General features: G+C 37.4%; 1 protein-coding gene across 2 annotated transcripts; it reads left to right on the top strand.

Moving 5' to 3' along the window:
- The first annotated feature begins 27624 nt into the window (after positions 1 to 27624).
- On the top strand, positions 27625 to 62366 carry LOC139126890 (arylsulfatase B-like). 2 transcript variants are annotated; one of them, XM_070692817.1, is made up of 8 exons: positions 27625 to 28090; positions 29627 to 29739; positions 30184 to 30294; positions 31804 to 31929; positions 32394 to 32520; positions 33995 to 34352; positions 35575 to 35726; positions 62290 to 62366. In XM_070692817.1, exons 1-8 carry the CDS (start codon positions 28063 to 28065, stop codon positions 62349 to 62351), a joined length of 1077 nt encoding a protein of 358 aa, XP_070548918.1. In that variant the 5' UTR covers positions 27625 to 28062; the 3' UTR covers positions 62352 to 62366. The 2 variants fall into 2 exon arrangements, with proteins under 2 accessions (XP_070548918.1, XP_070548917.1); XM_070692816.1 differs by lacking the exon at positions 27625 to 28090 and adding an exon at positions 28188 to 28300.
- The last annotated feature ends 9723 nt before the right edge of the window (positions 62367 to 72089 follow it).

Here is a 72089-nt window from a genome sequence, read left to right as displayed (position 1 = left end):
AGTCTACCTGCAGTCTTCTTGACATTTGAAGAAAATGTGACCACATGGTGTATATTTTCTAAATTTCCGAGTCTTGGATAGTATTTATCATGATGTAGAAGCCAGTTGATTGCTGGTGGATCTTCAACAGGATCAGACCCTTTTGGTCTTGTAGCTGGAATCAAAGTTACACTATATCTTGCTGCATCTTCTTTTTCTTCCTCACTCACACCAACATCAAGGACAGTGCAGTGAACTTTAGAAGATTCAACAGGCTTCTTCTTCAGTGTATTTTCACAGAAATCTAAGATCAGTTTCCAGTTGGCTGGGCCATATGAATTGTTCTTCCATGATGTTACAAACAGTGCTGCAGATCCTTCCATTTTGCTTCTTGGTAATTTCCAGACTGTATTGTGAGCTTATATTATCCTGAAAATAAAACAGTATTGAGTACCGGTATCTCAATCAATCTAACTGGTTCTCTATTACAGTAACAGTTGGCCAATAAGCTCCAAAATTCAAGGAAAAACAATCTTTAGAAAATATGTTGGCATCATTTTTTGTAGAGTTTTGACAGTCAAGGAACAATTCAATTGTTGTCCTGACCTCAACTTAAAGTAAACAAGTGTAAAACAGTTCACATTTTAGTATTAATACAGTTAATCTATTAGTATATGTACACATTACTTACAGCCTGTAGTTACAGGACATGTCTTACAGTTATTGCATACCAGCTAGTTGCTTGGTCGTGGAGGTATTTTTGCACACCTAACTAAAATTGCTAGCCATTATACACATAACAGAAAAGGCCTGATCACTTTGCAAAACAATATATAAAACTTGTCAACACTCTGGACTTCAGTAAGTGAGAGTACAGTAGATAAAGTAAAATACCTGACTTCTAAACGTTATCAGTAATAAGACCTATGCAAACCTTCTTTGATCTCCATACAGTCCTTATTTCTAGCATTTGTTGTGGAATTATCTCATCCACTATGGTCAACACCTTTTGTCAGAAACCACTTGTCTGATGGGCTTAGTATTAATTCTTTTTTTTCAAAATAATTTCTTCTCAAAAAGTGCTCATCTGATAAAACAAAACAGTTCCTATTCATTAAAATGTCAGGTAGATGCTTTCTATCAAATAAGTGCATATGATGATCAAATATGCATTTCTAGACAAGAAACATTCATTTTTAGAGTTAATATTTGGTGATTATTTTAATTAATAATTAAAATGACTAAAACTACTGATACATTCTAATAATGTTCTGTAAATTATTGAAAGCCAGATAACTTCTATTAATTTTCATTGTTGTTTTTCCACAAACATTTCTCACAATGTATTGGTTGTCAATTGTTATGTGTTCTCATGTCAACAGTTAGTGACAGCCAGTGAACAGATCATAAATCATGGCATGGCTGAATCCTGCACTTAGGACTTTGTGCTCACTTCAAGTGGTCAGCAATCAACCTGTAAATCTGACATGATTATGTGAATACAAACTGCATAGTAGCAATGAATATATGGCATGTGTGGTATAGAAATTCAGAAATTTTTCAATATAGAAACTGTGCCTTTTGAGTGCTGAGTTCACATGTTGTTTAAGGAATGTGTAGAGTCACAATTTGAAAGAGAAATTACAGCTAGCTTGTAGCCTCTGTACCGGTTCCTTTGCCAAAAAAATTCTATGAATACCCATGTTTTATTTCTTCACAGGCCTATGGGCCAAAACTGGAATGCCTTCATTGCCATCGATTTAGCCTCATCTGAATTTTCACCCACGTTTATCTTGTTTAGATATTTTTATCAGTCAAGGAGGACTTGTTGCAGCTTGTATCAAATATGCATCACACAATCCCACATATATTTTGTAAATAACTTAAACTATATACAGTAAGGATGTTTTCTTCATAATAAGTTCAAGAAATTTATGCTCAGCTTACAACTCTGACTGTGTTGCGAGTGAGAGAAGTTGTTTCTGAGTAATGTGTTGTTGCAAAGAAACAACAAACCTATCCATGCAATGCTTGTTTTGTTATGTTCATATTGGTACACTACTCCTCAGTACTTCTGGTACGTGTATCTACTAATTTATACATGGTGAAGAGCAGAAATGATCATGTATAAAAAGTAATCAAAATCAACCAGTTATACTGCTCCACTGGTACTTTTTATAACTTATACCTGCATGCAGGACAGGTAATCCTTCTTTGAAAATCAAAGAATTAGAATCAAAACTCAAGAATGATGTAAATATAAGCTGTATATCTGAGATTATACCAAATTTTTGCATTCTTTAACTCCACGACAAACTGCAGAAAGAATTGATTGTACAATACTGTGGGCCTGCATTGACATTTAGTATTCTTCATTCTCAACAATGTTACTCCTTAAAACCAAATAAAGAAGATGCAAAACTGATCCACTGCTTTGAAATATTTTTGAAATTATGCATGGCAGATACTTACACCCGTGGCCACTTTAGTGTTGATCAACCCTGTCTGGTACAAGTAAAAATTCTGTCTGCAGAAGGGTGATAAAACGGTTTCTCTACCCTGTATCAGTGGTGATAATGATCCTACTATCGGTACCCGTGGACACGCCGATTAGCCTGAAATTAGGGAGTGATTATAAAATACACTGTATACAAATGATGTTGACCACAGCATTTGCCCTATCAGTACTCAGTATCTGCTAAGATTCATGTTTTTCAAATGTAGTCAGTGTTAGAGAACATCGCACATTTTGTGCCGGTTTCTATATTGCAGTGAATGAATACCAACGATACTATAGCGCGTAACGCAAGTGTCGTGTTCAGACTTTGTTCAGACATTGGAATTGAGAAAATGCCACTTTGAAAATGTTAGCGATTAAATTACCGACATCGCCCGTCTTGACTGCAAAACTTTCGAAATAAACATTCACTTGCACTAAGCCATGTTTCTTTCCTACAAACCGTGAATAAACTTACTCCAATTTCACTTGGTACGAGAGAAAAGGTAAGAGTAAAGTACAGTCGAGGTAGCATTTTACATGTACATGTATTCACATGTGTATAACCATATGAACAACACTTTTCTCATCCCGGTTGAAGGGAACCTGCCGTGATACATGTAAATCTCTTCCAAACTTTTCAGGCCCCTCCACGCTTATCTTAAAACGCTTGCTTGTTTCTTTGTAAGCTCCTCATGGTACCTCGCTAGGTGCCGGATTGCCACCACTTATATTTTGAACAATCAAGCTTGCTACGTCCTCACTTAAGGATTTTCCCGTATGATATTCGCGACCGTTGTTATTGATGTTCATTGTCGGAGTGCAGATTTACAGCGTGTCTACAGTGCAGTGTTGTGATCGATTTGAATTGGGCAGGCGAGACATTTTAGTAGAACGTTGTCTCAATCCTAACAGTGGGGTGCCGTTAGTGAACCTTACATTTATTACACCTATCAACACGTTGTATTGTTTATACAAACATAATTTCTGCTTGCACCAGACATGCTTAATCAACACTAAAGTGGCCACGGGTGTACAATAGGCTTATAGGAAACATTCTTAAATAGAAGTAGAGAAATTTGAGAAAGGACTCCTAGTGACTTAACAGAATGTTCCTTCATTATGCAGCAAGTCATGACAAGTTAGCATGAAAACCTATACCTAGATGGGTAAATTTGACAATTATTTGTAAAAAGTTGGCTATCTTTCACATGATTCTACACATTTTGCAAAAGTTTTAGGCCAGGATAACAATATGTCTTTATCATCTAAACATGAAGTGGTCAAAATGTATTTTGCTTTCTTTACAGCACGTACAATTCATAAACATTATTTGTGCATACAGTAGTTATTGTGCTTCCATACACACCAGAAATGTATTATTCAAAGCCTAGCAACATAATTTTTGTTGAGTAAGAGGAAGCAACTTCTGAATTTTGAAGAAAATGAAGGAAATAAAATTTGCATTTGGCTGTTTTTTATTTAAATGTTTGACTTAGTTTCTGCTTCTCTGTAAGCTATGTTAACTAAAAAATTTTAAAGTTAGTATTTTAGTTAGTATTTTGGTTTGAAACGGATGACCCTAGCGATATTTCACTTGCAATCAAAATGAATTGAACCATTTATCAATATCTTTGGAATTTAGAAGTAGATTCCTTGGAATGACATCATCCAGATTTCTTAAAAGGATGATGAAAATTGGATATTTTGATATTCAAATTTTTAAGGCCTGTTCACTTCTTCCTTATTGTAAAATTAAGAAATCTCCAAGGACATTCAATATACATTTGCCAAAATAACTCATGAATATGGTGTATTCTGTTCAAGTAGGAATGTCATTGACACTATTTTTGCAAGTTTTGTTTTACAAAGTAAGATTAACAAAGTTTGTGACTAAGTGCAATTGATTTCTAATCATAGATTTCTTTCATATTGACCCCTCCAGAAAGTTTTGCAAATTATATCTACCAGAGTGCAAAAGACAAGTAATTGACAATGACACAGTCCCCACTTGTACTTTAATTACAAGTCCTTTGAGAGGAAAAGTCTTCTTCATTAATAAGGTCTGTGATGAAAAATACTGCGATACAGATGGGGCCCATGGTCAAAAATGAGTTCCATGGTGGTGAAACCATGAAACCAATGTAAGCCGCCATACTATTTACAAAAAGTCATTTAAATGAATCAATTAGTACTTAATCAACAGGATGCTGCCAAACATTTTGCATCCTATCCTAACACTGACAGATTATCACCGGTAAAGTTTGATGCAGTACACTTTGTTTAGACCTGCCTGAGTTATGGCTAAGGACATGAAAAAATTGTAACAAAATGGCCGCCATGAGGCCATATTGGATCATATCGTGAAACAAATTGACATGCATATATGCATGACATAGGTCAATGTCCTTGTACCAACTTTGAATAAAATCGGTTGAGACATGCCTGAGTTATGGCTCTGTACATGAAAAATTGTAACAAAATGGCCGCCATGCGGCCATATTGGATCATATCACAAAACAAATCAATGTTGATATGCATGACATAGGTCAATGTCCTTGTACAAACTTTTAATAAAATCAGTTGAGATGTGCCTGAGTTATGGCTCTGTACATGAAAAAATTGTAACAAAATGGCCGCCATGCGGCCATATTGGATCATATCACAAAACAAATCAATGTGGATATGCATGACATAGGTCAATGTCCTTGTACCAACTTTGAATAAAATTGGTTAAGACGTGCCTGATTTATGGCTCCATACATGAAAAAATCGAAACAAAATGACCGCACGGCGGCCATATTGGATTGTATCACAAAACGAATTGAGGTGCATATGTATTACATATGAAGTAATCCTTGTACCAAGTTTGAAAGAAATCACTCCAGGCATCTCTGAGATATCTGCGTGAACGGACGGATGCACGCACGGACGGACGGACATGACCAAACCTATAAGTCCCCCTGGACGGTGTCCGTGGGGAGTAAAAAATCATATTTTTTATGAAATCAGCTGTGATATGGATACAACCATCAGAGGAAAACGATCAACACTATTTTGTTTATCACATTACATACTAAGTACCAATTTCCACTTCCATTTCCCCTTCTGTTCTTGTTTCAGAAAGGTCATTTGAGGTCACACAATCTTACTGGCCTATGTACTGAAGCTTGGTCATTACTGTCAGAGAAAATTGCTGAAATGTCGTCAAGGCATCATTTACTTTCATATTTTAAAGTTCTTGATCCTATTCTTTGACAGAGTACCATCAAAATCATAATTTTTAATAACATCCATGTTCTACTAAAGTCAGAATATGTTTGCCCTTCAATGTTTGACTGGCCTGTTGGAATTGAGCCAGAACTCATCACAGCACAAACTTGGAAAGAACAAGAAACAAGTATAACATACCTAAGTCTCTGGATAATTATATGTACTTTCACCACCGGATCCTCAAATTCACACCTGAAAATTTGATCTGAAATTTGTAAAAAGCCACAACAAAGTCAGCTGGTACTGCTGGATTGTTGTACATGTATCAACACAACACCCTACATCACGTGATTAGGAATCAGATTAGGAATTTATTACCTAGCAGCTTGCTGACATGGTGAGAACAAAGTTCAGTTTTCATGGGTTATTGTTTAAACATAGCTCAATCAAGTCAATGGCATAAACGTTCTTGTAGGCGTTGTCCAGTATCAAGTTTGTTTGCTAGTGTACAACTTTGTTTTAATTTTTGAAGTCGTCACCAAGTTTATTCTGATACTTTATGTCAATGTGATATGTGAATACATCTGTTATTCTCAGCATTTTTACATGGCTGAAGGGTTTTTTGTATTTTTCTATTTTCATACAGACCTTCCCACTTGCCATTACATGCATTATAATAACTAACAGTCTGCAAGCATGGTCATTCTTTACAGAATTTGTCCACATAGTTAAACCGGAGAATTACAATTTCACTTCATTGTTTTTCAATGACAAATTCATTCCATAGTTTTTCTGTCAGAAATATGGCACATGCCATTTTTCAGTTTGTTTCTGGTGTTCAAACACACAGAACAATGATAAACAATAAAATGGAGAGCTGATATTGTCTAAAATTGTAATCCTCTTGTCACCGGTTTGTTCAACTTTACTTTACATTTATAAAAAGGACCCAATGTGACATGTAGTTTAACGCCATCTGTGTCATCACCAAAGTACCAGTATTCGATATATGCCAAATTATAATAATTGCAATCTCCAATCTCACTAAATATTTTGTAAGTCATACCCTCTTGGCTTCCAGGACTATTTGTGTCACCTCTATATTGTTAGAAAAAAGCTCGACGTATAGGATAAAGCCCGAGTACGAGGGTTCTTCTGGTATATAAAGTCCAACCCAACGATAAAATGTCGAGGCCGCAGGCCGAGACATTTTATCGTAGGGTTGGACTTTATATACCAGAAGAGCCCGAGTACGAGGGTTTTATCCGACTTAAAAACTATCGCCCGTAACTGATGTATTGTCGTTTCCAATGTGTTTACGTCAACCGTCCCCTTTGTCAATGTAACATGTTTAGGATATGAATTAAAACTTTTATTTGTGAAATAGCCTTCCAATGTAATGGAACATCCTATAAATGCCCATGGGCACATTATATAAATGCCCTTGGGCACAGCAGATTTTGTGTTGCAGCTGGTTTCCGCTGTGTTACCAAATTTGAATATTAAAACGTACCAGATGTCTACAGAATATGACATGTTCACTTTTGATTTGGACAGTACTCTACTACGGCGCTGTCATTCGTTTCTGGAATTTGGTGACCAAGGCTTTATGAGTAAATAAAACACCCTGAATTGAGCACTCTGATTGGTCAATCAACAGTAGATAGTTTTTAAAGAGCGGATCAACCATAGCAAACTGGTTTCATGTTGTGGACTAGTAGCCAGGTTTTGATTGACATAATCCTGTGAGCTTCTCCAGCATTGAGTTGCTAAAATGTACTTCTTCAAAAATACTGTACTTGAATATCATCAGATTTGACAAAAACATTAACCGGTGTTCAAATGCAAGAAATAATTAAATGGTCCTTCAAGATCAAATGAACACAAATCAATAGCCCTGATTGATTTTAAGTTTACATATTTAATTAAAAATATGAAAACCATTAGTTCTGTGAAAAAATTGATTTTCATAATGTTGTAAGCTTAGAATTTTTTGCAAATGGGACAAGGAACACTTGCAATAAGACAAAGTTACTTGTTTCATGTATGGTAGTAATTGTTTATTTTCAATTATTCATTGTAAATATTCTTTCAAATCATAACAACTTCTCAGTAACAAAGTACTCTTTCAAACAAACTTTCAAATCTAAATCCATTACAATTTTAGTCATTTCTTTGAATAAACATACGAATTGAATAAGTTAGAATTTTGAAAGTAACCAGTCTTTACTAAAACGATGAACATACTTTGATATAGCAAACTAATCAGAATCACATACTTTTAATCTTTGTACACAATTATATGTACATTGAATGTGAAAAAAAACCAAAAATTACGGATGTAAAAAATTACACTTATATAGCTGATGACATCTGAGTCTCTAAAAGACATACTATCACTATGACTACTAAAAACTGGAACCCATCAATGTCTAGAAATGAATGTTGATAACATTAAGTCACAACCAACTACGAGTAGACAAACAGTTACATATCAGGGGACAATTCATCCAGACTGAATACCTATTATTCAGATACCGGTAGACTGAGCCATATAACAATTTTATCTGACATCTTAGTAATAACATCTGGTATCATGAAAATTAAATTCACTATAGAGTAATTCTCTGAATGCACTGATTACACTGTATCACTGTCTGTTTGATTAATCCATGGAACCCAGGCAGCAATGAACACAACTCAACAGCTGTACCAGTAGAACCTCAACTACTACCGGAAGATCCAAAATCTGATCCTTAATATCATAAAGAAGATTTCGCTTATCAGTCAATCAATCAGTCAATTAGCAAAGTTTATGTAGCACCAAAATAAAAAAAAACTGTGGTTTGCTCTGTGACACTGTATGCTCTGGAGAACATGTGCATTTTCAGTTTTCTTTTGAAAGTTTCAAAGTTTGGGGATTATCTGTTGAGTTATGCTTAATTTCCATATTCTAGGTACAGCAGTGAAAATGAATAGCCACCATAGGTCATGGTTTTGTTGGTCGAGATGTTAAAAGTTTCTTGGTGGAAGAACGGGATGTACGAGTTTGAATAGGAAGGTAGTAGATAAAAGATGTATGTAGGAGTCTAGTTGTGAATATTTAAACCTTGAGAGTTAACAGCAAAATGTTAAAGTCTATCCTGAGCTGACCTGGTGACCGATGGAGATGAGTGAGAACTTGGATGATTGGAGTAAATTTTCTGGTGTGTGTAATCATTCTCACTGCAGCATTTTGAGCTTGTTGTAACTGGCCTATTTTGTTATAATTTACAACATCTGAAGTGAAAAATAAGGAAATTTCTTTGAGCGATTGAGTTGCACATTAAAAGAATGATAAGTATTCATCATTGCCAAAGGCAGTTTACTAGCTAGCATAGATACACAGGTTGAAATTCATTGGACAATAATTGTTAATACTCAGTTGACTCTGGCTACTCAACCTTGATCCTCCCTAAAAGTCTTACATCAGAATTGTTTAGTGTGAATTAAGGTGTCTCATAGAAGGCATTAAAGGCAGGATGCAAATCATACAGTAACAGCAATCTACAGGCATTACCAGTGTGACTACACTGTTTATATTTTAAATGGCATGCACTTTTACAAATATCCATCTCAACTGCAAAAGTGCAGAGATGTGCTTGTCACTTGAGTAAAATTGGCAAAGCAGAGAAACCCAATTTAAATGCAACTGCAGTCACCAGGCTGGATAGTATGTACTGCCTGCAGGCAGAGTGATTCTGTAGACCATACTACATATCAAGATATAAAACATTATATCTTCTATGTATGCATACTGGTACACTTAATTAAACTACATAAAGTGTAAGTTTTGAAGAACTGCAAGTAAAAACTGGATTAAAGTCCATGGCAGGACCCCAGTTTTAGGATTGAAGTATCTATTATACACTGCCAAATCAAATACAGAGATTCAGTGAACATTACATGTGCTATTGAAAATAGCGCTGTCCACACAAATTTATTCCAACTGTTTAGCACCTTTGGTGTACCAAATAGGGGACAGTGTACCCGGGGTATGTCTTCCTAAGGAATTGGGATGTCTTTTCTTGGCACAAGTTTCTTAATGCCTTATTTTATTTAAATAAATTTTGGCTATAATTTTCCCAATAAAGATTCACACTACCATTGTTGGGTATGTGTCTTTGTCTTAGCACATGGTTTTGCAAATATTCTTTCTGTACCTCCTTTATTGTGTAATGTATTTTCCTGTGATATTATCACTATGCTGCTTCTATTATCTGATGCAATTGATTGCCTAAAAATGGGAAAGAAACAACGGATACATCTGAGCAAAGATGTAGCAAGTTTCATCTAACCTGTAACTCTAACCCTAACCTGATTCAAATCAACAACAAGAAATGAAAGTTCTAATTTTCATATCATACCATGTGTTGAGATTGAAGCTTCTGGGCTGGATTTATGTACTGTAGATAACGAGATGGTGTAACACCTAGTTTATTATTTTTCAATGTCTTCAAACAGATACCAGTATGTCAACTGACTTCATAAAATGTTATTTTGTTTAGTACTTCTTTAAAGCCCCGTAATGCTGACTTTTGACGATAATTTCACCATTTTTATTTTGAATGTGAACCATAATTCCTTGTTCTTCTCCCCAAAGAATGTTGATATACACAGTATCCAGCTTGTCAACTCAGCCCCTCTGGTTGTAAACTGCATTGTTATTGTTGAAAACTGACTTCTGGTCCGGACTAGAATTCAAATGTAAACAATAACCATGCATTTTACACATATAGACGCTAAGTTGACAAGCTAAATAGTGGGTGTTTCAACATTCTTTGGGGAGCAGAATAAGAAGTTGAAATTGATTTATAAAAACAGGTCCACAATTACCATTGATAACATGGGTTTGGGCCAAACCATTGTAGTGAATGGGTTACAATGGGTTATATTATCTGCAAATGTTCTTCTCTTTGCATCATGTATGTATGTATGGAAACCTACCGGTAGAAGTGATTCTAATCTTCCAAGTTACTGTACTTGAACATTGTTTAGGCCAAACAATTTTTTTGCTGTTCCAATAACATGGTTTTCAAAAATAGGGTAGTTAGGTCGGCAGGAATTTTTTTCTCAAAATATTTTTATTTTTAAATATGCATTTTTCAGGGGTTCAGAGCGGTCAAACACTGGCCAAAACATTTCAAGAAAAATGTATCATACATATAAAAGGAAAAAAACATAAAAGACATCCTCATTCAAGCAAAAATCAAATACCAAGTAATGAACGCATGATTTTATACGTTTTTTGTCTTTCTTTTTTTACTTACCTGTTTATGTAGCTCTAAAAAGTTTATGGTCGGCAGGTAAAAAATAGGGTAGGTCAGGTTATCAGAACAGCACAATTTTTTTTGTTCGGCCTTAGTAGCAACAGTTCCAGTACATACCAGTACAGGTACCAATTACATACCTTGTGAGGATAATGACTCTCCAGAATCTTTTCAACCTCTGTAGTGAACAGTTTAGTACTATTCATCAAAACGTCAGTTGATCAATCTACAGTACTCCCAATTCCTTATCATTGCTCCAGTACGGTACAGTACTCTACACAGAAATCAAAGAACACAAATAAATGAAATCTGGTCCATGGTATCTATGACATACCGGTGTACGCAGTCATTCACGAAATACAAAGAACCATACCAGAGTACATTTTAAAACGTAGGTATGGTTGATTTCACGGCTGCCAGTTAATTTGGGTCAAATCAGCCGGGTGCCAGATATTTTTGGTAGAACCTTAATTGAGTTGGTTGGAGTGGAGTCAGTTTTGGGTTAAACAAGATTCAGACCTGGATATCTTAAAACACTGAAATTCACAAACAATGACAAACTTCATACTGGTAGACTACTTCACAACAATAAATTTACAACAATTTCTGAACAATGTTGAGCTTTTAATGGCAGAATGCAATTTTGGTGACAGATTTTCTTCTAAAAAATCTCAAAAATCTTTCTTGACCTGCTATTTTGTAGGCTTGCTATTTTAAAAAGTGTTAATATCGTGAATAGACAATTGTCACCATCTTGTTTGCTTAAAACTCAAATAGTATGGCAACCATTATTTGATATTTGGTCATCTTAGGGTCATGTCATACCATAGTTTCCATGGTTGATATAACCCTAAGATAACCCCCGCTCACCTCTGATAGCCACCTGTCAATTACTTTGTACTCACAGCTAGTGTTGACTGTAAATGTTGGCGACTGTTGTGATTGGCTAAGAATCTACAAATATGGCAGCTGGTTGATTTGTAGTGAAAGGGTAGACCAATACGCCAGTTTCAGTTCTAAAGAAGTATTGGATAAACCAATAACAGTCAACGTTTCTGAAGGAATTACCCAAAAACAATTACCAGTAAGCTACTGGTACAAGCAGATTGTATTTTCAACTTATTTTTCAGTTTTTGTATGAATGGGTTTTTTTCAGATAGGGACATTATCATTTTTAACAGAATGATTATGTCAACATTTGAGGAATATTCCCTCCACAGCAATCCCATTTTCAACATTCTTCCACCATTATGAAACTCCCCACAAGACTACACCTTGGTGGTCACTTTTTTGGGCTTCTGGTGACAACTAGACCAGATGTGATTTTATGCATTGTACATTTGTGACAATCTATAATTCATCAAAGTCAGACTGACCTTGCCAATCATATGTGTAGCATATCCAAGAGGTTTAAGGTATTCTGCCATCGTTGTTTCATTGGGTCGTAATCTGTAAGGCTGTGGTGCCATTACTGTAGAGTAACAGTGATATATGTACGGTACATTAAAAAGATGTGTCATTAATCACTGCCAGCTGTAGTATTACAAAAAAGACTAAAATTGACAAATTAGATGATCTTAATTACCGTATATATCATTATTTTCACTAATGAAAGCAAATGAAGATATAAAATTTCCAAACAGACAAAGAAAAATTTTTTGTTTCTTTCCAATGCCATCATGAATGAAGGTTCCAAGACAAGAAATTGACCTTTTTATTAAAGCTAACAATTCTCTGGTGGTAAAGAAGCTCAGAACGCTGTAAATTATATATTTTCAAAAAGCCTATATATATTTTGGTTACCAAAGTGTGACCATTGTTTACATAACTATCACGTGACAGATAATTTGCATAACCTAAAAGAATTACCAAAAAAATATAAATATTTGGGGATTTCCCAACTCTTTGAGCAGAAAATTTATCTAATAACATCCCTTGGGACTTTTGTACTAAATTACAAAGCTATCAGACAAGTAATTTTGAGAACAAGTTATCATGACCAAAATGACAAAATTGTCTTAAAACTACAAATTTGTATATTTCAGGACAATTTCTACATATCTAACTATTGTCATCCCTGGACATCTGTACACCAAATATAAAAGCTGTCTGTCCAGGGGCTTTAAAAAGAATATATTTTTTAAGAATTTTGACCAAAAATGACAAAAATTGCCCCAAAACAGTAATTTTTCCAATTTTGTCGTAATTTCAACAAATTAGAAGGGTAAAACCCTTGCAAACATCCAACCCAAATTTGAGAGACTGGGCTGGCGGTTTCAGAATAATAATTTTTAATACTTAAAATGAGAAAAATAACCAAAAAATTCAGTAAAAATACAAAATTCACGATACCTTCACAATGTTCACAAAACTGTATAAGGTTCACCTAAGGTACTTGCGCACAAATTTTCAAAGCAATCAAAGCAGCAGTTCTTGAGTTATTAATTCTTGACCATTTTCACATTTTCATTCGCATAATTTTGGCAATGCAAACTTCATTTGAACAAAATCCCATCTATAGTCCAGGATGCATCAACACACCAAATACCAAGCTGACCAGACATGAACTGAAAATGCTCACGTGTTTCATTATATACCGGGTATGTGTAAATTTGAACCTTTGCCTCATGTTTGCAACTTCATTGAAAGTATTACGATCAACATAATGAACAATAATCACCGTCGATTAATTCTAAAAGGTCATGAAGTATACAAATATGTAGTAAGCTGAAATAAAAATATTAAAGTTCTTTGACTGCTGTCATTGTATCACCACTTTATATAGCAAGTGTAATTACCGTTGCCTTAAAGCCAAGCCATATATGCCAAGCTGTGAAAGCTCATTAGATATGCAAATTATAAATTAGCTGACATGAAAATGTGAAATGACTTTTGATATTGTTTTAACCTGGTATAATCATCAATGTACGGTACATAGCATGTTTTGCCAACTTTGATCAAGTAAATCTCAGTGTATATCCCTTATAAGCAAAGTTCATTATATATATAAATTAGGAATTGACAATAAGTAAAAATGCTTAATGATTGTCAATACTGTTGTATTATGGTATCTGCAATATATGTAGCAAGTTTTGTCAACTTTGGTCAAGTCAATTCAGATATATATCTCTAATTAGGAAAATTTATTAAATATGCAAATTAGGAATTGGCTGAAGAGTAAATGCTTAATGACTTTCAATAATATTGTATTATAGTGTCTTTAATGTACATAGCAAGTTTCATCAATGTTGATCAAGTCAATTCAGATAAATATCCCTAATTATGAAAATTCTTTTAATATAATATGCAAATTAGGAATTGGTTGAATTAAAAATGTCTTTTGACTTTCAATAATGTTATATCACAGTATCTTTGATGTATATAGCAAGTTTCAACAACTACAATCAAGTTAATTCAGATATACCAGTATATCCCTAAATGGGAAAGATCATTAAATATGCAAATTTGGAATTAGCTGAAGTAAAAATGCTTAAAGACTTTCAAAAATGTTGTATCATAGTAGCTCCAAATACATGTAGCAAGTTTCATCAACATCGGTCAAGTCAATTCAAATATATGTCCCTAATTAGCAAAGTTCATTAAATATGCAAATTAGGAATTGGGTAAAGTTAAAACGCTTAATGACTTACAATAATGTTAAATCATAGTATCTTTAATATACATACCAAGTTTGGTCAAGTTTGATCAAGTCAAATCAGACATATATCCCTAATTAGGAAAGTTCATTGAATATGCAAATTAGCAACTATCTTTCATGTCACCCCTTAATGCTTCCCACTGCTGATATATCTTGGTGTGATCAACATTTGTAAGCAAATCTCATCAAATTGTGTGTAGTCATTTTTAATGTATATCCGTTTTTTTCTAAAACCATTTATTATGCAAATGAGCAAAAAGTATGCAAGCCAGACCCACCAAAAACTAATCAGTTCTTGCCATTTGCTAACTGAATATATGTACCGGATTTGATTCTGATCTTATGAGCCGTGTTTGAGATATAGGACCAACAGACAGACAGACAGACAGACAGACAGACAGACACAGAGACAGACAGACAGACAGACACACAGACAGACATGGCTGCAACATATGCTCACGTGTGTAAACACGTGAGCAAAAAAGGGCAGCGGTTCGCCAGTTTTTGATGTTGACTGACACACTATACATACATACATATACACATACATACCGTACAGACGCCACCAACTTATACAATAACCTCACATTCAAACAAAACACTGACACAGTATAACTGTTATCACAGTGGATGTGGGAAAAATAGAATTATCAAAACTAATTAAAAGAAGAGAAGATCCCATCACTTGTTTCAGTCCTTTTTCAAGGACCAGGAAAAAATCTCTTTTTTTTCTTTGCAGAAATGTTATTCTTTTGTTTGCATCACCTTGTTGAAAGCATTTCACATTCATGATAACATTTTATTGTGTTTATTTGATATGCAATGTAGTCTACTCTTCCAAGGAAACAGTGTACAATTCCTAAGGTCTGAAGGTTGTGCTCTGCCAATAATGTATGTATCATGGCAACAGTTTTGAGTTGCCACTCTTTACTTGATGTTATATTTGTTGAAGTCAATGAACAGTGTTGAAGTAATATTCTTGAAATATCATACTAACCTGTATGGATTTGGTGTCTGTTCATCATAAGGGTATTGGTGCACATGTGCAGATTAGCTGTACATGGTATTGATTGTGTAATATGACTCCATTGTACGCCAAGTCATCAATGTTTGGAGTGGGAATCTTATCAGATCTATGGAAACTCACATTATGTACTTTTCTTACAACTGATATCTGCAACAAGATCAAGTTTGAGATCAGTGTTTGGGTGTAACAGTTTTCAGCATTTGTGTTATTTAGATTCCAATCTGTTTGACAGGTTTGAATGTGTTATAAATTGTAATGCCAAACAGTACTAGCAAAACTTACTTGAAACTGTGTTGAAGGTGAATGGCCTTACTGGTAACACACATTCAAACCTTGAAGAAAATTCTGTTTCAGTCACAAACTCTATATAAATCATAAAGTTGCTCAGAGCCTAAATAATTTCTTTGCATAAGAAAATAATTGTTTATGAACTTGCCGAACTCTGTTGTTTTCCTATTTTCATGGACATCAAAGAAATTACGCATTTTCCTTGGGTCAGGTCAGAGAAAACAAGCTTTATTTTGGTTTCATTTAGCATGTCGATGGAATAAAGTGATCAAGGTGTCTTTCCTACAGTGGGTGCATTACAATTCTGTGCTTTCACATAATAGCTTGATCAACAGTCATTTGACATGTCAAGTGCAGGAACCTTACGTGTACCGGTACTTGCCGAGTCAGTCCTCTGCTAAAATCAAGATGATATGTTGTTGGCTTGATGAGTGATTCCCAGAATGCACTGTACAATAACAAAGATGTGGTGAACCATTTTGTTGTCTCTTCTTATCTCCATACTGTCTCTGTTTTGTTCTGCAATTGTCAAAACATGTGAAAAATCTAAGTACTCAATTATTTACTCTGTGCAAAACTTGGAAGGAATAATTCTGTTATGTGTTGAAAATATGGCATGTAAACATAACTAGATGTCAAAGATACATTGGATTAATTTTATTATTGATGGGATAAAAACTTAGCTTCTCAGATGATGTCTGCTGTGAAATCTTGGTATTTGTAGCAATGACATTATACACATATTGACTGGCCATGAGGGCAACAGCATATGTCTGTACTCCGAGGGACTGTGAGTCACCCCCAAAAACAGACTGTTTCCCGAGGCCGTAGGCCGAGGGAAACAGTCTGTTTTTGGGGGTGATTCACAGGCCCAAGGGGTTAAAGACATATGCTGTTGCCCTCATGGCCAGTCAATATGTGTTTTGTAACACATCTCATCCATACGGTAGCCATGCATAAGAACGTACTATACACAAAACTAGTCTCATGTAGGCCTATGATGTAATATGTTTGAGTGGTTCAGTAAGAAAACGTTTTTCCTAACAGGATCGCAATACTTCTGCAAAACGTTCAATGCACCTTTGATTATAGTTTTCGTCCCTTTCGAGTCCTTGTTGGAAACCAAAGCATCCAATTCTTCTTCAGAAAGTAGGATAAACCAAAAAAATTCTCAACTATCGTTTCGATCGGCCGCAGACGACATCTTTGTTTACATTCTGGTCTGCGCACGCGTCAATGTCGTTTTTGACGTCAGCGGGCATCATTTTTCGGAACTGTTGGATTATTTTTAAGCCGACGTCAAAAAGTGGCTGACACCACCCCCCCTTCCAACTTTCGAAAACAGGCTGAACCCCCCTATTCCAGCTTTCGCAAAAAGGGTGAAACCCCCCCCCCCCCCCGCGACAAAGGTAAAACAAAAGGTGGAATATAAATTGAATAATTCAGTATATATATATATATATATATATATATATATATATATATATATATATATATAATTTAAACATTCAGTCATACTGTGTTTTAATGAAATTGTTGTCATGTCAGTTGTAAGATAGGAACTTAAAAATGTCAATTCTAATGTTTGAATACAGTATTTTGAATGAGCTGTGAATGTACTCCACTCTTTTTATGCATAACCAGATGTCCAGAACTGTTGTAAGAAAAATGTGATTGTGAAATATTAGAGCATGTTGCTTTCTAACACTGAATTCTCACAGAGGAAACAGAAAAATATCAGGAACTTGTCATGCTTTTCATATGAACTGCAGATTTCATAATGATCAATACACTTTGCAAAACAGACTTTCAATTTACAGACATCAAGATATACGGTATCTGACATAATATCTCTGATACACTACATATTTGGATTGTACGATGTAACATTATTTTAATGAAAACAGTTTAACGAACAACTTGAACAGTGTTGAAACGTAACAGCGCAGGGTATACCGGTACATGCGACCGTCAAAACATATCGGGCAACCCAAAAGTTAGAGTTATGGCAGCTTTAATCCAGACACTTCTGCAGTGTTCAAAATTTATTGGGATTCCGACGAGCTCTACCGATGAATCTTTTTTTTTCACGGACTCGTAGCTAGAGCAAAGTTGAAAGAAAACAGATTTGTCTGCTTCGACGCCATGCTGCATGTGTGCTTGATCAAAATTTGGAAACAGCGAGACGTGATGATCGTGCACGGTTGGCATTTATAAAATTTGGCGCAACATTTCTGTCAATCACTCACTTTGTGTCATAAGTTTCAGAAACTATCGCTCGCCTGAAAATTAGCAACGTAATTCATAGGCACAGCTGACATGATAACGTGCCTAACGTGATAACGTGTGAACTACGATGCCGATTTTTCAGACAACGCCCAGAGAATCCGAAACTTTCCACACAAAATGAGTGATTGACAGAAATGTGTTGCAACAAATTTCGTCTGGTTGTCGCCTAAGCTCAGTCGTTTGGAGTGCTTTCGGTGTTATCCTTTGCGTATAGAAAACGCATAACAATGAAAAAAATGCGTAGAGAGTCAATTTCAATGCGTAAATACGCACGATTTTTGCGTAAACGCAAACTCTGTATACCGGAAGTCAACATCGATAATATTTTATTTGGCAAATATTTACTTATTCAGAATATGACGCCTCATCCCACCAAATATGAAGGCTGTTGCACTAACATACTGGCAAATAATCCTGGTTACTTGATATTTTCGCTGTACACTTTCCTCCCATGATGGCCGTCCAGCAAAAATCAGACCTATAGCAATATTGGCTAGGTCAAATGTCATCCTGGTCGCTATATATTTTAGCTGAAATCTTTAATTAACATTATCATCTCCGTTCACTAAAGTTCAGACCTCCACCTCTGTTGGCTAGCTTATAATTTATAGATGTGCATAATTACTTAAATTAATGAGGTACAGGTGTCCCATACCAGTCACAGTTCTATAGACACCAGCTGTCTTTGACTCTTATGTAGGTTAAGCCACAGCTTAGTTGCAGAGGGGGGATAGGGCAGGTCAAATGTCAAAAGTTCTCAAAAATAATATTGTAAAACTCTTCTTGATGTTATCATGGCTTCAGACCTAGATATTTGAAATATAGCAACCTTACCTTATGGTCTACAAAATTAATGTACAGAATTTTGATTGATGACTTTTTAGCTCCCATAGCCATATGTATATATGGCAATGGAAGCTATTCTTATAGGCTAGGGAAATGTCTGTATGTATGTATGTCTGTATGTCTGTATGTCTGTATGTCTGTCCGTCAACATCAAAAACTCCAAAACCGCTGTACATTTCATCTTGATATTTGGTGTGTACATGGATGATGGGCTGTAGATGAGATTTTGTTCAAATGAAGTTGTCATTGCCAAAAATATGCAAATTAAGTGAAAAAATGTAAAAACAGTCAAAATTGAAAAAACTTAATAACCACTGAGCAGATTACATGAAAAGTTGGCATGTAAGTACTTAGGCTGACATGAAATGATTGTGCACATCTTGGGTCAGTATCTTGGACTTGCTATTTTTCATGAATTTTTTTGTAATTTTCTCCCATTTTTGGTCAAAAAATCTTCTTCTCTGAAACCACAAGTCCGATTGATTTGAAACTTGGTATGGAAGTGCATAGGAATGACCTTTCCCAAATTTGGGCAAATCGTAGTGAAATTTGCATATTTTTAGTTTACATGTCCATAGACTCCCATGTATAAGGCAGATCTCCATAGACTCCCATGTATAAGGCCATGAAAAATAAAAATTTAGTTTCTCATCGTATTCATATTGCAAAAAGGATGCAGTGACACAATTTTTAGTCCCGATGGATGAAGTCCAGTGGGCTTATAGATTGGGTCATGTCCGTCTGTTCGTCCATCCGTGAGTCCATCCGTTCATGCAGACATCTCGGATATTTTGACAAAATGTCATGTGACCTCCGTGACCTTTGACCTCAAATCTACATATTTGTCCATAACTCAGTAACCACAAGTGCTACAGCCTTCATGTATGGTATGATGGGACACCTTATGACATATTGTACCTCATTAATTATGCACATATCTAATTTTGAGCGAGCCAATAGAGCTAGAGGTCTGATTTTTGGTATATAGGGATAACTTAGCAATACAATTTTTTTGACAAAATGTCACGTGACCTTGGTGACCTTTGACCTCAGATATACATATTTGTCCATAACTCAGTAACCACAAGTGCTACAGCCTTCATGTATGGTATGATGGGACACCTTATGACGCCACATATTGTACCTCATTAATTATGTGCATATCTAATTTTGAGCGAGCCAATAGAGCTAGAGGTCTGATTTTTGGTATATAGGGATAACTTAGCAATACAATTTTGTTTACAAAATGTCACGTGACCTCGGTGACCTTTGACCTCAAATATACATATTTGTCCATAACTCAGTAACCACAAGTGCTACAGCCTTCATGTATGGTATGATGGGACACCTTATGACGCCACATATTGTACCTCATTAATTATGTGCATATCTAATTTTGAGCGAGCCAATAGAGCTAGAGGTCTGATTTTTGGTATATAGGGATAACTTAGCAATACAATTTTTTTGACAAAATGTCACGTGACCTTGGTGACCATTGACCTCAAATATACATATTTGTCCATAACTCAGTAACCACAAGTGCTACACCCTTCATATTTGGTATGATTGGACACCGTATGACACCACATACTGTACCTCAACAATTATGCACATATCTCATTCTGAGCAAGCCAATAGAGCTGGATGTCTGATTTTTGGTATATAGGGATAACTATAGGAGAGAAATTTTTTGACCAAATGTCATGTGACCTCGATGACCTTTTACCTAAAATATATGTTTATGTCAATAAATAAGTAACCACAAGTGCTATGTCCTTTGTATTTAGTAGGATGGGAGACCTTATGACAACACACGCTTTACCTCATTAATTATGTACACATCTAATTCTGGCAAGCGAATAGAGCTAGAGATCTGATTTTTGGCATATAGGGATAATTAGCAATATAATTTTTTTTTTTTCGAAATGTCATGTGACCTCGATGACCTTTGACCTTGATTATACATATATATGCATATCTCAGTAACCACAAGTTCTATACCCTCCAATTTTGATAGGATATTAGACCTTAAGATGTCACATCTTGTACCTCATTTATAATGCGCATATGTATTTCTTGGCTGGCCAATACTGCTAGAGGTCTGATCTTTTTTCCTGATTTAGAACTATAACTTAGACATGCCTCATGTGTTTCAAATTGGGAACAACGACATAGACCTATGTGCCCATAGATCTCAACATATACACTCCAGTGATACTTCTTAATGACCACATTTTCCTGCCCCATCAAGACTAATACTCCTATTACAAGTGGGGACTATGTCATTGTAAATGACTTGTTGAGTTAATTGTTGTATCACAGTATTCGATATATCTAATTCTGTATTTTTTCCATTTTATATTCTGAATAAATACATTAAACATATTTCACTGTCTCCAGTACATTACATTTAAGTATTTTCACTTCATGCACTTTATCCCTTTCACACATGTTCAAATATCTGACCAGAGAACAAACACTAAATAGTCCAGGATGGGAGCTACAGTGTCATTGACGCTATTTTTTAATGTTACAATTTTACGGGAAGTGTGATTTTGAAAAATACTGGCCCTCCCTTCCTATAATTTCTCTCAAGTCCCTTTCTGCATATGCCCCTTGATGTAGAATTCGTAAACACACATTCGCTAATCACCAGATCATGCATTTAGAAGGCGGCGTTGAAGCCCGAATGTTGATTTATCCATGAAAATGAATCAATGAATTAAATTGGAGTGAAAATGCACCTACTTCCTTGCTTAAGGTAATATGCACCTCGAAAGTGAAAGACTTAAACTTTTGCTCTAACTTTCCTCAAGGAATCTTTCAATCATTCTCTTTCAAAATCAAGAATAAAAATAGGGGTCACCGTGCAAATTTTGGTACTAGAGAAACAAATAACCCAAGATTTACCGATATTAGAAATTCAAAATGGCCGCCATCCCTGTGTTAACTCTATGGAGAAAAATAAAAATTTTCAAATTTCGAAAAACTAAGCCGGTGAAAAGTTTTCTTTCACCAAGAGCTTTAAAATGAACCCCCACATGTGGTATATCAGAAGAGAATTGTAAAAGTTTGAGAGTCCGAATGTCTGTCCCCGAGGTGCGTTCTTCCTTAACATGCTAATCGTGCATGTTATTGTTAAGCTTTGGCTTAAGCTTTGGCTCGCGGCTAGCTGCAGTAAGTAGCTCGAGGTTTGCCTGGGTATTCGGGTTGGACGGCAATACCCAGGCAAAGCTCGCGGCACGTGAGTTAGGCTTACCCGTAACTCTGTAACAGTAACTTATACTTACCAGTAAGGATGTGCATGCAGCAATAACAGTATACGTTCACTTGTGTGTAAGGTGATGATTGCAATTTGCAGTGAACGTCGACCTGCCGAAAGTTTACATAAGGGGAGAACCATTTGATTTCTGTGGGGGGGGGGGTATGGAGGAAGAGGGTATGGGAGCAAATTTTTTTTTCCTGTCAGAGTGACAGCAATTTTTTTTTTCTACTGTCAGACCTGCATCAATTTTTTTTTTCCAAATGGAGTAGCAGTGCAAATTTTTTTTTATTGGTCATCAAGTTTGTAATGTGTTGTATATAAGGGAGCCGTCATTATTGACGGCCTGAAACTCCGAAATTTCGAGTGACTCTCCCCCTTCACCAACCATGATGAATTTAAGTAACCTCCCTCTCTAACTCTGAAATTTTGACCATTCCCCACTTAGAAAAGTTAAATACCAATACATGTAATTACAGCAACAGTAAAGACCTTTCAAATCTTGATGTACCCTGCTAGACTATCATCAGTTATCTCATGATGGTTCAAAAAAGGTGAACACATCAAAATGAATTCAAAGTCACAATAAAATAAAAATATAAAAGATCACGCAGTATCTAACCATATAGTATATTGTTTAATTTGGATGGATATTATGACAGGGTTTTCACTAGGATATCTGACGGGGCAGAATTTGAAAGTACAGGGGGAGAACATGAGAGAGGCTTAGGGGGAAGTGTCACGGGGCTTTCCCCTATCTTACATGGAATTTTTTAAGATATTGATGTGTGCAATGGTGCAGTCTGGTGCAGTCTGAGATTTTTTTAATTTGTTTACTAAGTGAAACTATTAGAATACCCCAAGGGGGAGAGCAGCACGAGAGGGGGGTTCCCCTGTCGTATTGGAAATTTTGAGAAATTGATGTGTTTAATGGTGCAATCTGAGAGGAGTTTCAGTTTATTTTGCACTCGGTAAAACTGTTTGAAAATGACATTGAACACTGATATTTTTACATTTTTTGCATGATCAGTTTTTGAGTCACAATATTCAACAACCAAACAATGACAATACAATTTGTGAAAAACAGTTCTGTTTGCCAGAGACTGAAGACAAATGAATATACAGGAACGGAAAATCTGTGACCTTCTTGTGTCATTTCTCCAGCTGCCAGCTTCTAATGAAAAGCCTGAATATGGTACATGTATGTCTGCGATCCGGTGTTTGTGGTCAGAAAAACAAGGCTCACACATTGTATTTCATCATATTTGTTGTTCCTCAATTTTCATTGTCAAGGTACATCTTTCTAACAAATTCATATTGAGAAAATAATATTGGTTTTAACACTAGTTTATTGACTCCTGTCTTGTGTTTTAAATTTTCACAATTTACAGAAGTCAAATAGTCCCCTTTAGATAGTGCCTATGCTATTGAGATATGGCAACAGAAATCCTGAAATATGATTTCTTGGGTCAGAAAATGGAAGGAAAACATTGAGTGTACTGAGGTGTAAAGTAGACCCATGTAGTGCATGCTTATATCATAAGTGCTGGGAAAAGAAACATAAGAATTGCTTGTGGTAAAACATATGCGCCGCCTATGGCGGCGCGCCGGCAAAGAATACATGAGAATAAGGTTTCCAAATTTTGCTTATTTCTGGTGCATTGTGACAATTTTTTTTTCTCTTCTGTCTGTTATGACAATTTTTTTTTTCTCAGGCCATGACAGGATCAATTTTTTTTTCCTTCTCTCTCACCTGGTGACAAATTTTTTTTTCTCAAAATCCTCCATACCCCCCCCCCCCCAGAAATCAAATGGTTCTCCCCATAATCATATTATGGTAGACATAGTGGAACTTCCGGTTTAGGGTCAAAACTGTTCACCCATAGGTCACAGGTCACATATTTCGTGCCCTTGAAGGTTCAGCATGAGATTTTGTCACTAAAAACACACTGAAAATATAATTATTATTTTTCCTGTCCATATGTGATGCATTAAATTTTGTCTTTTGTGAAGTTTGGCAAAGAGAGACAAAGGAAATACGTACTGTGTGATGTGGTGGCGCTAGAGTAAATAAACTTGTCCCTGAACGCACAGGTCATCAGTCTTGGGTCACTCTGCTTTGAACGGCAAAGTGATCTTAGAATGGAGATTGAGCTCGTCTCAGACGGCTCGATGGGACCTGGTTTACAAACGATGCATGCAGCCACCGGACACCAGGTGACCAACTTCCGAATTTCTTTTGATTCAAGTTTTGACTGAAATCTTGCGACGTGGAAGAAAAACAACTGCCTGAACAACCCGGACCCTATCAAGCAGTTCCAGGGACTGTATGCAGTGTGCGTGTGTCACAGCATGGATTTGTACATCCATGGTCACAGTCGCTTGTGTACCGTACACGGCGAAGGCCGCTGTGTGCATTAGAAATCCTACACTTCTAATGCACACAGCGGCCCTACACCCTGTACCGAACTACAAGCCACCGTGGTGTGTGCATCCAAGCTAGTAAAACTGTGCACTTGTGCAATGTGCCTTTTCCATGAACTGGTTACTCTGTAAACCAAAATGATTTTCTTCAGGATATCTATTTTATAATGGTGTTCAATCCATGCCAAAATTACTTTCCTTCCTATTTTGCCATTCTGAAGTCATGCAGTTTTCTGTTTTCACTTTTACAACTCAACATTTTATTCTGTATTTAGCTAGATGCATGGCAGGGCTGTGTGTTACCTGATACCGGCGTACACAGCCCTGCCATGCAGAGCTATATTCAATTCTACAACACGACCTTCTATTTTGTATTCAATTTGACAGCTCGACTTTCTGTATCTCATTCTGCATTCTCCTTTATATTCTCCTACTCAACATACTACTTCATCATTTCACAGTTTCACAATTCGATCAACATTATATTTCACAGTTCAACATTATTACTCTCCATTTTATGCTTCTAAATTTCATTTTGCAATTTAAATTAACAAATTCCTGTTTTTGCTTTTCTAAATGCCATGGGAAATACACTTGTCATGAAGGTTGAATCTGATGACTGCACACAAGAAGAATTCAATCTTGGACTCAGAGAATTGGGATTTTGCAGGATTTGAATTTTTCATGTTAGAGTAAAGAATTTGAATTCTAGAGTGACAGCTTGTCTATTGATGTATGATGTTTCATAGCGTTCAACTAATAAGGCTCAAACTCAGACCTTTAGAATTTTATCCATTACAGCTATCCTAAAAACATCCTTTGATTCTATTTATTTTTCACAATTTGAATAATTGTATTCCTACAAGTTGACAGATTAGAACTGCAAACCAGTTTGATGGTAAACATACCTGTACATATCCATACTTTCATACAGGTTGTATACCTAACTGTGAATACACAGCGGTGCTTTGGCATATTTATTGCACTTGGGTCAGGGGTCGTTTCCGACAAATAGGCTTTCTCGGTAGTTTAACACGACACTTATAGGTGTTACTGATGTAACACGTATGCCATTGACAATTTCTGCCCACAGTGTGAACTTTTAACTTCTAGCTGAATGCTATAGATCCTTTAGGGCAAAGTTCACAACTTGAGCAGAATGCATTGATGGCTCATGGAAAAATGGTTGAAAATATACATAATGCCATTGTCAATGTCAAGGTACCTGTTAGTAAACAAGAGTTATAAAACTTGAGTCATAGATAGTCAGTGATAAAGATGGCATGTGTTGATTTATTCAAAGTGACACCTATGGTATTGTAAACTACGAAGAAAACCTTAGATATGGGTTGGCTTGCAACGGTTCTAGTGGTGATAAACCCAGACCATAGCTTCATTGATACATGTATGTCCTAGCAGAGCAGTGGAATTGTAAATTTGTATTTAGAATGGTAATACAGAAAGTAAAGAGAAATATTATATTGGGTTGTGAAATCAAGATCAGAATAGAATGTTGAGTTGTAAAACAAACTGAATTCAGAATAGAATGCTGAGTTGTTAAATTGAATTTAAAAAGCAATGATGAATTGTAAAATTGAATTCGGAAGAGTAAAATAGAAAGTAATACTTTGGCATAGATTTGACACTGTATTTTATTTGTGTTCTGCAATTTTGTACCCTGGTATGTGTCACCCTGTGAACAGCAGGCAAATGCAGCAATTAGTCAATACCACACATCATTGTCATTAATTGTCACTGACGATCTGGTAAATCACTGTCAGTCCAAATCATTCTGAGTAATTTGACTTCAGCGAACTTCAACTGATTGACTGTGGTGACTGATAGTGTACCAGTACCCGGGTATACTACAAGATGACAATGAGGTGAAAACATGTATACTATTACTGCTCTATCCTGCCATAAACTATGACAATTCTCTTTACAGTATCTCTAACTGCAGCAGATATTTATTCTCCTGGAACACTGGTATTACCCCAACCCTCCCCATTCATTTCAACGTGAACATTGGTGTTACGCTACAACAACCCCTTCCCCCAACATCCAGTAACATCACAAAGCAACTGTGTTCATCCATACATTGCCCTCCCGCTGCACGAAATACTGCCCTCTGTTGCCAAACAAAGCATGGTGTAAAACGAGCCATTCTAACTTTTTGAACAATAACGTTGCCAATGTAAAAATATTCACTTCGGCTTGCAAATTGTGTCTCCCAGCTGGCCAGGATTCTGCAAGCATGACCAGGGATATACCCTGCACTTTTGGACTCCTGATTTGAACCAAGATAAAACCATTTCAAAGAAAGGGGTGGCAAGTAGGCTGGTGCTGTCCCTGCTTTATAGGGCCGCAGGACAGGGACTTAATGTTATGCATCATTATTTGTGAAATGTTCATTTGAAAACATAAAACTTGGAATAGCTTTAAATGTTGGCATATTTGTTCAAAATCTAAACTGACTTTTTCTTGCACTGAAGGACGGTCACCAGGCAGTAAAAGTAGCACCAAACTGTACACTTTTAATACTTAGCTTCGTCCGCTAAGCTGTTTTGTGTTGAGTGAGAAATTCTCTAATATTGCAAAACAAGATGGAATTTAGAAATTAGACCTGTCATCCTAGTGGGATACATATAACATGGTTATATACCAATATTCCAGCTGATCTGAAGTTCATGGTCTAGTTTACACAGTGTCCATCCATGTAATATTGTGAATACATTTATTTGCCTCCTGATGCGTAAGATTCCTGAAATTTGTTTATCAATGTAGAAATAATCTTAAAAATTTTCCTAACTCAACTCTCTACTGATAATTTCGATATGTAGAATTGTCAGTTAGCAAGAACACTGGAGTCATTTGTTCTGTCGAATGCAAACATTCAGCAGGCACACTGATAATTAGACATCTAGAAAAGCCTGCAGGCATACAGAGCTTTCAAAATGTTGATGAATAATATCGAACACAACAAGAAAATGTGATATACTAATGATTGGCCTACAAAATCATGTGAATGTAGAAAACTTTCAGTTTTTCTGGTATGATAGCTTGGAAACTTTGAGTTATTAACAAAACGTCACACTAATGTACCTTTCTCACCATATTAATTTTTTGACAGGGATGGGATGATGTGAGTTTCCATGGATCTGATCAGATTGCCATTCCAAGCATTGATAACTTGGCCTACAATGGAGTTATCTTATAAAACTTATTACTATGTACAGCCAATCTGTACACCAATGAGTGCTCAGTGCGTTGATGACTGGCAGACATCCTATACATCTTGGTAAGTAAGATTAGTCCTATAGAATTCTACACAATTACTATGTACAGCCAATCTGTACACAAACCAGGGCTGCTTTGATGACTGCCAGACATCCTATACATCTTGGTAAGTAAGATTAGTCCTATAGAATTCTACACAATTACTATGTACAGCCAATCTGTACACCAACCAGGGCTGCTTTGATGACAGGCAGACATCCTGTACATCTTGGTAAGTAAGATTAGTCCTATAGAGTTCTACACAATTACTATGTACAGCCAATCTGTACACCAACCAGGGCTGCTCTGATGACAGGCAGACATCCTATAGATCTTGGTAAGTAAGACTAGTCTTATAGAATTCTACACAATTACTATGTACAGCCAATCTGTACACCAACCAGGGCTGCTTTGATGACTGCCAGACATCCTATACATCTTGGTAAGTAAGATTAGTCCTATAGAATTCTACACAATTACTATGTACAGCCAATCTGTACACAAACCAGGGCTGCTTTGATGACAGCCAGACATCCTATACCGGTACATCTTGGTAAATAAGATTAGTCCCATAGAATTCTACACCATTTCTATGTACAGCCAATCTGTACACCAACCAGGGCTGCTTTGATGACAGGCAGACATCCTATACATCTTGGTAAGTAAGACTAGTCTTATAGAATTCTACACAATTACTATGTACAGCCAATCTGTACACCAACCAGGGCTGCTTTGATGACTGCCAGACATCCTATACATCTTGGTAAGTAAGATTAGTCCTATAGAATTCTACACAATTACTATGTACAGCCAATCTGTACACCAACCAGGGCTGCTTTGATGACAGGCAGACATCCTGTACATCTCGGTAAGTAAGATAAGTCCTGTAGAATTCTACACAATTACTATGTACAGCCAATTTGTACACCAACCAGGGCTGCTTTGATGACAGGCAGACATCCTATAGATCTTGGTAAGTAAGATTAGTCCTATAGAAGTCTACATCAAGTATGGTATGGTATTGATGTTATCTAATCTTAACACTATAAACAAGAAATGACTAAACAATATATCGTCAGACTCTGTGAATCTTGGTGAATTGTCATATGATTCTGTATGAAGATGACCTCATTGCAATATTGGTCTTTCCTGTTTTGGTAGGTAAGATCCTTTATACTGGAAAATTGAGATGAATTCTTAATATTTTAATTCACGACTGGGTTGCATTCAAGAAAATCATCTGTCAAGATTTGATGGGACGATCTTTTACATAGTGAAAAATCTAGAACACCTGATACTAAATGGTGCAGGTAAAGCCTTGTAAATCCTGTTTGTCTTTTAAGTGCCTTTGCATTTTAGAGCACTCAGTAATATCTTGTATAGCTTGTAGATACTAATATCCTGAATTGCCAAAACTTTTGTGTTGTGGGATCAGCTCTCCAAGGAGAGACTGACATGTACAAGTAGGCCCATATATCTCAGTAATATTTGCCTTAAATACGTCAGATAGTGTTACCAGTAGAATACCAATGAAATTGTTGTTTTTTGTTGAAATCAGGTTTACAGCATGATGTCATAATGGGAGCGATGCCATCTGGTTTGCCACTGAATGAAACCATATTTCCACAATATTTGAAGAAATTAGGATACTCTACACACATGGTTGGCAAGGTAAGGCATTCATACCAGATTAATACCACAACCATATACTGGTATTAAGAAAAATATCCTTGTTTTAATTTCCAAGCAAATTGCACTGAATTGTGGGCCATCACCCAGACATTTAAACAGAGTGTACTGATGGTACCGGTATTTAAACTACGTCATGTCGCAGAGTAACTACACTGCCCACAGAAGTAAACATTTTATCATCTACCGGTACGTTCATCTTTCTGGTATTTCAGTAACACATTCTCTCACACCATCAATTAAACCATCTCAAGCCTGAAATCCCATACAGAGGTGAAGGTCAGTCAGATTACCAGAAAGTCCAGCCCAATGGGATAAATTTAATTCCAAAATGCAAGCTGTCAAAGTAAAGTCCAGGTCAATATTTCTGTCAAGGCAGTCACAAAATCTCATCCTGACACAATGTCTGGTTTTCTGTCCACTCAGTGGCATCTGGGATTCTTTGCCTGGCAGTATACACCAACATTCCGTGGATTTGATTCCTTCTTTGGTTATTACAATGGAAAAGAAGATTACTACGATCACATGACTTTAGAGGTGAGAACTGACCAATCAGGAAACTTTGATAAAACACAAACAATGCAGAACATCAAAACTACAGAAATGCATCTCAAAGTAGTATACTTGTATTAATGTTGCATTTGATTTTCCAGTTTTCAGTTTCAAACATTGTTAGAATAAAATTCAAATACTGCAGTTTTTGATAGCTTTGTCTTCACAGCTATCTTTCCCTCATAAAAGTCAGGAAAACCTACATACTTCAGTCTGATACTTTGTTTGTTTGTTTCTTGGACCTTTTGGTGTACTTTCCTTGAGTGATAACAATTGCCGGAATTGATTTGATGTCATATTGCTCTAGTATTAAAGTGGCGCTCCCACTTGGTAACATTTTTAAAACACATTTTTTTAATGCCAATGGTCGATATTTGATGTGGCGACTGCACGCGGAATGCAAAATATCGATAAAAACATGTCCTCAAAAAAGTAAAAGTTTGAATTTCGGAGGCCCACCTAAATTCAGCTTCCGAACATCAAACATTCGGCACTTGGGCCATTGTCAACTAAGCTATGGAGTACGAGTCTACGCTGATACTGCTGTACGCCACAGTTCCACTCGTGTTGGTGATCGGTCATGGCCCATGGGAGAAAGCCGAGTCTCACTGACTTGGTGAAAAAAATGAAAAACAATTTTTGCTGATTCCACCAGAATTCGCATAGGTGAGTAGCACAGTTTCGTGTGGTTGATACACAACGGCCGCCTGGTGGTATTAGATGCATACCATATCTGTGTGGCAGACGACAAAATGTAATCATCAGAGGCGGCTAATATTTTACACATAAAACTATTATTTATGTGGTATTGGTTCAAAATATAATACAACTGATCGAGAATAATGAAAATGACAAAAATTAAGGAGAGGTTTTAAAAAAAACTTACCTGAGGTAAAGGCATAATGCTGTATGTAAAGTCTTCACAGTGGGAGGTAAATTAATTGTGTCGTTCGAACTTATTGTGGACTCCGTAGAATATTGTCAATCAGCACAACAACAAACCTTGGGGTCATAATCAGAAACGATCATAAAACTTCGGGATGTGAAAAATATGCTCGGGAAATGACATGTTTTTATCAATATCTCGCGATCCTCGTGCAGTCGCCACATCAAATATCAACTGTTGGCATTAAAAAAATATGTTTTAAAAATGTTACCAAGTGGGAGTGCCACTTTAAATGGAATCTTGTAATTCATGGCCATGACGTAATGAAAACAAATCCAAGTCTTCACCAGCATAAAAATAGGAATGCCATGTTGTTGTGCATTGTACAGTCAGTTTAAGTGTTCTTTACTTTACATACAGACACACACAGTGACTCAACAAAATCTATAAGTCCCCATGGACAAAGACTAGTGAATACAATTTATGGAAACAACTTTACACATTGCCATTAATAATTTCCAAGACCATCAGGAGAAATTAATTTGATTAAAAGAACTAGTTGTTGCTTTGAAACTAACATAGTATTTGCATGAATAACATTATTACAGAATGAATACATGGGTTATGATTTACGTGACAATGTCAGTGTCAGACATTCATTTGATGGACAGTACACCACTGAACTGTTTACAACTAAAGTTGAAGACATCATTAAACAAAACAACAATCAACAGGTACAGTAGCTTCCATAATCAGGATTGGTTTAAAAACATAATGATTTGAAATTAAAAAAGTGAATCACAAGTCAAAGGATCAACACCTAAGGTAGGATTGAATAAATTAGGTAAGTCATTGCTTCATCGCACACCAGTGAACAGTAGATACACACCCAATTTAGGAAGATTACATAGGTACTGATATTGCTACCAAGGAAAATGGACTTGTTGCCAATGAAATGTTTGATGTGAGACTGAACTGGTAGATGTTACATCATGTCACAGGCACTCTGTGAATTTCAAACACATTGAAGCAATCGAAAGTCTCAACCCTATGCTTGAATTTAAACCAAAAAATATCCAAATCAACAATACATTTCTCTCTCTCTCTCTCTCTCTCTCTCTCTCTCTCTCTCTCTCTCTCTCTCTCTCTCTCTCTCTCTCTCATACACCATCTCACACACTGTCACCTCAATTCTCAGCCTCTTTTTCTATATCTAGCTCATTTAGCAGTCCACAGTGCCAATCCCAGTCAACCACTGGAAGCACCTGATAAATATGTTAAAAGATTTCCACATATTCAAGATAACAACAGGAAAATGTTTGCAGGTAGATAATCCAAAATTTCATCTCTTCCTGTCTGTTTTTAGCTATTATAGACTATAGTCTATAGAAGCTATTGGGTTGGGTATCCATCCGGCGTCAGTCTGTATGTATGTATGTACGGTATGTACCGGTATGTATGTACTGGTATGTACCGGTAAGTATGTATGTCCGTTTGTGAAGATGTCCTTCCACTCAAATATCTTGAGAACCGCAGTATTACAGATTTGATATTTGTTGTGTAGATGCAAAATATGATTATGAGAAACTTTCATTTTTGTTTTTGTGATATTGTTGAAAATATGCAAATTAGCTCAAAAAAGGTGTTTTTGGTAAAAAATCTTCTTCATAACCGCTTGTCAGACAGCTTTGATATTTGGAATACAGCTTCATTGGGTGGATCAAAATGTGATATATTCAAATTGTGATGAAATTTACAATTTTGTGTTTTTGGGGCAATTTTTGCTATTTTTGGTTAAAAATTTTGTTTATCAAAAATAATTTGTCTGATAGCTTTGATGTTTGGTATACAGGTTCCTAGGGGTTATTTTAGTGTGATGTATTGAAATAAAGATGGAATCTTCAATTTTTATATTTTTGGGTCAATTTTTGCAATTTTTGGTCAAAACCTTTGTTGCTCATCCAATATTTTTGATTCTTTTTATACAGATTACTAGGGTTTATGTTAATCTGATATATTGATATTATGATGAAATCTTCAATTTTGTACTATTTGCAGCTAATTTTGCCATTTTTGCCACGGTCAGGCCATCCTGAAATGAGCTGTCAAAGATATCCACCGTCATCAACACATGTCACAAATAATTATCCTCGACATAACACAGTGGAGCTCTAGAGGCTGTCAGGTCCCTTGTTTCTTCAAAAGTGCTGGTCAGAACAGTGATATTTGGTATACAGGTGCCTTAGGATGACCGTAGTGAGATAATTTCAGACAGTCAGGAAATACTTTATTTGGTATCCATGTCTATAGTAGCTTCAGGGACATGGGCCCTATGTTTCTTAACTCCCATATTTTTCATTACATCACATTACCAATCAAGAAACTGTATACTACCAGTACTGATATTTTTAGAGTGAGATCTGTAAGGATATTTTCATTAGGGGTGTTTAAATTTCTGTATTCTGATCTCATTTTTTAAAATCACTTTAATTCAGCAATGTTGGATCATCATTCTTTCTCTCTATTCATTTAGTTTTTTTCACCTCAAGAACTTCATTTGATTAATTTATATACATTGATGTCATCATCATCAACAACATCATCATTACCACCACCAAATCATCATCGTCATTATCATTATCATTATCATCATCATCCCAATAAATACATGCCTGGTTCATGAGTTGTCTTTGTAACAACATTCAATACACAACACTTGACGGACTTTAAATATCTTTGGTTTTCAAAAAAATATATGATATAATTATGTAAATATATTATGTGTTTTTACAATCACAGCAATGGCATCTGCATTAGATGATTCCATTGGAAATATCACAAAGACCCTGAAAGACACAGGTCTTTATAACAATTCAATCATCATATTCACCACTGACAATGGAGGACCTGCTGCTGGTTTTGACAGAAATTTTGCTTCAAACTGGCCTCTCCGAGGCATCAAAGCTACACTCTGGGAAGGTGGTGTCAGAGGCACTGGATTTATCCATAGCCCTCTCCTGGAAAAGTCTGGAATAATCCAGGAAGGAATGATCCATGTTTGTGATTGGTTACCAACGCTCTATCATGCAGCAGGTGGTAATGATTCAGAATTACCACAGAATTTGGACGGTATCAATCTGTGGGACACTTTGTCCATGTAAGCATAGAATTAAGAACTAATATTGGTTTTTCTTAGACATGTATACCATATTCCATATCTTTCTCTGATATTGAAACAAGCCAGGCCTTGTTTAATATTCAAGTAGGCAGACAGAAATTAAGGGACCGTCTCAGATTGTCGCAGAAGTTCAAGAAACGAAATTCCTTCGTTTAGATCAAAACCCCCTCCCCCCTCCCCCTAAACGAAACTTCAAAAGTGCGAAATGTTCATGTCTGCCTGAGAGTACAATGTTGCATTTTGCTATAGCTACTAAAGACGTATTCCCCTTGCCACATTATAATTAACGTAATTGATCAGATTTGAGTACTAACAGGGCATTTTACTGCATAAAAATTTCATTTCATTTTACTTTCCCTTTTTGCATCTCTTGTGCTGTTCTTTGTCTTTGTAAACACGCAATTTGTACTTGGTAGGGGCGGCAAATAAGCAAGAAACTTTGACACGGGGGCCCAGGCATAACATGACTATGACAAGGTGCATAACAAGTGAGAATAAAGACATCTAGTGGTTAGAGCAGATGTTTATTAATAGCATATTTAAAATGATACTTTTGTCTTTGTATAATTTGATGAATGAAAGGTTTAGGATACAATGTTACAATTGGTAAATTGTGTTTGGGACACGAACGAGATGGAAACAGTTACAAATTTGTTGGCACGAGTGTGCAGTTTTTCTTTAATTTAAAATAAACACACGAAACTTGTGATCACAAAATAAAAGTGCGAAAGTGAAGTTCACTAATTGAATGGAGGTCAAACCCCCTCCCCCCCTAAACGAATTAATTTCGCTTTTTGAACTTCTGCGACAATCTGAGACGGTCCCTAAGCATTTAAGATTACCATAATGTTTTCAATCATATCAAAGCGCCTGAGAAAGTGTTAGAAACTCATGTCCTTAGTTGTGTTTTAGTAAACACAGATGGAAAACAAATGTTTTTCTGCTTCATGTGTACATTCTCTGTTTCTATGGAAACGAATCTTTTACATTTATAGAGATTTAAGAAAATGTATCTGGGAACTTGAAACAAAAGACATGCATGTTCTGTACCACCTTTAGTATGAGACTGAGCCACATGATAATTATTGTACACAATACCATTACATGTATCTGGGCATTTATAAAATCAGATCTACTTTGAAATGAATCACACCAATTAAATTGATGAATTTTTTTTCACCTTTCACTTTAACCATTTCAGGGGCACTGCATCACCAAGAAATGAAATACTTCACAACATTGATCCAATAACTCAGACAGCGGCACTAAGAGTTGGAAATTACAAAGTCATCATTGGTGATGTCTACAAGGGCAAATGGGATGGTTGGTTTAAACCTGAACAAGTCACAGATGGTAAGACTTACACTTTAAATTGAAAATATAATCAATACAACAGTAGTATAGCAATAGGAGGTTACTTTGTTAAATTCTAGACAGTTAATCATGTTCAGATAGCACATCGGAGACAGATATTCCAACACTCAATCAATAATCTGTAAATACTTTTTAGCTTCCATATATGCATATGTATATATGTAAATGGGAGGTATTCGTATAAGGTGGAAAAATGTCGTCTGTATGTACATGTATGTATGTACATATGTATGTATGTATGTATGTATGTATGTATGTATGTATGTATGTATGTATGTATGTATGTATGTATGTATGTATGTATGTATGTATGTATGTATGTCCGTCCACATCAAAAACTCCTAAACCGTAGCACCTACTGTCTTAGTATTTGGTGTACAGGTGCACCCAGGGGTGGAGATGTGAATTTGTTCAAATGAACATGTCAGTGCAAAAATATGCAAATGAGGGGAAAAAAAGGAAAAATTTTGCAAATGGCTAAAACTCAGTAAGCATTGGTCAGTTTTGGTTGAAACTTGGTATGCAGATTTCTTTAGGTATTCTAAATTATGTATGCAAAATTGGGATGAAATTTGCATGTTTGCATTTTTAGGGTATTTTTTCCGTTTTTACCCTTATGAAAATGAAACTGTGCGGCAGCTCTGCTGTAGACTAGCGGCAGCTCTGCCGTAGAGTTGCTGCACTAGTGCTGCACAGGAAAGCTGTGCAAGAGAGGCTGTGCAGGAAAATGCAGCTAGCTGCACAGTTTCTGCACAGTGTTAATCTGAGCAGAAACTGTGCAGCAGGAGACAAAACTGTGCAGCTTCTGTGCAATAATCTCCATACTGTACACCTTGTGTGCGGCAAATGTAAAATGTGTACAGCTTGTGTACAACAGACCTTGAAGTGTGCAGCTTGTGTGCAGCAGGCCATCAAAGTGTGCAGCTTGTGTGCCAGAAATGACATTACATGTACAGATTGTTATTGGTTATTGCTGCAAATATGGAGCAACACATGATGGGCACATTGCCGACTATTTCATTACCGGGAGTACAGTGTACCATTGCACTTCGTGACCAGTCATATTCAAGAAAACAAAACTGACCTTTTATTTATATTTACATTCATTTATTTTTATAACAGACAATCCAACTTTTAAATTATAAAAACTGTTAGATAATGGACAGCTTTTAAAGCACAGTTCAGCTGGCGAAAGCGACACAGGCCTAAACTCAACAACATTGCAGGATGATGGATATAAAGAGTACATCTGTATTATACAGCAGTGACATGTAACATCATTACATGAGTACCCCCTTCGACGATCTGGTTTTGTAAATCAAGGTTCAATCGACACTGAATTTTTAGGAAAACAAATTTTTAAAACAGGGACTTGTCTGACTTGCAATTTAACTCTGTATTTTCTGCGAGTGATACCAAAATGCACTGAAACAGTTTCGAACGAAATCTATGATGGTCTGTAACTTGTGTAAGGACGCGTCGTAGACTTTTGTTACTGCAAATCTGTACCTTAAAAATATCGACAGATGAGAACTTTCCATTGTAGAAACAAACAAATAAACTTCAATGTCGCAGGACCCGCTACTAGTACCTTGGCTCCAAGCAGGGCCGTGGAAGTGCTCAGACTTCACGCTATAGCAGTGTATAATACAGTATACGGCTGTACGGTACGTACGTACAGTGCCCAGCACTAAGTCTGTGTCCTGTCATCGCTAACAAAATCTCGCTTTCTGTTATGACTGGACTGATATTCAATGCTTTTGTCCATGTTTTCAGCGTTAGATAATTGCCGAGCACAATTTTGGGGTGTTTCACACCCCATCCCGACCGCTGTACGAAAATCCAATACGCTGCTTCGCGAACGTCCAGCGCTGAGACTGAGAGCAGCCGACATGTTTACACTCTGAGGTCACGGTTCATCAAGTTCAGTTCGCGCATTGATATTGAATCTTCGTGTTGAAAGAAATTTTACTCTATTTTGAGTCTTTCTATGATGAAAATAACCAGTTTCATTATACTTGTAAATTGGGTGCTCTATCAAGTATAAAACATAACAGATTGGTGAATAATGTAGAGTCAATTCCAACGTTTAAAAACGGGACTACATTATAAATCGCGTAATGATTTATAGATCGCACTTCCGTTAACGTCATGAGGCTTGATCGGCGCGAAGTTAGATTTTGCCATCGGCTGTGTACTTGTTGTTAGGGAGTTATCTAGTGACAATTTCGTGATCTTTCTATGGAATCGCCAGCCAAATGATATCACAGTGTTGGAAAAACGTGTATACAGCACCAGAGATTGACGGGTTTCAAAATTTGTGAACGCGAACAGCAGTAAAAATGCTGACTATGTTTTCTAAGTATGTACACACCACAGGCTCTTGAGTCAATGCAGGCGAACCGCTAGCCGCCACTGATACAATTGTATCAGTGGCGGCTAGCGGTTCGCCTGCATTGACTCAAGAGCCTGTGGTACACGCGGTTCGGAGAGACCTGCAACCGGAACCGGGATCGAATCATCCAGCCTCTGCGAGCCATTCTCAAATGTACCGGTAAGTCAATGTACCGTCCGTCTGTTCATCGCTATAATGTTCTGTAATCGTTGCATATCTATGTTTAGCTACAGATAAATTTTCGTTGAGTACTGATTCATACTGAATTTACTTTCGTTTCACAACAGTTACAGTAAGTGCTGAGATTTTTGCAGATTGTCGCCCGTCGCCGCCGTTGGTATGTAAACAACATACGGCGAGCTGTCCGCTGTTTGACATTTGATCATTATTAATTTAATAATCATAAATGTATATGCATTTTTTTGCTTCAAGTTTTCAACTTTTTTGTCTCTTTTCAAATAATTATTGATGTCTTTCATCAAATTGCGATGTTTAAATGTGTGGTCAAACGGTAAAGACTTATACTCTTCCCTGAACGATTTGTATTTTTCAGAATGCATAGTGAGGAAGGGACAAGAAATTCAGAGAACAGAAAGCAAAATCGCAGCCTATGACAGTAATGTAAATGTTACATGAACTTCTCGAGTCAAAAGAAATCTCTTGAAGATACTTGTGGCATGAAATGAACATGGCATTTAAAACATGGGGCCCGGGGGCACCGACGTCCTTTGTGCCTCCTTACTGTTTATTATTTGCCATAAATGTGAAATCTGGCAAAAAGTCAAATTGTTTGGACATAAATGAAATGTGAAAGTGAATAAAGAATAAGAGATGGAACTCAATAGGATCAACAATATCTAAAACAGGAAACGGTGAACTTATATGATACAGAAGGGGAGAAAATTTAGCCACAAACTATTGTAATATAATGGACAATGGCTAATCTAAACCAAATTACTTAAACTGGATTGGCATTGATTACACATGTATTTATTGTCCATCAAATAGAAAATAAATTTGGGCCATTGACTAAAAAACATTTGCTTGTTACACTCACCACACTTGTACTTAGTATTTGGAGTGTACCCTACCGGAATCGGGAAACTTAACCTTCGCTCGCGGCAGTCTTGCGTGGCAAATTCGAGTACTCGAACCCGTGTACGCGCGCGCGCCTATACACGAACGCGAGGATGTTTTACTCGATCATGCCATTACCGGGCATTTCTCCTAGGGTAATTTTCGAGTTAAATTTTATAATTCCCGTGCGCAATGCGCCCTCATCAGCAAAACTAAATGTACGATGCATTACAACTACTTGGTACTACTTTCAACCCCTCTCTACACTGGTCGGAAACACAGCATTTGGAGTTTGTCAGTCGAGCATACACGGAGAATGGGAGTTTATATGTATATGTGTGTTAGTTTGAACTTTGCAAGTGGAGATTATTTGCCTTGTAATCGTCGTTTCAATATGATTCTAGCGACCCGGGCGTCGGGACGGCCTGTTGAAGATCGCCTGTAATTTTCATGTGCAAAAAAATCTGTGAACCCGACAGTAAGATTTGAAGGGACTGAGTTACTGTTACCGGCTGTCCCGCAAGCCGTGTGGCATCGCCAGCACACAGCTAGCCATGCCATGCGGAAGCTGAATCGGATCTCTACATAAAGGTAAAACCATGGACGGTAAGAAAGACGTCCATGGTAAAACTTACCTAGTACATTTACCTCAATGATCTCCGCGCAAGACTTACAGACTCCGGCCGGCCGGCGCAGCCTCGCTACGTTGCAACCACTGAACCTAACCCAGCTTTCATAATGTGCAGCGATCACAATGCGTACCACAGGCAAAATGAAAAACTTAATCCATATGCATCGAGCTGGCAAGCCCAATAGCAAACTCACCTCTTGGTTAGATTTCGCTGTTTACCTAAATTTTGTGTTACATTAACGATGCATTAATTATCGGACTTAAACAATTGAAGACCTAGACGAATTAGGCTGATCATACAGCTTAGAGGCCTCCAATTTGCATCGACAATACGTCCAGGACGATAAGAAAGTCATCATATGTTTTACTAGTAATAGAATACGTAATCAAGACATGAACTTTACTTTTAAACATGGTGACTGATGAGTTATATGCAGCGATGTACGGTCCTGTGTTTTGTGCTCGTCGTAAGGCCCGCTGCTCCTGCACTAGCAGATAACTACAGCCCTGGCTACGATGCTGTAGCTGAGTGTTCCCGGCGTTGTTAATCAATTTGTTTATTTTACAACTTGGGTATTTTGTTGTCCCCTCGATATTGTTCAGTTTTGTACTTCCTCCAATTTTGGAATATACGACTCAGCACCGTACGCAGGGCTGGTACACCCCCTGAACCAGTATCCGGTCGGTACCATTACCCGGTCACTTCGCGGAAAGACGTTCCTCATTTTTTTCTCGCAATACCTACACAATATTCAATAATTGCAGTGTTTGATGGATACATTCATTGATAATCTGTTGAAATTTTGGCGCTGTACGTGTTGAACTCGAGCGGAATCGTCAGAATTAAAGAAGTATGTACAATCGTTCATTACCTTCTACTGCACATTTTATGGTGGCTACGCAAGAGCCGCACTTTCAAAATCGCCCTGTCGTCACTATTTTTTAGTTTTTCTACCGAAATTGCTGTTTTAGTACTTGTTGTGTCATCATGAACAGGTTCATATATCAGATTTCAAAACTGACGCAAACTTTTACGCGCCTTTCCCGTATGTATCTGGGTTTCCTCTGGGTTTTAAAAAATCTTAGTAAATTTACGAATCCTAGTTTTAAATTATTAGTAAATTTGATAAAATATTAGTAAATGCTATTCCGGTGGTTTACCAGTCTTTGGGCAGTGTCAATGAGCTTCTCCAATACGGTGCAAAGACTTGATGTGCAACTACTGGACATACCAATACATGTAGATTTTGAGCCAATAATTCTCCTTTGTTTCAGTAAACACCACAATGCAAATGCCTTCTTGAAGTCAAATTTATAAATATTCCTTAGAGATGGTGCCTCTATTGCAATTGTCATAATGGAACTAACTGTGCTAACTTTCAGCCTAGCCCTGGATTTTGTTTTTATTCTGTTGTACCTGGAAAAGCCTCTTTCACAAGTAGCAGTGTTTGTTGGCAATATCAGACCAATTTTGACTAATGTACACAGGTTTAGATATATTTCATCAACTTTCTGATCCAAAGTATGCCCCATGCATCTTGAAATGAACCCAATGGGTGTTGGTGTTAAGTATTTTTTTTAATTTGAAGACATTTCTGAGCAATTTTATGCATTCTTATACAGTGCATGAGAGGCTATTCCCACATACACACAGGGGAGGGTTTCAGGAGGGGGTGTGCAAGAAAATTTTAAAATTTGAAGACATTTTGGAGTAATTGCATGCATTCTTGTACAGTATGAAAGACCATTTCAGTATAAGAGTGTTAAGGTGTTAAGGATTTTTTTTTAATTTGAAGAATTTCTGAGTAATTTTATGCATTCTTATACAGTGTATAAAAGGCTATTTCAACATACACACATGTGGAGGGTTTCAGGGAGGGGGTGTGCAAGAAATTTTTAAACTTTTAAGACATTTTGGAGTAATTTAATGCATTCTTGCATGTACAGTATGAAAGACCATTTCAGCATAAGAGTGTTAAGGTGTTAAGGATTTTTTTTAAATTTGAAGACATTTCTGAGCAATTTTATGCATTCTTATACAGTGTATAAAAAGCTATTTCAACATACACACAGGGGAAGGGTTTCAGGGAGGGGTGCCCCTCCCTGTGTGCAAGAAATTTGTAAATTTTAAGACATTTTGGAGTAATTTCATGCATCCTTGTACAGTATGAAAAACCATTTCAACATACAGAATAATCATTATCACAATCAATTACAACATGTTTTCGTGGGATAAAGTTTAAAAAAAACATCAGAAAAATTAATTTGATATCACTCGGGCCTGTCTACTGCATTCAGTTGGCAAGGATAATAGCAAAATTTCATCAGACTGTTGTGTAGAATTATATTTAGCTCATGACTTGAACAAACATTTTGAAATACATCTTAGATAGGGGTTTTCACAACCAGAAAACGATCCGCTAGAACCCTGACCAGTCTGGCTGTACAAAGTTTTTTACTGATTTAAATAAAACTTGACTGAAGATACAGTAAAGTCAAACAGTTATATCAATGCAATGAATTTATAGGAACACAATTTTCCGTGATTTCAATTCACTGTACTATTAAATTTCACAATAAAACGAATCCGCGAGCTGATTATTGATTTTTTGGTGATGTTGAATAATATTGAAAAAGAGAGATAAATTTCAGTGTTCATGTTTGATAAAATCCCAAACTAACGACACCGAACGCCAACCTGTACTACACCGTATGTGTACAAAGCACCAGCAGTCGCTAGTACACACAACCCGATATCGGTCGACCTGAAATTTGACACTGTGATCGACGTAGCTTTTCAAAGGTACGAAAAGTGAGACCAAGTAATTTTTTGTTTATTTACATTTGATCTAAAACCTCCCAAAACCAACAGACAAAGTCCTACTCTTACGCAGAAAATCAAAGTTTTCAAGCGTCGACTTTCTCTTCCGCGATGCACACTTAATCACAGCCCATGCACAAAACGCAATGTCGATCGACTTGAGTTGAATATTGACATAGTGATCGACCATGGATGGATTGACATGGGGTTTCAAAAGTATGAAAAATGAGACTCGGTAACTTTTGGTCGCTTTAGATTTGATCGAAAACCTACCAAACCCATCAGACAAGGCCCTATTCTTATGCAGAAAACCAAAGCTCTCAAGCGTCGACTTTCTCTTCCGCGTTTGAGCAAAACAACGTCGGCTTCATTCGGAAATGGTCGGCTATTCGTGGGTATTACGTACTTGTATGTTAGTCCAATGTTCGGCTATACCCGATGTGAATGTCGGAATAATTCGGGCTGTGATCGGGAAAGCAGGGTTGACCTCGAGAGCGATTCCCAGTATAGTACAACACGTTCGCTGATCGCGGTACTGCAGTGATAGCAACAAGTTCACTGCGTAAATTGCTAGACTACATATAGCCACATCGGCACTTCTGAAATATTATTTGCGGCTTGCAAGACCACCAAAAGATCAAAATATTGTTATCAAAACCAGAATTTCATGGCTGGAGAGCGAAACTGCTGAAAAGTAGCCGGCCAAAGTACGGAAGTAGCCGGTATTTTTTTCTCGTAAAAATACGAATGCGGTGTGAAAATATTTCGTAAACAGCAGATTTTTTTCTCAATTTACTAATTTGCGAGCGGCAGCGGAAGCCCAGATGTTGGAAGGGATACTGTAGACCTGTGAACCGGTCACCTAGACTTGCTATACGTACGTTGGCACTGCAGTTAGCCCTGCGTACGATGCTGTGTGTTCCGCTACAGCTAATAGCCCGCTCACGGGGCTTTTAGCTGTAGCGGAACACACAGCATCGTACGCAGGGCTAGCACTGCAGTGCATTGCTGCGAAAACGAGCCCTGCCACTCCTTGACGTGTTCTGCCTACCACTCCAATGACCAAGCTACCCGAGTGGCAGAGGCTACGGATTCGCAGCAATGCAGTGCACTGTTGCCGATAATAAAGTCCCGACTTTAGTGCCTTTTTTGCCGTGGAAGTTCTCATATTCGTAATTTACTGGGGCATCTGAAATTGCGTACTTTTTTATTTCAATTTCTGTTAAAATTCTTCCCTTCATGACAAAAGGTACCTCGACTTCTGATAATATACATGATAACAGCGCTTGTGGAAGTGTTGCAATATGACCGGTTGCAGGTCCAAATGACCGCATACTGGTCCAGCGCACCCGATTGCTAGGTGATCTCGTTCACTTTGACCTTTTTCCGATTGGCCGTGATTTATGATTGTTTGTAATGTCAGACCTCTAGTCCTCAAAAACCGTGGCATTGTTCTAGTATCGGAGTTGCCGATGAAGCGCGAGTGTCGTTTTTTATGAAAGTGACCGGATACTGGTCTAGGGGGTGTAAACACTAGCCCTGCGTACGATGCTGTGTGTTCCGTTACAGCTAATAGCCCCGCTCACCACAGCGGGGCGATCAGCTGTAGCGGAACACACAGCATCGTACGCAGGGCTAGTATAAACACATGAATCACAGACTTGAACCAAGTCTAGTGTGGACGTGGAGCGAGAGTCTCCGACCCTCGAAACTTCTTGCTGCTAGAGCTTGACGCTTATGACAATAATTTATTTTGTGTTGAGGACGACGAAAACAATATACCTGCACCAAAAGATTGTGATTTACATGTGTTTTAAGGACGTGGGTCGAGGTAACATGCACCCATGGAGCGGTCAGTTTCTGTGCAGTGGACGGCTATACGTGCTTTCTCAGAGGTCCACAATACCGTGACCCCTGAACTTTAACAGCGACCTACTTATATTGACACCCAGTGCGGCCGACGCCGGCCGGCGGCATGGGTTGTTTCATCACCGTCCCTCCAGGGATTGTGTGGTTCATATATCAGCTTGTACATGGCTCATCAAAGAGATTACATAATATAACAAAACATAGGCCAATGTCCCTGAAGCTACTATAGACATGGAAACAAAAATTAAGTATTTCCTGACTGTATGAAATTATCTCACTTAGAGGTCATCCTAGGGACTTGTAAACCAATGTCTGACCAGCGGTTTTGAAAGAACAAGCAACTCAAGTTGACAGAGATCTGCTGTGTTATGTAGAGAATAACCTTTTGTGACACATGTATTGATGAAGAAGGTGGATATCTTTGATTAACATTGTAAGTGAGTTCTGTTGAATAAGTTGAGACTGTACATACTCAGAGAAAGCACACTGAAGATACAAATGTTTGAAACTTAAGAAGTTCAAGGTCATCAAAAGCATTATAAGGAATCTGTAACTTTCATTGCACTGTTTACACAGATTGCATAATTGCTATAAATAGCACATGAGGAATCTTACAGCCCAGCTTTACCATAAAACCCCTATCACTTTGACCACTCTTTTAATTGACCACTCTATTTTTTTCCTCAAAACGTAATTTTATTTATCCTTACCAAGTCAACCATAAATGGAAATTAGAACTTTCTCTATCTCTATTGACTATTTTGAGCAATTCTTTCAGATAACATACAGGGCACAATAAATGACGGTTCAGAATATGTCAAAGTTGGGATTCAGGAAAGTTGCCTTTACATGTTTTAATCCTCCAAGATGGTAAGCATTTCACTATGAACTGTCAGAAAAAGTTGACCTTTCTGATAATTCTACAATAAAATTATTTTTGGCTTTGATGATTTCCCAATTAATTCAATTATTTAAAATTCAATTATTTAAAATCATATTAATTATTTTTTTCTGGGTGAATTGATAGGGTTTATACAGTACAAGAATTACATACAATGTAAGTCAAATTTTGACCCAAAATGACAAAAAAATTCCTTAAAAATACACATTTGCATATTTCATCACAATTTGAACAAATCTAAGTTGGGTTACCCCTAGGGACCTGTATACCAAATTAACAAAGCTGTCGGACCAGCGGTTATGAAGAAGAAGATTTTTTACCAAAAACACCTTTTTCGGCATTAATTTGCCTATTTTCAACAATATCAAAAAATTAAAAAAATTAGTTTCTCAAAATCATATTTTTCATCTACACAACAAATATCAAATCAGTAACTACTGCGGTTCTCAAGATATTTGAGTGGACGGACGCCTCACAAACGGACATACATACATACATACATACATACATACATACATACATACATACATACATACATACATACATACAGACTGACGACGGACGCCGGACGGATACCCATCCCAATAGCTTCTATAGACTATAGTCTATAGTAGCTAAAAAACTTAAAAACTACTTTGAAAAGCTAAACAAATTTATTACAGATTGACAGATAAAAAAAGAAAAATTCAAAGAAATTTGCGATGACTTCTCTGACATCCATTTTGACACGATGTAGTTTGTGTTTGATTCAGTTTCTTTTCTCTTCAAGTGCGCATTTTAACCCTTGGAACTTCATGATCACAATCAAAGCAACGAATTGCCATAGTTATATCGAGGGCGAGTAATTTTCCCTGGGCATTTGAAATTGAAAAGTCACTCGACAAGTCCTTGAGTTTTAAAATATATTTTAACGAGCTTACTTGCCTAGTGACCGAAAAATATTCAAAGAGCACTAAGCCACTCACTGTTGCCGTCTGATTGTCTTTTGGTGAACTTTTCGATAACCTAACCTTTAATTTTTGAAGTGAAAAAGTCCTGACTTACACAGATCTTTTGAGTTTGTCAGTGTCTTGCTATTTTTTTTGCGATAGGAATAGTTTGTAAGATATGCTTGTCGATGGTTTTACTGGTAAGTACATGGTTTTTATTATTACTTTTCTATGTCGGGACACTGCCGTTATCATTTACGTATGTTTTGTTAGGAAATGATCTACTGAACGAATTTCTGTTTTTCAGACGGTAAATGTATGATGTCGATGAAGAGACATGGACTTTACGTCCCAGTGTTGATGTCGCCTTGTTCGCTATTAAAGTCACTTTCTTCTTTAAATGTTACATCGTCGTATCGTCTTTTTATCGGGCTAAAACTATTTTAGAGGTGAATGTACCGATACTTACACGGCGACTTTTCCCCGTTCTCAAAACAGTCGTATTATCCGACCATCGTTGGATAATAAATAATCGCAATCATACCAATCCATAATCCAATGACAGTAGGTCAGAATTCGTAAGACAATAGTTGTAAACATAAACACAAAATAGCACAGAACAGATGGTAAATAGACGGTACAAAAAATCTTCCAAAATTCACAACTAAACCGAAAAGAGTCATACTTGGTAAGATTACACCGTCCCTCTATACTGTGGATTATGCTGGACCACTGCCCTGTCCTCAGATAATGCGTAATTGCGTGAACATAACCCGCGATGGTGAAGTAATGTCTTTAAAATCTGCAAATGTAAGCTAATCTACTTTTCTTTTTACGTTACGCATTTGTTTCCATGATACTTTGTAATATTGAGACATTCAGCTATAGGGCACCTCAGATTGTTGAGAAATTTGAAAAATATGAAGATCCAATTATCCCAAAATAGTTCCAATCACTCATCATTGATAGAAAATGTACTGACATTGACCTTTGGAAATCGTAATCTCAAGTCTGATCTCTGTCCGAATGTACGGATTATGTAACCTGCGATTGACAAGACACGGAGTGTATGCAACTCGAGCATGCCCCGGGTGCCTATAAACTCCATCTCACAAACTCGATTCGTGGACGAACAGTTGAACGATGGACTGTATATAATAAAGTGTATCATCTTATATGTCAGTCCATGGAGGAGGTATAGACGGGTTTACCGCCATGGTCAGTCTTACTTGGTTTCTCTATTCGCCTTTCCTAAACGAATTTTTTAAAACCGCCCTTGAAAGATGCTGATATTTTAATAGAATGTTGTGGCAAGTTGGATGCAGGTAAACTTTTAATTTTGATATCGGTCAATTTTGATGTCGACTTCAAGTTGCTGCTCTGTGAGCGCCAGGGATAATACTTAGCTCTCGCGATATGAATTTAAGGGTCACGTCGCGGCAACGTAATACGGCCAAAGGAGGTGGAAAGAGAGCGTATCTTCTAAAGCCTTGTCCAAAGCTGGTCACAAGGGAAAATTGCAAAGACAACGTGACCATTGCAATAAATGCAGACGTACCGGTACTGTACCGATATAGATACCTAACAACATGCAGTTTCAACACTGACCTCACCGCCGTCGATATGCATTCTAGAGTCGAGAGAGGAATTTTTCATACATTAGAGCATGAACTAATTACGAGACAGACGACCACATTACGTACAAAAAGCATTCTGGAGTACGCAAGCGGCCAATTTGATTAAAATCAGATGTAGAGTACGGCGACCTCTTTACTTACGAGGTATTTTCTTGCTGTCGCCTCAGCAAGCGGCAAGGTTTATAAATGTACACACACGGCGCTATGCTGTCAAGCAAGATCCTTCTATGCAAATGTCAATAATGGGCCGATAAAATCAAAATGCAAGGTAAAAGTCAAATAACGTTGAAAATCTTGCAAGCCAAGAATAAATACTATCGGTTTAAAGTGCTCTATAATGTCGGTTACTTATTGCATTTTCATGACAGACCAAAAAAACTTGGCGATCTAATCACAATTTTGCAACCCGGCGTTTTCATGCTGCAGCATATGTAGGCGTATTTCAGGTTTATCTCATATCACGTGATCACCTGTGCAACTTAATATTGCAGCGGTTCCACGGCTAAAAAAGCTGGTTTACTTCCCCTCTCATAGAGAATTCTTTGTAGAATTTTGGCAAGTTGTACTTTGAAGCTCAACATGTTGTTAATTTCGAGTGTCTTTGCGTGAATACGTGTTTTGTAGTGGTCATACGTGACACGTGGAGGAAGTCTCCCACAGAGAAAACAACAGTCATGACCTTTATGGTCCAAAAGCGAAAATAACGTATTTCTTGTAATCAGTCAGTTTTTCATGCACTCTTACCACGTGATCTTTATTATTTCCATTAATTTAGTTTTATCGATACAAACTTAAAAAAACTATCATTATTTTATCAAACTTTAACTGGCGTTTTAGCCTCATATAAGCTGTTGACATTGTTTAATTCAAGTGTTAATTACAGGTGATAGTACAGATGTAGATTACATGTAAACATCTCAGTTGACAAAAGATTCCCTGCGCATTTGATTTGTTTGTTTCCTTGCAAGCACCTACAAAACACCGACCCTTGGCTTTGAAAAATCATGCATTCACGATGTTGGAGGGTCGCCATTTCATTGTCATGTTCGGAAGCGATGCAACAATTGGTAGATATTAGAGTTTTGAATACTTGTAAACAAAATCACGATGCCAAGTATACAAAATAGTGAATCAATGCAATGATAAGGTTGTTCTGCACAAGCGGAAATGTATATTTATCAAGTTCTCCCACATTATTGTTACGCGGCACAACATATTAACATCAACAACACTGAACAAATTCGTCGCCTAAAGATTTCACCAATTTGATGCAAGTACTGTGTGCCTCTGTCGAATCTCGTCACAAAGGCTACTTTACAAACAACCCCACAGACAACTAATTTTTCTCCTTATCTGTGGCAAATAGCGGTAAACGAGGCGCGACAATCGGCTTAACACCGATGGTCGATCGTCAACATCAACAAAAACAATTTTTCGTATGATACCAATTACCCATACATCTTCAGGCGCTTGCCAGACAAGGTCGTCACGCAGCATCAAACGCATCCCGATCGATCGCGCCATGCTTACATGAATCAGGAAAGTTGCCTTTACATGTTTTAATCTTCCAAGATGGTAAGCATTTCACTATGAACTGTCAGAAAAAGTTGACCTTTCTGATAATTCTACAATAAAATTATTTTGGCTTTGATGATTTCCCAATTAATTCAATTATTTAAAATCATATTAATTATTTTTTTCTGGGTGAATTGATAGGGTTTATACAGTACAAGAATTACATACAATGTAAGTCAAATTTTGACCAAAAATGACAAAAAAATTCCTTAAAAATACACATTTGCATATTTCATCACAATTTGAACAAATCTAAGTTGGGTTACCCCTAGGGACCTGTATACCAAATAACAAAGCTGTCTGACCAGCGGTTATGAAGAAGAAGATTTTTTACCAAAAACACCTTTTTCGGCATTAATTTGCCTATTTTCAACAATATCAAAAAATTAAAAAAATTAGTTTCTCAAAATCATATTTTTCATCTACACAACAAATATCAAATCAGTAACTACTGCGGTTCTCAAGATATTTGAGTGGACGGACGCCTCACAAACGGACATACATACATACATACATACATACATACATACATACATACATACATACATACATACATACATACATACATACAGACTGACGACGGACGCCGGACGGATACCCATCCCAATAGCTTCTATAGACTATAGTCTATAGTAGCTAAAAAACTTAAAAACTACTTTGAAAAGCTGAACAAATTTATTACAGATTGACAGATAAGAACAGAAAAATTCAAAGAAATTTGCGATGACTTCTCTGACATCCATTTTGACACGATGTAGTTTGTGTTTGATTCAGTTTCTTTTCTCTTCAAGTGCGCATTTTAACCCTTGGAACTTCATGATCACAATCAAAGCAACGAATTGCCATAGTTATATCGAGGGCGAGTAATTTTCCCTGGGCATTTGAAATTGAAAAGTCACTCGACAAGTCCTTGAGTTTTAAAATATATTTTAACAAGCTTACTTGCCTAGTGACCGAAAAATATTCAAAGAGCACTAAGCCACTCACTGTTGCCGTCTGATTGTCTTTTGGTGAACTTTTCGATAACCTAACCTTTAATTTTTGAAGTGAAAAAGTCCTGACTTACACAGATCTTTTGAGTTTGTCAGTGTCTTGCTATTTTTTTTGCGATAGGAATAGTTTGTAAGATATGCTTGTCGATGGTTTTACTGGTAAGTACATGGTTTTTATTATTACTTTTCTATGTCGGGACACTGCCGTTATCATTTACGTATGTTTTGTTAGGAAATGATCTACTGAACGAATTTCTGTTTTTCAGACGGTAAATGTATGATGTCGATGAAGAGACATGGACTTTACGTCCAAGTGTTGATGTCGCCTTGTTCGCTATTAAAGTCACTTTCTTCGTTAAATGTTACATCGTCGTATCGTCTTTTATCGGGCTAAAGCTATTTTAGAGGTGAATGTACCGATACTTACACGGCGACTTTTCCTCGTTCTCAAAACAGTCGTATTATCCGACCATCGTTGGATAATAAATAATCGCAATCATACCAATCCATAATCCAATGACAGTAGGTCAGAATTCGTAAGACAATAGTTGTAAACATAAACACAAATAGCACAGAACAGATGGTAAATAGACGGTACAAAAAATCTTCCAAAATTCACAACTAAACCGAAAAGAGTCATACTTGGTAAGATTACACCGTCCCTCTATACTGTGGATTATGCTGGACCACTGCCCTGTCCTCAGATAATGCGTAATTGCGTGAACATAACCCGCGATGGTGAAGTAATGTCTTTAAAATCTGCAAATGTAAGCTAATCTACTTTTCTTTTTACGTTACGCATTTGTTTCCATGATACTTTGTAATATTGAGACATTCAGCTATAGGGCACCTCAGATTGTTGAGAAATTTGAAAATATGAAGATCCAATTATCCCAAATAGTTCCAATCACTCATCATTGATAGAAAATGTACTGACATTGACCTTTGGAAATCGTAATCTCAAGTCTTGATCTCTGTCCGAATGTACGGATTATGTAACCTGCGATTGACAAGACACGGAGTGTATGCAACTCGAGCATGCCCCGGGTGCCTATAAACTCCATCTCACAAACTCGATTCGTGGACGAACAGTTGAACGATGGACTGTAATATAATAAAGTGTATCATCTTATATGTCAGTCCATGGAGGAGGTATAGACGGGTTTACCGCCATGGTCAGTCTTACTTGGTTTCTCTATTCGCCTTTCCTAAACGAATTTTTTAAAACCGCCCTTGAAAGATGCTGATATTTTAATAGAATGTTGTGGCAAGTTGGATGCAGGTAAACTTTTAATTTTGATATCGGTCAATTTTGATGTCGACTTCAAGTTGCTGCTCTGTGAGCGCCAGGGATAATACTTAGCTCTCGCGATATGAATTTAAGGGTCACGTCGCGGCAACGTAATACGGCCAAAGGAGGTGGAAAGAGAGCGTATCTTCTAAAGCCTTGTCCAAAGCTGGTCACAAGGGAAAATTGCAAAGACAACGTGACCATTGCAATAAATGCAGACGTACCGGTACGGTACCGATATAGATACCTAACAACATGCAGTTTCAACACTGACCTCACCGCCGTCGATATGCATTCCAGAGTCGAGAGAGGAATTTTTCATTCATTAGAGCATGAACTAATTACGAGACAGACGACCACATTACGTACAAAAAGCATTCTGGAGTACGCAAGCGACCAATTTGATTAAAATCAGATGTAGAGTACGGCGACCTCTTTACTTACGAGGTATTTTCTTGCTGTCGCCTCAGCAAGCGGCAAGGTTTATAAATGTACACACACGGCGCTATGCTGTCAAGCAAGATCCTTCTATGCAAATGTCAATAATGGGCCGATAAAATCAAAATGCAAGGTAAAAGTCAAATAACGTTGAAAATCTTGCAAGCCAAGAATAAATACTATCGGTTTAAAGTGCTCTATAATGTCGGTTACTTATTGCATTTTCATGACAGACCAAAAAACTTGGCGATCTAATCACAATTTTGCAACCCGGCGTTTTCATGCTGCAGCATATGTAGGCGTATTTCAGGTTTATCTCATATCACGTGATCACCTGTGCAACTTAATATTGCAGCGGTTCCACGGCTAAAAAAGCTGGTTTACTTCCCCTCTCATAGAGAATTCTTTGTAGAATTTTGGCAAGTTGTACTTTGAAGCTCAACATGTTGTTAATTTCGAGTGTCTTTGCGTGAATACGTGTTTTGTAGTGGTCATACGAGACACGTGGAGGAAGTCTCCCACAGATAAAACAAAGTCATGACCTTTGTGGTCCAAAAGCGAAAATAACGTATTTCTTGTAATCAGTCAGTTTTTCATGCACTCTTACCTCGTGATCTTTACTATTTCATGAATTTAGTTTTTATCGATACAAACTTCAAAAAACTATCATTATTTTCTCAATTTTAACTGGCGTTCTAGCCTCATATAAGCTGTTGACATTGTTTAATTCAAGTGTTAATTACAGGTGATAGTACAGATGTAGATTACATGTAAACATCTAAGTTGACAAAAGATTCCCTGCGCATTTGACTTGTTTCCTTGCAAGCACCTACAAAACACCGACCCTTGGCTTTGAAAAATCATGCATTCACGATGTTGGAGGGTCGCCATTTCATTGTCATGTTCGGAAGCGATGCAACAATTGGTAGATATTAGAGTTTTGAATACTTGTAAACAAAATCACGATGCCAAGTATACAAAATAGTGAATCAATGCAATGATAAGGTTGTTCTGCACAAGCGGAAATGTATATTTATCAAGTTCTCCCACATTATTGTTACGCGGCACAACATATTAACATCAACAACACTGAACAAATTCGTCGCCTAAAGATTTCACCAATTTGATGCAAGTACTGTGTGCCTCTGTCGAATCTCGTCACAAAGGGTACTTTACAAACAACCCCACAGACAACTAATTTTTCTCCTTATCTGTGGCAAATAGCGGTAAACGAGGCGCGACAATCGGCTTAACACCGATGGTCGATCGTCAACATCAACAAAAACAATTTTTTTCGTATGATACCAAATTACCCATACATCTTCAGGCGCTTGCCAGACAAGGTCGTCACGCAGCATCAAACGCATCCCGATCGATCGCGCCATGCTTACATGAATCGACGCAACTTGAAAACATGGGAACATGATGAAAAAATTTGACATGTAAAATTCGGAATAACTACAGAAAATCAATCATGTAATAAGATGGTTATCAGAAAGAGTAGGTTTCAACTGTTCTCTACAATTTGAAAACAATTGAAAAACCCCATCCCACCTTCGCCCCCCCCCCCCTCACTTTTCCGATTCGCATTTCAGACAAAAAGAAATTCCGTTGCATCAAGCGAGGAGGTAATGGGCTACAGGTAACATTACTTAAGCTCGTTTGATGTCATTTTTTTTTCCACGGCCCATATCCTTTGAGACGAGAAGCAAATCGAACAAAAATCCCCAGTAATACTGACTTTGCACAATTTTTTCAGGTAATAATTACCTAGTGTTCCCAAACATATATTGTGGCGTGATATCAGGCAAGAAATACGGTAAGCTAGATTTGTGCTGTTCTATCAACATACAGGCGCTAAATACTATCCGTTTTCATGAAATGCCCGGCGGGTTTATTGAAACTGGCATTACATCATCGACCTTGACCTCTCAAAGTGTCTTGGACGTAAGACGGTGGACGCAAAGACTGAACTATGCTTGGACCACGCCGCTGGTGCGATAGTCTTGCCCCAAGTCTGCGGCCTTATGAACATCGAAAGCGAGAAAATCGAAGGAATAAAGCAATAGACTATCTCTTTTGTGGTGATATTCGCAAAATTGAAGCGATGTAGTTTTGCCGACTGTAGCGTAGACCGTCGGGTAAAGGGTGCAAGATGCTCGCGATGGCTTGACCAGCCAGGAACTGTTGCGTGTACGCACAAGAATATAGACAAGTGACCGATACTACGATCGAAACTAAAGTGTTGCTACTACGCTGGCTGAATTGCCTTTGAATCTAGGAGGAAGACTTCTGAATACAAATAGAAGGTAACGATGGTTCGGGTTTGTCGGTAGCACAATTAAAGCTTGAAAACACGGCACGGCCGACATTTCGGCGAAAATTAAGTACAAATCTTGAGCTATCTACAAGACAATTACAGAGCCTCGTCCTTAAGGCATCAATCGTTCACATGTGATATCAAAGCATTTTCAATACAACTATACATTTTTTATCCCATTCCTGAATTGGGAGGCGGCGAACGCAGATCGTGCAATCCTCGCTGCAAACTTATTCACATTGGGATCTTCACTTATTACCTTATATATGATTTAGAAATGGTTATTTTTAGTTTTTCTATAGAATGATGAAGTAAGACTGTTGACAACACGTTGTATTTCTTTCTTTCTGTAAGTGTCCGACAAAAATAATGTTTCCGACAATTTGAACGATCGATAAGCAAAGTTTGTTCGGTGCGTACTGTACCTTTACAGCCTGACAAGAAAGGCTCTACAAGTATTATGTTACAGCACATTTTCACTGCACAAATACTGCACCATGGAATTAACTTGAAGAACAGTTCAAAGATTACGAAGGTTCAGAGATGGCGTTTTTGTCTCCATCTCGAGTCAAGTCATTGAGGGAACTTGAACTCTTTAAGGTCGGGGGCAAAAACAACACTGTGCAGTGAAATTTTACAGTCGCTAGAATGTCCATATTTCACCAGTTCTTTGCATGTACTGGTAGAGTGAGTGCCCATTCAGTCATCAAAGTGAATTTTTCACTTTTATATGAAAATGTACATTTGTAAGCATACAGAAATTTAAATACATCTTACGATATCTGTACGTACATGAAGTTTTGTAGAGATGCTAAGACCATAATACACGGGAAATACACAGCATTTTGTGATGAAAAGCTCCAAAAGAAGAAGATCGTGGGCCTAAATGTACTGGTACAACAAAACTGTCCCAGCCCATGCATGCAGTATGGCTGGCCCGCGAGTACACTTGCATTACGGGACTTTCCAACGGTAAACATACTCCGATATACCGTTACCAATAACGTAGCCAGCATACATACTTTTATGTCTTTGCTCAGTCCAAATGAGAGGTATTGGGCACGGAAGTTGATAGTTATTCCCCGTACAGTGATTTTACAGTGTACAGTATGGTATACCGTAGTTATCACGACGATAAGCTTAGTGTTCGCCACCAGCCAGTATAGACAGCGAAACACATGAGGTACGCCCGGAATTTACTTTTGTATGGTTGAAGGTAATACCTCAACTTCTTCAGGATTTGTTAAACTTTCATCTTTAATAGAGGGTCACATTTACCTGTACATGTGACCAGAGAAAACTACAGAATCCAAGTATTCAGACATTCACCGTACATTACACGGTAACTAACAAGGTCATTGTCCGATTCTATTTCCCGCGAGTAATACCCGAAGTACATACCGTAACGGTTGAATATCTACGAAGTTGAAATTATACGATATATTTGAGCCACGTCGTATTTTTAAAGTAACTCCCATATGGTACTAGTAATTTATTTGCAATGTACAGTAATGCATTCTCGCCACGATAAGGTTCGCCACTTTTCCTCCAAAAGGAAACTGAAAGAGCTCGGGGGAAATGCGCTGACAGATTACGTCACGGTCATAGCAGCAGCGTGTGCAATCACTTACAGAATGACAGCTCTTGAAACGTAAGCAGCTGCTACTAAATTTACGAAAGGGTAAAAACCTGCAGTACCCAATTGTTACATGCCCACCCTAACCTTTATGAAAAGTTAAAAAAAATGAAATTTGGCGAAATTCAATTCAACAAGAACTTCCGTGAGATACACCGGTATTCACCAAGCAAGCATACTTCAATACATTTTGGATCTCATTATGAGGCTTTGTAGAGGTATTTGAGACAACCGAAAAAAACTGAGTCTTTCCAAATGAAAACCCCAATAAACTTAAGCCTCGGCACGCAAGAACAAAAAATAATATTTTCGACCGAAAGTGAGTGTGGCTGCCCCATCCGAAACACACAACAGTAATGCTGGCCCCTGAGTATTACTCACAGTACGAACCTTACAACGATACACATACTCTGGTATACCGTTACCAATAATGTAACCAGTACCGTACTGGTTTGTCTTTGTTCAGTCCAAATGAGAGGTCAGTGTCGGGTACGGGAGTTTACAGTAATTCCGAGCACAGTGATGTTCACAGTGGACAGTTCGGTACTGTATAGTTATCGCTATGATGGTGTTAACGTTCGCCCCAGCCAGCATAGACAGCGAAACAGATGAGGTACGATATATAGGTCGGGGATTTGCTTTGTACGCTGTTAGGTGCAACCGCAAAGTCGTTAGGATTTTGCTCAACCATCTATACAAGGGGACCACAGAAGATTACACAGGAGCAACGTCTCTTTGGCCTTTAGACATTCACCGTATAATTCACGCGAAGTACCGCTACTCTAAAATGTTATTGTCCGGGTCCATTTCCGGCGAGTAATACGCGCGAGTTATATACATTTCAGGGTAATTCTCTTCATACCTAGAATAATATCTTTACACAGTCTAAACGAAATTGTTCCTCATGTTTTATTGGACTTTGCTGTATATCAAACCACAAGCCAGTGTTCCAAAGTTTGTTCTCAGTGCATGGAACTCTCACTTACCTGTTATGCACAGCAAAAGACTCGTGTTCACACTATATTAAACCCAACAACGTTATAACGTATTCGAACATGATAAAGAGAGTAAACTGTCCTTTACTAGTAATTCTACGGTCTGATTAATTCCAAGGTGGAGATGGGTGGGTCTTTTGCACTATTATGACAAATAGTAATATTGTCTTCATCTCGGTGGTAGTAAAGTGTAAAAGATAGATGTAATCATCAAATAATCAAACAAAGCAAAAAATGATAGCGATAACAATATTGTTGACGTAAAATGCAGTTCTTGTAATAATGCCCCTTCGGTATTCATTCAAATGTAAAATATAGGACACTGTATGAGTTCAAGGTCATTGCATTACGTACATTGGACAAAGCATTCCAGGGAAGGCATGGACGTCGAAAGATACATTATACATTTATCACAATTCACCATTCAAACCGACAAAATGAGGGATACTTTTATTTTCCAATATCGATGACCATAATAAAAAGAATAACGGGGATGCCAGATCCACATAAAAGTGCCAGCGGAGTTCGACATGAGTACCATTTAACCCACACAGAACCAACCATACTAACTCGCCCGATACCAACTCGCCCGATACTCTAACTCGCCCGACACCAATTTTCACGAGTTCCTGATCTCATTGACGCCAGGTACCGTCTGACTACAGTCACTCTGGTCTGCCAGACGCACACATACATCTGTCGATCTGTAAGGTGTATTAAACGATGTCACAGAAAGACACTTCGAAATTCACGGCCTACTGATAACAGTTGCGCCCACATTTATCTGATCAATGGATAAGCATGCCGTTGACTGCCAAAACAAAGAGAAAATCAGACACTTTACGAAATGTAGTCTGCAAACTTTCACACATTTTAAATGTTATGAAAAGACATATTTGGGTGACAATTTTGAGCAGATGAAGTTCTCAAATGTAAAGAATAAACGATCAATTCAGTGTTGGCAATTTTCAATAATATCAATACCATATACCAACCCTTCAACATATTTACATAAAAACATAATAATATATAAGCTTTTAACCCTTCCACTGGTTTAAAAGTCGTAAAAGTCAAAACCAGCCCGTAAAAGGTAGGAACCTCGTCTGAAAGCATCACAGCAAAATATTATGTGATAGAGGGACTGTGTGTGACACTACAAGTAAAATATTGATTAAACACAACAGAATATGAAGTAGCAACTACATTGTGTTACCGAGACAAGATCTTTTATTAATTTGTCTTTTTTTTTTGCTTTTGTATTCCTCTATGGCACTGAAAGGTGAAAACTCTGTAACGAGCAAAAAAAAGTGCTTTCGAAGTTTTGTTCTTTCATCAGATATGATTGTGTTGTTGTTTTGGAATGAAAGTTAAACTGCACAAACAACTAATTTGAATATACATCGGGCAACAAGCTTCCACCTTACGAGATATGACTTGCCAAATCGATCAGAGCGTGTATACAGCTCCGTCATTAGCGACCATCATGTGATCAGAACACATTTAAAAAAAAATTTAAAAAAAACACGCATTACCCTACCATTTAGGTAAAATAAACACGGTTTTCGAACTAAATAAAATTGTTTTGAGGTACAACAAGAATGACATCAAAAACTACATTGCTAACAACACAAGACATATAACATTGATGTCGCGTGACATTCAGAATTCGCATCTGAACGCATTCAGTAACCATATCAACCCGGTTTACTCACGACGTCCATTCAATGATGACAATCAACGTAAACACGTACAAAAAATTATGCAAATCAAATACGTCACAGCGTTCACGAACTCGACGGCGTCATCGCATAGAGCATTCCACGCTCAAAAAATCGATGATCGCGCGGAGTTTCACCCTTTTCGGGACAATGTTTTTATTCAGGCAACGTCTAATACGTCTAAATTGAACTTTCAACACCGTGGATCTTTGGATAACGAGTTTGATTTATGTTGAACGTACGGGAGTTGTACGTCAACCAAGTTTAGCCAAGCTGATGGGACTTCAAACAAATAAAGTTCACGTAATTTGCAGTGCTCGGGCTTACGTAAGTGCCATGGATGTAGGCCTACAAAAATAGCACCGCTAAACGGCTTTGCTTGACAAAACTTCGGCTGTTTTATGGCGATCAGCGCAAAAATTATCTGAGAATTTTACTGTACAGCTACAATAGTCCATATACACATTAATTCAAAATGCAGAATGATCAATTTTCCGTAGCGACACACCTCGTCGCGTCGCGTCGCGGCTATAGTTATCGATGCGTGCAGAGCTGTAAAATCCGTCGGTATGTCGGTCAATTTATAGTTTTCTTGATTATTTCATGGTGAATTCGCCAATTGGATTTGCAGTATCGCTATCACTCTGTAAAAAACTACATTGCTAACAACGCAAGACATAACTTGATGTCGTGTGATAAACGCATAAATATTTCTAGTTTATTCTGCGCTTGCACCACCTTTTTGATTGCTAAAAGTTCAATACCTACCATGTTCTGTAATCTTGAATGTAGAGCTACATGTAGCTTCGGACTTCAAACAATTATATCGGCAGAGTATTTTATTGAACGTAGCTTTGAAACATAATGCTTTCTTTATTGAACGTGCTCATGGAGTTTATTAACATAAATTTGTTATCGTAGACTTGCTTGAGGAAAGTGCCTCAATGCTTCAAGTCTGTAGGCGTATAATATTAATATCAAAACATAGCCCGGTTCGCATGTCGGGTTAGTGGTAAGCTGTTATCGCTGGGTGAACGATTTGCCTCACGTGCTGTTGACACAAATGGCTGGTAAAACGTCGTAACCCATCGAACATGAACATATCACAGTAAGACAGATTGTGTGTTGTATTTTTGAGCATGTATCTTGAAGAATGTTTGTACGTGACAAATAGGCCAAACCCGGAATTCGAATCAACCACGGTACAAATAAAGCCATGTGCGCAAACACGCATAGACGTACGTGTATTTCCATACGCGTTAGTACACATGTTGGTTTGTTTGTACCGGCATCACATGATTATTTGGGCGTACAGAGTCTGTAGAACGCATCGCGTCCTTTTTATTCCGGAGTAGAACCATTCCCGCCACGCTACAGCAACGACTATCCACACAGTAATTTCAACTTGATAATCAGCTCATACACAGAAACCATCAGAAACCCAAACTTTGTCTGTATTACTCGTAGTTCTCACAGAATTTCGCTACGACATGTCGCATAACAGAACCTCGAAGCCTGGAACTTTTACAAGCAGTAACTTTTTAGAAACTACATTGGTGCACGGCCGATAAAATACGGGTTATTTACACAATTGCCCATTCTTACTGTCACTCTAAGAATACGCATCTACTTTAAAGCGGTCGGCAAACCGATCTACTTTAAAGCGGTCGGCAAATCGGTTTGTTCGAAACGAAATTATAAATTTAGAGACTTTGAATTTCAGCATACAAATACATTGGCATATTATCGGTTGTGATTATTCACCGGTCCCGAGTAAATCGCTCGCTTGGAGAGTTTAAACGATGGCGGCGCTGCACTGAATGATAGAGAAGACGGCCCTGCTTGCCCCGTAATGCATGGTGAGCCTCGCCTGCTAGAAAGACCGTTGAGGGCGCATCACCACATGGTTGATGATATAGCTCAGTAGCGGACGAGGGGCCGTGAGATCTAAGCGGATGTTTAGAATATGAATAAGAGAACGACAAAACTTGTTGACTTGAGAATCCTGCGAGTTTCTTGGAGTGCAAAAATGATCTACATCATAGTCAACAGGAATAAACAAATTTAATACTTTCTCTATCTTCAACGTTAAAAATCTTCCAATGCGCCTATTCTGGCGTTAAGATCACCCATAAGAATTAAATTAAAATCCATGTTTGACGAGGATAAAATAACAAGATAATTTTCCAACACTTCTATTCCATTCATTTAGTCGATGTTATAACTCTTGTGGCAAATTAACGCAGCAAACTAATATATCTTTGGTAAAAATTGAAAGCTTCCTTGCTTATAAGCAAGAAAATCTTCTTAAATGGTAGGAATAAACGTTTAACAAATTTGCTCCATTCTTGAGTCACAAATACCAAAATACCACCAGGAAAACGGTCAATTTTACTGGCTCGTTTATTGAAAATCCAATAGCGTCTAAAGTTACCCACGCCCTCTTTCGGGAAAAGGGTCAGGGAGCCAGACTATGAAAAAGAAACCCTGTCAAATCATGTTGAGGGCGTACTATCGAATCCAAGGCGGCACCCGACTCCCAGTTCCCGGCTTGAACTGACCATCACTTAATGCGTATAAACGTCTTTATTTTTTTACAATTTATGCATGATCGGAGTTTGTGTCCCAATATTCAACAACCAAACAATGCCAATACAATTTGCGAAAAACAGTTCTGTTTGCCAGAGACTGAAGATAATTAAATATACAGGAACGGAAAATCTGTGACCTTCTTGTGTCATTTCTCCAGCTGCCAGCTTCTAATGAAAAGCATGAATGTGGTATATTTAACTGTCAAAATGGTCGTTGAACTGAGGTAAATGAAAACATGTTTCTGTGTTAATAAAGGGCAACAGTTCAGTTTTGTCCTAGATTCTGTGAACATTTTGAGAAATTGATGTGCGCTACGGTGCAGTGTAGTGCAATCCGATAGGTATTTTAAATTTGTCTTTTACCAGTAACACTGTTAGAAGACCCAAGGGGGGAGAGCACCAGAGGGGGTGCCCCCCCCTCTCGCATTGAAAATTTTGAGAAATGGATTTGTGCAATGGTGCAATCTGAGATGTGTTTCAATTTATTTCGCCAAAAAAAATTGAGTAACCCCGTCCCCCTTCTTCCTCTCCACATTTTGAGTAACGCCCCCCTGAAGTTTTCAATTTTTGTAGTGACCCTGTATTTCATTACATTTGTTGTTCCTCAATTTTTCATTGTCAACTTGTACATCTTCCTAATATATTTATATTGAGAGAATAATGTATTTATTTTAACACTAGTTTATTGACTCCTGTCTTGTGTTTTAAAATTTTCACAATTTACAGAAGTCAACAAGTCCCCTTCAGATAGCGCCTATGCCATTGAGATATTGCAACAGAAATCCTGAAATATGATTTCTTGGGTCAGGAAAGGGAAGGAAAACATTGAGTGCACTGAGGTGTAAGTAGACCTATGTAGTGCATGCATAACTAGAGTAAACTCGTGAAAAAAAACCCACTCAATCTAATAACTTGAAATAAGTCAATAAATCGGTTTGACGTTTTTATGAACTTGACTGGTTAAAACGTGTAGCGTGGTTCATGTTTTTGCGAACACAACAAACTAAAATTACGAAAAGTACGCAGATAGTCCCGTAGATTAGCAATTAGAAACACTATGTTCGGTTATGATTTTCTCTTTCAGCCATGCAACATCTCGAAGATCCTGTCTAACGACAGGTTTGCGAAGGCAATGGTTGGACGCTGGGGAGACACAGATGCAAACTCGTGGAATACGGCTTCTCTATACTGACGAGCGTAGTACTGTGCCATCTTGGGTGCCATAATGGGACTTCCTATGGCAATTTGAGTGGCCACACTTTCCTGTAACTTCGCTTTTTGGTAATCAGTTATCACCACATAAACGACACTCTGAAAGGCTTTCAACGAATCTTCGAATTTTGCAACCGTTTCGGCAACTTGATGTTTATATTCACAATCTGCCTAGCTCCTCAATTTCTGTACTGCCAACCAACTCATCGCCAACTATGGCACCAGGAACATACTGTACGCTTTTTGAAGGGGATGAGGGGAAATGTGTAAGTATTCATTTATCTGTAACATTAGCTTCAGTGAATAATTTGTGAGCAAAATTTTGCTTGCCTGAGTGTGCACATCATACGTGTACACGGGACCCTACGTCAGTTGTGTGCGAACGTGAGTCACACAACACGTCATTCGCTTCCCCAAACACCGGCTTTGTTGTTTCCAGTCTTCATCATCGAATCTACGAGTCCGAGATAACTCAGAGAAGTTCATTGATGGACTGAAAACACTTCATCGAACGGTTAAATTTTAAAGTTCATTTTAATTTGTAACTCATTTGTGTTCTAAGCTCGACAGTAGGAATGCCCAGCCAACTACAGGGCCTGTGCTGTGGGATGAGGGGCGTCTCGACCGCACAGTACTGTATCAGTGCATGCAGTGTAACCACGGCCATGGTGGCTGAAAGACCGTGATTGAAATTACTGTTGTTCTCGAAAGACTTTACAGCCCCATCAATTTGATACTGATAATCACCATACCGGTATAAAATTCGTAGAGAAGACCGTGACTCTGGAGTAAGGGGCGGAGCCTAAACTTTTAGAAGCCCACAATAGCTTGTTGTAGCCTCCCAATCTCGATTTTGGGCAGAAATGGTGAATTTCCACAAGCTGAATGCCATGATGCCATGCTGACACCATATAAGGTCATTGACTTCATTGATTCCACAGTAAACCAGTCACAATTTGTTATCTTCAGAAATTTATTATAAATATGTATCTGTACTTTATTGATATTCATTACACTCAAATTATTATCATAGAACAAATTAATTTCAAAACCAATCACTGAATGTTTACATGTGTCACCATGAGATAACAGTCAGTTCTTCCTTATTAATGTGAATTTACCATTCCTGCCACCAAATCTTCAATTGAATTTCTCATTTATCATTTGTAGGATGCTGTTATTATTGTGAAAAGAGTAACTGCTTCATTGTCATTGATCGGTTGGTAAGTGCTATTTTTTATGTGACAATTCTTACAAGACTTGAGCTAATGAAAATAAAAAAAGGTGATGAAAGATGATCCTTGTCATTCCCATTTACTTGAATGCTTAGTTTGTAACAAAATCTAAAAAAGATACCCTTGATCAGGGGGACCGAATGTCCTTGTTTTCCACCGTCTACAACAAACAAAAAAGTCTAAACAAACACCTTTAATGTTGTTTTGTTTGTACTGCTAAAATTGACAGCATTTTGAATTCAGTGTTCACCTTGTTCAACTCAACTCCCTGTAAAAAGGTTCACAATCGCCAGTGTAAAGAATTGGTTAAGTCAAAATCATGGTGGTCAAAGGGTTGAGGTCACCAAAAGCGAGACCTTGACCATACACTGACATTGCTTTTACACCAAACACAAGCCATTTTCAATTTTGTCACAAAACAAACCAAGAGTGTGTGCAATTCATTCCAATGATACTCATGATGACAAATACTAAACTGAGCTGACTTATTAATTCCAACTCAGGAAGTTCCCAGTATCTCAGCAGTTTCACGCATGAGGTGACCCCTTTCAGCTCCAGTTATTAAGTGAATGCTGGTGCCACAACTTTCCTTCTGTGCCTGTGCTGTCCCTGTAAACTTTTTGTAAGGGGAGAGTGGTAAACAAATACTGATCCCTACAAGAAATGACCAGTGCAAATATCCATAGTATATTTCCGACATTCACAGTGTTTTTCTTCCAGAAGTGAGGCACATGTAATTTACATAATAATACTTGATGTGCATATTCTGTATTGTGAAAACATTCTTTTATATAGTATTTAATATATGAAAAGATTGCTTTAAAGAAAACAGGGTGGCTCCCATACTACCCCTGAAAATCCCTTTGAGGAGAATCCAAATCATTATGGTAAATGTTTACCTGTTTATTTGATACAACTCAAAATACATCACACAAATGTATTTGTTGTATAACAAAACTGAACATAATCTCTGATGGAGAGTGAGGAAATCTGTGGTCCAGAACGCAGACTGAGAGTAAGATGTAGCTGATTATCATGCATTTTCAGAAAAAAATCTGTATTACAAATATGCGAGGAGGTGGTTGTGAGGAGGGATTTGTAGTACTCCTGTGTGATTAATGATATTTACATTTAAAAATGGGTCACCAAAACAAAAAAGTACACTTTGCTCCTTTCAATCAATGATATTGAAGAGATGTCAGATATCATCTGATGAAATCTGGTTTAAATTTAAGCTTTGAATGCTTTATGTGTGCATCTGTGTACAATTGTCAAAGAAGGAACATTTCCAGAGTGTTTCCAATTAATGGAACATTTTCCAGGATTTTTATCTGTTCTGATGTTGTGGATTGCTGCAGAGAATGCCGGCATTTTCTCACGGATGATTAGAGTGGTAAAAGCAAAGATATCAAGGGTTTGAGATAACGCGACAACCCTGAAAATCCAGGTACCATTTTACCAAATCCTCCTCCAAGACATTATTTATTTCTTGGCTAATGGTATTGTGTTTTTGCCTCTTCAGAGAGCCTTATATTACCAGATAAGCTAGGCAAATTTATAATTTAAAATGGCAAAAGAGTCTTTCTGTTGCCCATATCTGAAGGCATACGTGAGTGTCAGTTTGAAATGCAAGAATTACTGAAAAAGAAACTTGATTTGTTTAATGGAATAAGTTCCTTGGAACAGTCACTAGATTCATTACTTTGCGGCTTATTGTGAAAGTAATATCCTGAGTAGATGTCACCAGTTTGCAAAAATGTACTGATAAATCGTAAATGAGTCTACGAAGAAACTGCCACTGTTGTGTTTATCAAGTTGAATGTCTGCATTGCATGAACACGATGTTATGATTGTTGAATTCCATTCATCCAAATTATCCAGCCTTTTCAAATTAAAATACTTGTCTGAACAATGTCATAAGTTGGATGTGGGATTAATCTTGTTGTTGCAAATGGCAACTTTATAATTATTCCCCAAACCAACATGCAGTGTAATGCAAGAAAAAACTTGTTTACCAGGAAATTTTCAAAATCTTGAGATGTTGTGGTAAACAACAGCAATAATTGTTATAATAACAACAACAATAAATATAAGAAGAAAATAACCAAGCATCATTTCCTCAAAGGAAATAATCAAGAGCTGAATTTTTCTGCTGAATAAATACAATGAATTAAATGAATAATAAATTTGATGCATGTGAAATATGCATGCAGAATATAACTGTTACAAAATTTAAGGAAAATTTCAAGAACGCTCTTCGATATTAGATGTAAGTATCGAAATATGCCATTGCATTCATATTGCTTTAATTAATTAATGAGGCAAAATTTTGTACCAAACTCATTATTCAAATTGTTGAAATTTTCATTGTTGATTGCTGATAGTACACAATATCCCTTTTTTCTGGAGTATTCATGTTGTGGGCAATTCATTAAAACATTAAATTGAGAAATTCCGAGTGTTAACTTATTAATCATAAATTTAGCCTATTCTATGTGGGAAATTATTCCCTTTTAATGATATCTTGAAATCTCATTTCCTTGTTTTGAACGGTAATACCTTTCAGTTGTTCAACTTATGGTCTTTCATGAAGTGTTGATTTTAAGGACGTCTTTCAGTCAGAGTGTGGAACAGTCATAAAAACCATTGGAAGTTCTACTTCTCTCTTTTTTGTTTCAGCGTCAAAACACCATCCTGTGGTCAGTTACGTCTGGTTTGAAAGAAAATTATATATCTATCGTACTTTGATTCAGCATACATACTGGTATCTTTTATTGATACCTGGGCACCCTGGAATTGTGTGTCGAATCTACTGTCATCTTTGCACAGCGCACATGCTACTGTAGGCTGTTCGATTTCAAAAACATATACATTTAAATGTATTGGGATGTTGCTTTGTCGTTCATACTACCGGTAGATGTGACATCATTCAACTACAATCATTATTTAAGATGCGGAGCATGTGTGAGAAGAGAAGCTGTGGTTCTAATTGACAGAAATGGAGCCCCATAAATGAAAACATTACTTTCCGAAATATCTGTGGCTACTTTAACGGTATAACTATTTCAAAAACATTCCTTGGTAACGTAAATTACACGTTAAATTTGCATACTTATAATTAAATAGCACGAAAAATGAACACTTAGTTGATTTATGTGTTGAAAATTTGCACATTAGTGCAAAGTCATGTCCCCAATAGTCAGGATATAAAACTATACTGATTAGCCGACATGAAATACAAAACCATTCCTCCACTTTGTCCACTTTAACTGAGAATCAGTATATAGACCTACATAAATCATAATGACCTTTGATCTACGGAAAATATTTCAATTTACATCATGAGGGGGGCGAGGGAAATCAGTCATCCAAATTATTATTTCTTCTTTGATTATATTACGTGTTGTTAGTATATACAAGAAAACAAATTGTAGTTTCAAATATTTTGTTTTTATTCATTATCACAATATCAGTACAATACTGCCCCCGTCTCGTGTGTGTGATAGTGTAGTGAAGACAAATCACACGGTAATTTTATATCTTGTTTGTATAGGTTGGCCCATGGGTATCTCAGCATTTCTGTCTGCTTCCCAATCCCCAGTTGACATATTAAAATGTAGCCCTGCATACTTAGGTTCGTAATGAATACACTCAGGTGGTGTCCAGTGGAAACAATAGTGCACGAGTTTAAAAAGCCTTTTTGCACACCCGAGGATACAATGGATGACGTCGTGACTTGGTGTTAAGCCTGACACTTTCAGTGTTTTATCAATAGCTGATAAATCGTATATGGTCCCTAACACTCTCACAAATTCCTTGGGCCATATTGGTAGCTTAGATAGCTTAAAGTTGTTGGATTTGATTACCAATTGTAGTGACCCACTAACGACCGAGATCGCCTGAAGCGGACTCAAGTCTGTATAAGTAGGTTTATGCGGTGTTTTAACAGACGCCGTCTGGGTTAGTGTTGTGAGCAGGGGCGTAGTTGGCGTCACCTGTGACACACATTCGCCTCTTACAAGACCAAAAGTTTGAATATGATGTGGATTGCATATTAATTGATTGTTTGAACAATCGCAATAGCATTTTGTTGCGTTGCATTCATATAACCTATCTTGCCAGAACGTAAAACAATTTTGGAAATGCACGCATTCATCTCGCTTTTCATGGGTTGATGCGCAGGTACAATATGGGTGTACATTTTGACAGTATGGTGTGTTTCTCATGTGTCTGTCTTGCCAGATTATGCAATGCCGTGACGGAAGTTCTTGTGTAATGCTACAGTGACCCTCTTCTACGTTGTACACCAGGCACTCTGATGATGATGATGCAGGTATGCTGCAATTCATTGACATCGTATCTGTCTCCAAGTCTTTACAAATCATTGTAGGACCAACCCCGTCTCCTTCTGTGCAGTTGCATTGGCAAAGATAAGAATTACAAGAGATGAACCCATCATCATTCGATCGATTACAATTTATTCGCAATAAGCATTGTTGGCTAGTTCCACATGGACATACTTCATCGTTAGAACAAAGTGGATATTGTTCATGTACACGTGAGTGTGTCCAGTCTTGACAAATTGGTGATGGCACGCTGATGTTGCAATGGTCTCCTAACAAGCGAGAATCATCGCATAGACAGCCGTAGAACAGGTTTTGCTGGCCGATTGGAATCATTACTTTTCTCCCATTTCCTCGCCATGGACGGGATGGGTCAGTCCGCTTGCACGTAACATTTGGAAGGTGAAATTGAAACCAATCTGTGGGCAGAGTTCTATCTGTATCTGGGTGACATAAGCGAACTTGTTTTGTCTTTCTGAAGCACAACAACTCATGGGTGACGCAATCACATTCGCATGCAGTCAAGTTACAATATCTGTTTCCGTCCTTGTCTTGTAATTGTTTGCAACTGAGTGTTTTGTGACAATTCTCTATTGCCATACCATTTGTATGCACACAATCACATGTGTTTGTATCATCCACATGACATCTAAAATCATTTTGCTTATTGCGGTCTATACAGGTATATTTGCATTTCGCGCCCTTTCTAGCCCAGTCACTGAGATCGCACGCTGGTTCAGTGTTGACTCGGCAACTGTCTTGAACAATTCCTCGTGTGTATATTTGATTGTAATTTCTGCATCGATTTGTATGACAGTTACAATCACATGTATTCATGTTACAACTGGCGACTCTGCCTTGCCAGTGTAATGTACACCCTTGCAGCTGTTTGCACCTTTGAGTAGGCTTTACTCGTTTCTTGCATTCGCAAGGTGAATTGTGGTCGGGACATGTTGATGAAACTGGTAGGGGACGGGTTAAAAAAAGTCTATCTGTTTCACATTCTGTCAATTTAGTGTCACAGTTACAAGAACAAGAGTAAACTTGGCATGTTACACGCCCCGTATAGATCGACGATAAACATGTGTTTTCATCGACCTGGTTACATAGTATCTGCTGTCGTGAATCATATGTACTGCATGTACAATGGCCGTCGTCTGAATAACACAACGAACTCTGCACTTCTGGATTATCCCAGTGCATACATCTTGGCATGGAAAGCGTAACCACATCCTCAGTTTGATCACATGCGTTACGGTCAACATCGTATAATGCACAATCTGTCGATGGGGATGAACATGATGTTGTCATTACATCAGCATGTAATTTTTCGCAGTAAAGCATTGGGTATCCAATTAAATGCGGACGTTCACATCGACATGAGAATATATCACATTCGACCATCCATGATGACCCCTCACCTACATACTTGCAGTTCATTCGGAGTGAACAGTGACTGCCCATACCACACGGACTGTCTCTATATCTGCTGTTGCAAAGTGGGTAGGCGTGGGTGAATGTAGCATTTCGCCAATTTTGACAGTGTGGCGAAGGAAGGTCAACATTACAATTGTTACCTACAACAAATGGACTATCACAAAGACAGCCCACATAGTTGAACTTGGAATAGGTCCCTGGTTCCTCTAACTGTAGAATTGCCTTGCCATCGATTGTATTCCAATCTCTATTGCTGATAGTATCTTGACTAGAGCGACAGGAAAGATTTGTAGGTATATGAAATCTACTTGTAGCACCAAATGCCAAAGGCAGCAGTGTTAGACTATACAGTACATGATACACCCAGCAGTCACTCATTGTCTTGTATTGTACACAACGGGTCAGTCATTATTTTAATACCCAGATTTATGTCAGACTGTCTTTGGCTGCGTGGCAATACAATTTAGCAATTGAATATGTCTCAGTGGGTCATCAAAATTGATACACAAGTCTCAACTTCTTTCATGTACATGATATTATTACACTAATACACCATAATCATTATTATTTTAAAATTTATCGAATGACTAAGATTGAGAATTGTGTGACCAGAGCTCGTTTTTGTGTTGTTGTTGTTTTTAATCCCATTTGGGTAGATCACTGTCGCTTGTGTCGTCCTCATGTAAGTCAGCCTGTAGATCAGCGTCAAGGACACGGTCATTGGTATCATCACTGACAGACAACCCGTCCAGTCCGTCGTCGTCAGAGTCGTATTCTCCACATGAGTTGTAAAACACAATTTTAGGCAATTGGACTGAAGCCAGTAGATAGGACGGATCTTGCCAAATGTTGCCATACTCAGCAACTCTGTATCGGAGAGTGACATGAATTTGCCTGGGTCTTGTCAAATTTTCATCATAGTGTTTATTGAGTTCAAGGATGAGTTGTTTACCTCTTATGTCATGAACACCACTCTTCACACACAGTTGTTTCATCCAAGACACAAATAAGAGAATGGCCTTGAACGGAATCACTAATGCAAGGCATTCACCATTTACACCGTGCCTAGCTGGGTAATTGAGTTGCCCCTTTCGCATTTCTAAAAGACTTGCATTAAATGCATTGTTCAAAGCCAACTTGACAAAGTCATTTGTCACTGCAGCAATGAGAGTAGTCTGTAGGTCTTTGGAATAGAGGCTATCACGACTGTCTACAACAATTTTATATTCACCATCTTCCTTACACACTTTGTATCTGGTGAAATCTTGTGTTTCTATCAAGTAACCCTTATCGTTCAACCAAAAATGTAAAGGTGAACCAACAAAGTTTTCCGTGTTGTTCATCTCAACTCTCACCGATTCTAGATTGTCATTCGGTCCTTCTTTCCTACTTTCACTAAATAATCCATGATAAGGATAATGCCGTGTTTCGCCTGACCTGATCAGAGGGTAACGTCCCGGTGAATTCCCGTTCCTGACTGTGTACTCCGGAAAGAAAGACAACTTGTTTCCAACATCCGGTGATAAGGCTGGTGTCCTACACTTACGATTTGGGTCAGTGAGACATACAGACCATGAATACAGAAAAGAGTCATACTCTTGTGGCTTGTCCATATGGGGAACATGTACATCCACATCTTCCAAAATGCACCATTTAGGCATGGAACCATCAACAAAATCTTCATTTTCGACAGCATTGCATAACATTATATCTTTCGTAGAAAAGGAAGTGTTGGTTACAGTGTAATCTTTCCATTTATCTTTTTCAATACCACTAGTGCGATATGCGTACTGTTTTTCCTTGTCTGTTGTTTCGATCAGTTTGAACACTGTCTTTGAATTTAATAAAATATGTCTTTTAACAGTCCTAGTTATCCATCTTTGTGGTGAAACAAAAGTCATCTTTATGAATTTGGGTCATAAAACACTCTCAGACTATTTGATATCAACATCTTTAATATATATCCTTTTCTAATAATCATAATCATAATCTTTATTTCTTATATGGCGCATTACATATTTAAATATCTCAATGCGCTTTACATTAAAAACAAAGAAAAAAGTGACAAACAAAAACAGTAAATTTTAAATGTTCAATAAACGTAACAGCTGGTAAAACTAAAGAAATGGTTAAAAAAAGATCAACAAATAAAACTCAAGTATAAAATTACTTAAAAGGGTATAAAACTCATGTATAAAATGACTTAAACAGGTAAGTTTTTAACCCGACTTTAAAATTATCGAGTGACTGAGATGCACGAAGGTGCGACGTGGCAAAGAATTCCACAGACGAGGCGCAC

Source organism: Ptychodera flava, unplaced genomic scaffold (assembly GCF_041260155.1).
Source record: "Ptychodera flava strain L36383 unplaced genomic scaffold, AS_Pfla_20210202 Scaffold_151__1_contigs__length_92590_pilon, whole genome shotgun sequence".
In the NCBI taxonomy this organism is placed as follows: domain Eukaryota; kingdom Metazoa; phylum Hemichordata; class Enteropneusta; family Ptychoderidae; genus Ptychodera; species Ptychodera flava.
Note: the sequence above shows the minus strand (reverse complement) of the source record. Positions and strands in the feature narration are given on the sequence as shown.

Excerpts from the sequence above, each read along its gene's own strand:
- LOC139126890 (XM_070692817.1), top strand. The coding sequence starts at position 28,063 with ATGACTGGCAGACATCCTATACATCTTG. Across the intron at positions 28,091-29,626 it reads CAGACATCCTATACATCTTG|GTTTACAGCATGATGTCATA; the intron begins GTAAGTAAGATT and ends TGTTGAAATCAG. Across the intron at positions 30,295-31,803 it reads ACGATCACATGACTTTAGAG|AATGAATACATGGGTTATGA; the intron begins GTGAGAACTGAC and ends ACATTATTACAG.